General features: G+C 42.4%; 4 protein-coding genes and 1 long non-coding RNA gene across 6 annotated transcripts in view; 1 reads left to right on the top strand and 4 right to left on the bottom strand.

The window, feature by feature from the left end:
• Positions 1-2056, bottom strand: part of cabz01076234.2 (butyrophilin subfamily 1 member A1) — a 4688-nt gene extending 2632 nt beyond the window's left edge. The window contains exons 1-4 of the mRNA XM_048235900.1: positions 1753-2056; positions 968-1312; positions 349-648; positions 19-120 (exon numbers count right to left, since the gene is read on the bottom strand). Of these exons, the coding sequence (XP_048091857.1) occupies positions 19-120; positions 349-648; positions 968-1312; positions 1753-1810 (805 nt within the window). The 5' untranslated portion in view covers positions 1811-2056. The remainder of the gene's footprint in view (positions 1-18; positions 121-348; positions 649-967; positions 1313-1752) is intronic.
• Positions 2057-14348: 12292 nt separating this feature from the next.
• Positions 14349-19470, top strand: si:cabz01076231.1 (calcium-binding protein 2). Its single transcript, XM_048236514.1, has 8 exons — positions 14349-14483; positions 14902-14943; positions 15266-15431; positions 16568-16598; positions 17062-17205; positions 17373-17482; positions 17734-17881; positions 19069-19470. The coding sequence occupies exons 2-8, from the start codon at positions 14903-14905 to the stop codon at positions 19095-19097; spliced, it is 669 nt and encodes a 222-aa protein (XP_048092471.1). The 5' UTR covers positions 14349-14483; position 14902; the 3' UTR covers positions 19098-19470.
• Positions 19471-29853: 10383 nt separating this feature from the next.
• LOC125289104 lies at positions 29854-37555 on the bottom strand. The gene is made up of 12 exons (XM_048235788.1): positions 37360-37555; positions 37146-37237; positions 36183-36552; positions 35502-35834; positions 35286-35377; positions 34324-34693; positions 33581-33975; positions 32729-32832; positions 32462-32601; positions 31782-32114; positions 31567-31658; positions 29854-30973 (listed from the first exon to the last, which is right to left on the bottom strand). Exons 1-12 carry the CDS (start codon positions 37553-37555, stop codon positions 30839-30841), a joined length of 2652 nt encoding a protein of 883 aa, XP_048091745.1. The 3' UTR covers positions 29854-30838.
• Positions 37556-39858: 2303 nt separating this feature from the next.
• On the bottom strand, positions 39859-42777 carry LOC125289103. Its single transcript, XM_048235787.1, has 5 exons — positions 42731-42777; positions 41749-42048; positions 41069-41401; positions 40855-40946; positions 39859-40263 (listed from the first exon to the last, which is right to left on the bottom strand). Exons 1-5 carry the CDS (start codon positions 42765-42767, stop codon positions 39859-39861), a joined length of 1167 nt encoding a protein of 388 aa, XP_048091744.1. The 5' UTR covers positions 42768-42777.
• A 25892-nt stretch (positions 42778-68669) lies between these two features.
• The window catches only part of LOC125289508, a 21528-nt gene continuing 18481 nt past the window's right edge, over positions 68670-71716 (bottom strand). Inside the window, exons 2-6 of one of the 2 annotated variants that reach the window (XR_007192642.1) lie at positions 70613-70681; positions 69494-69620; positions 69313-69379; positions 68816-68902; positions 68670-68686 (exon numbers count right to left, since the gene is read on the bottom strand). This is a non-coding gene — a long non-coding RNA (uncharacterized LOC125289508). Of the gene's footprint in view, positions 68903-69312; positions 69380-69493; positions 69621-70612; positions 70682-71486; positions 71500-71716 lie in introns of those variants that run through there. The other variant, XR_007192641.1, reaches the window with a different exon arrangement.

The following is a 71716-nucleotide window of genomic DNA, read 5'->3' as shown; positions in this document are numbered from 1 at the left end:
AAAGAAGACATTTCAAACCTTTTTTCGTTTTCATCTTCATGTATAATAGATAGGTAGTCAGTCCTATTATTGCCAGCAGGGCTATGATGAAAGCTACCATCCAAGATGATCCACCTGAATCTGTGACATACACACACACACACACACACACACACACAAAATCTCTTTCTTACCCTCAGGTTCACATTTAGCCTGGGCGGATATCCCTTCACCACAACAATACTTTCTCCAATCAGATGTCAGATGTCTCTCTGCAGATTGGCCATACACCCTGTTATACCCCTTCACACACTTGCACACCTACATCTGCATCTACCTAATGTATTAGCATTTGTCTGTGATCCTAACCTGCAGGCTGTAAGTTGATGTTCATGTCCACCCTGGCCTCCTTCAGGTCCCTTTTCTTGCTGGGCAGAAACACAGAGCAGGAGATCCACCGGGACTCTGAGGGGAGGACCACCCAGCTCAGCACAGTGAACAGACCATCGTCCACCCGGGTGTGAGAGTGGCGCCCAGGCTGGAGCGCTTCTTGGGCCCCCAGAGACCACTGGAGCTGGGGAGCCGGATGCCATCCGGTGGACATGCAGCTCACGTTCATCCGGTCATCTTCAAGCCTTGATAGAGACAGGATCGGAGGGGCCCCGATCACTGTGTGTGTGTGTGTGTGTGTGTGAGAGAGAGAGTGTTTATGACAAAGAGAAATAGTGAAAAAGACAAAAGATGTGAAAGAGAAAATGTGAAATGTGAAAAACATTATTAGATAGAAAAAGAGATTATTTATTATATCTCCATCGGCATGATTAATTGATAGCATACTTTTGAAATGTGACTGGCCACCTCAATAACTTTACTTAGAACAGGATATTTAAGTGTTAGTCGTATGCAGTCCAACTTAGGAAACAACAAAATAAAACAAATTAAAACAAAATGCATGAGTGCATTGATAAACTTCTACTGATAAACTCACCCTCTACTTTGAGAAAGACTGCATCACTGGCATAGTGCTCACTGCTGCTCACATGGCACGTATACTTCCCGGCGTCCTTCAGATTGACATTTTCAATTTGTATTGACACATCCCCTTGTTTAAGGCTACTGGATGGCTCACGGGGCATAAGCCTAGTGCGGTTTTGAATAGAGCTCTGGGTTTTTTGGTCACGGTAGAGCAGCACAGGTGTGTTGTAGCTGTTGCTTCGGTACCAGCGCACCTCCATCCCCTCGGCATCCGTAGTGGGGGAGAGCCAGCACGGCAGAGTGACCGAGTCCCCAAGTGAGACTGTAGCATTGCTGACCAAAACTGAGAATTTCACGCCTTAAATACAAAACAAAGAAAGTTATGTTTTAGTAGGCTATGTGAGTTCATAAAATAGACTAAGTCTACATACATGTCGAAGTCGAACAGTAAGTTAGGCTACTCTTACATTAGACATTCAAGTGATGTCATATGGTTCAAGCTCACTTAGGCCTATGTAGTAAAACATAGAATGAATGTTCTCTGCCTTTAAATGTTGTTGTCTTGTTTCATTTAGTTTTACAATGTAGGCCTATGCTGTATTTGCTAAAAGTTTTATTGGTAGCCTGAATGTAATTAAATCTTAAAAACAAAAATAATTCATGCATGACTCCACGGTGGGTGGAGCTGTGTGAATCACAGTAACACAAAGCGTGGGCGTAGGCTACAATAGCCCAAAAAAGCCAGGTTTTAAAAATATCCCCGTTAGCCTCAAAATGAGTCGCACGTAGCCTACTCACCAGCTGTAGCAACGCCTGCTAGTTGTAGGATGACTATTTGTAGACCTATGAGACACATTGCTGTGAAAGACAACGCAAAGGCTTTAGGATTCGTAGCCTAGGCTATAGTTGACAAAGGAAGCATGCAATCAAATCACCGACGCTGTGCGGTGTTTAAGGAAATTAGCGATACAGATGTCAAGGTTTCTGTGGCAAAATGGATTTAGCTTGGTAAAGAATTCCACAAACGTAGGCTACGACAATTCCAATCTAAAATAAAACCATTTCAAAGACGAGAGCATATCAGGCTATCCAAGAGACTGAACGAAAACGTTCTTCTTTCAGTTTCGTTTTTCCACAGCCAATCAGTTTAAACCATTATCAACCAATAAAATGCATGTAACCTAACCAGCGATATTTGTCCAGCAGAAACCCCAAGATGATGATGATTATAGTTATGATTATGATTGTGATTATGATTATGATTATTAGGCCTAATATTGTGACCAGCGCACAGTGGGAGGTTAAGAATGACAATTAAAAACTAGAAATGCAATTCCAAGGAATTACCAGTGCATGAAAATGCTAAAGTTGTGATGTAAAATATCATGTATAGTTAAAACAGATAATACAGAGATGGTTACTACGGTGATGCTAGGATAGACATGGTGGTTGCATAGCTTAATAAAAGTTGATAGTTTAAAAGTAGACTGTTTAACAGCTGAATGTAGATAGTTTAAAAGTTGTTGATAGACGGTAGATAGTTTAAAAGTTGTTGATAGGCAGCTAGTTTAATAGATAGTTTAATGATAGTTTAATAGATAGTTTAAAAGTAGACTGTTAGGTAAATAGTTTAAAAGTAGTTGAAAATAGTTTAATGGCTGTGTATAGGTAGATATTTGATGATAACTGAAAGTTGGAATGGCTCTAATGTTTGCTAGCAGTTATGCTAAGATTTTTAACTAGGCTAACCATCTTTACTTAGCTAATGTTATATAGCAGTGCTAGCAATGCTAACATGCTAACCATCTACTTAGCTAACTTAGCCAACGTTTTCTAGCAGTTTAATGAATGTTGATATTCAAATAGTTTAATGGCTGTGTATAGGTAGATATTTGACGATAACTGAAAGTTGGAATGGCTCTAATGTTTGCTAGCAGTTATGCTAAGATTTTTAACTATCTTAACCATGTTACTTAGCTAATGTTTTATAGCAGTGTTAGCAATGCTAACATCTTAACCATGTTACTTAGCTAACTTAGCTAACGTTTTCTAGCAGTTTTGCTAAACATGCTAACTATCTAGCAATCTTTACTTAGCTAACTTAACTAATGTTTTCTAGCAGTTTTTTTTAAACATGCTAACTATGTTAGCAATGTTAACTATGCTTAACCATGTGACTTAGCTAACCTAGCTAATCATTTTTAGCAGTTATGCTAAATAGCATGCTAACAATCTTAACTATCTTAACCATGTTACTTAGCTAACTTAGCTAATCATTTTAGCAGTTTTTTAAAAATCTTGCTAACCATCTTAACAATCTTTAACATGCTAACTATGCTAACTAACTACAGTGGGTAGGAGTCATAGTCGATGACAAGTAACAGTTACAATGGTTGAACAGTTAAAAAGTTCAGTAGTTTAAAGGATTAATTTGTTTAATAGTGAAATATTGTAGTGAGGACTTTTATTTTGAAACAGTTTTTGGCAGAGGAAGCAGTTGAACAGGATGTGTAGTCTTAATAGGGCCAGTTTGTATGCTTAAAGCCTCGAGACTGGCAGTTGATCCAGGTGGCCTGAACACCTGCCATAGGATTCTAATTGCTTAACGGCCATTATGATGTGTCAATCGGCAATGTTAAGTCTATGGGGATTTTTAAAAAGTTTTTCTTTAATAGTTTAAAAGTATAAAAAGTTTCAAAGTTGAAAAGTCATACCAACCCGATCTGTTTGAAGACCTACGTTACAAAGTTTGAATGAAGTTTCTAAGTTAAACTGTTCAAGAGAAATAGCGTACGGAAAAAGTGGTAAACGAAATAATAATAATAAGAAGAAGTTGCCTAGGAAGAACAGTACAGTGCATTTTCATGCACTGTAATAAGAAGAAGTTGTTGAAGTTGCCTAGGAAGAACAGTACAGTGCATTTTCATGCACTGTAATAAACCACATGTAACCAAGGCTTGCTACTCTCCATTGTCTTCAATAAGGCTGGTTTAAATCCCCTCAAGGTGTTTTTTCTTCTCCAGAAATTGCATTCAAGTAGGCTAGCTTACATTTAACCACAAAAAAGGAAACATCATATAGGGACAGAATTTTCTTCTGTTTTGCACATTGTTTGCAATTCTGCAACACACTTATTGTGAAACACTAGGCCTACACACGGTTTCTTACATTAGACACAGACCAGTCAGTCTGAGGCTTAGCACTACAAATAGACTTCAGGTAAGTTATTTTTATATAAAACACATCAGTGTATTGTTGTTGATTTGAAAGAGTAATTCAAACGATTCATGAATGTATGGTTTGTTACATTTTTAGAAAGGATTGTTGGGTTTTGATTGCAGTGTTTCATTTTGGCATAGATGTGAGTTGTTTAACTCCAAGTGCTTTCTTTCTCTCCTACTCAAGCGAGTAGGACGCATTTCACACTGCTCCTGCTTCACCTATCCTTTTAGCAATTTCCACTCTTTTTCATTCTTTTATTTCATTTACAAGCTAGTTTAGCAAAAACAGTGAAACCAGTACATTTAAATCTGAAACTTTAGTGGTTAGTTTTTTACTTTAAATGAGCCAGCCAAGTCAACGAGCAAAAACTGAACGGCAATTCACCTTGAAGTTGGATTAAACAAAAATCGCTCCTTCGGTCAGAGACCCAGGAGATCATGCGAAAATGTACTGAGCTAGAACAGAGGATTTCTACTTTGGAATCAAAGATGCATGCCCTTCCATCAACGACAGATGAACTACGAGAGGCGTCTCATGAAGTGAGTACAGCAACTACTGGAAATGCAGAGAATGTAACCCAGCAGTCTAATATCACTGCTAATAGAGCAGATGAATGCATCGACCTCACAAAGGGAAATGTGAGTACAGAGCCTTGGCACAGGCAAGGTGCCAGACCAAAAACAAAAACGTAATACAAGAACAGTAATTACCTCAACACCAGTAAATTCAGATGTTAACTTCAGGCCTCGTATCAGAAATACAGAAAGATCAGCAAACTACTACAGTGCTTGTGGTCCTTGTGGTGGGGGAAGCCCACAACCCCTAACACTATGGAACAGATTTGAATGCCTCCGGGACGTGAGAGAGGAATTTCCCAGGGAACAGACCCAAAGCAGGCAGCGATCAAACCACAACAATAGAAAGATGGGCACTGACAAGAAGCAGCACTTTCGATACCTATTCATCCCACAACCCTCGGGCCCTAGGCTTAACTCTGCTGTGAGACATATAAATGGGGAAAGGATGATTGTATGTTGTTTCCCAAATGCTTCAGTGTCTGACACAAAAACAAGCTTGCAGAACTGGTGTCAAAATATGCAACTATCAAAGTTTATCATTGTGCATGTTGGAGCAAATGACATCTACAGAGAACAGCTGTATGTCAAAGAAGATTTCAATGAACTTTTCTCGGCCCTATATGAGCTTGGAATACAAATTTTCATCAGTGGCCCACTCCCAGCAGAGGGAAGCTTTGTATTTTCCAGACTATTCAGTTTAAACACCTGGCTCGCTTAAAAACATGCTTTTCAGTTGGAATGAATTTTATTGACAATTTTAACCTTTTTGGAATCGCGAGGGGAATACTTCAGACCAAATAGCACAGAGCTGAGTTGGACTGGGGCCAAGATCTTAACCGAATACTATCACCTCTCTCTCCTGCACCCAACATTTTTTTCTGCCAACCTTGAGCCGAGCCTCTGATAAGCGCTCAGTGGCCATACAGATGGAACAAGCGGATGACATCAACAACTCAGCTAAACCAAAACACTCTGCACAGGCTGCAGGGGCGGAGCCAGACATTTGAAACATTGGGGGCTTAGCCCAGTGTCACACACAGGAAGGCTAGGGGGTCCGTGGGCATGCACCCCCAGCAGAACATTTTGAAAAATAACCCCTTAAATAATGACTTCTAGTGAATTCTGTGTAAACTAATGGACACATTGAGACTTTAAAAATGTGAGACTCAAGGTATATCTGACTGGTACTTTTGGTCTTTAAAGAGGGCTCTATAGGCATAGCCTATCTGATCAGAAGGCACTTAGTTAATTAAGCGTTTTTTATAAGTTATGGTTTGTATATTATAGGCTAGTATACTATGCTGCCGTGCAAAGGCAAAAGGCCGTAACTTCAATTTTATCAAAAATGAGTTTTTGTCATTTTTGGAACAATGGGCATCAATTTTATCATGTGGACAAATATCTTGAGTCAATTTTGTTGTTTTCTTATCAAAATAAGATGCTGTTTTTGCCGTAACTTCAAAAAGCAGAGGGTAAGCCAAGGCATAGCCCGTAACATCAGTTGTGGTTCTTTAGCTTTGTTTCGCGGCTCTATAGAACGCTGGAATTAAGTTACAGTGCACCGCAATTTCAGCGCAGCAAACCATATTAATATTATATTTATTAATATATATTAATATGGTTTATATTTATATAATAATACCATATTATAACATTGGTGGTGGGTAAAACAAAGGCAGAGTGTCTTATGCCTATGTATTGTATGTAGGCCTAATTGAAGCACTTCAGACACACTTCAATAAAGTGAAAAGAAAATGTTGCAGTGGTTGTTTTACTATCTAGCATTAACTACTTCAGATTTTGTGAAATTCAGCTAGGATGTAGCCTAGTTAGCTAGTTAACTGTTCCTGATCCACAAATAGCCTACATGATAGATGTTGTGCCAGGCAACTGTAAGACACCATAAATGTCTCAAAGCCTGGATACTATTAACTAGTAGCCTAGTGCACGTTTTCTCGTGCCATACAGGGTGGATAGCTGCCTGCCAATCTGCAAGTCCACTCACTGGCAGAAAACAAAGCGAAAGTGGGTTGGGACGCCTCACGATACACCTCCCCGTCCCCCTCCCGAGGCGAGGAGAACATGTCCCACACAAACTAACCCAGCAGATAGAACTTAGATCGCAGCTTACCTTTAAAAAAATCCATGGAAAACAACATCCACTGAGAAGACAAATCCATTGTTTAAATCCATCACAAGTTTTCAGCAAGCCCATTCGCAATATAATTATGTGCAGGCTAGCTAGCCTAAAATCTATCAAAGTGCAACGTTGTTCGGATGTTGTCATTAAATTTTAAGTGTCGCTATGAGTAAGCTATTAGCTAAAGCTAGACAGTGTTGGTTGCAAAATATTTGACTCCCATACGAACAAAACTACACAGCATGTCCTTAAGTCGATGTCCCTTTAATTTGTCAAGAAAGAAATCCAATCAATGTGTGACTCCTCCGCCGCCCGCACGACACAGACAGTAAATTATTATGTGTCCATGAGTAGCAAAATTCCTGTAATTGCATACGTTTCCAATGGCATTGGCTTGGATCATGTTGTGGCTGTTTTTTGGTTTTCTGGCTCTTAAAGTGTTATTTTACTTAAATTAAGTACAACGATAAAGTTTTAAAATGTTCCAGTGTAGCCTTCTCATTATTTTGTATTTTGTAATATTCTGTTGATGGAGGCCTAATATTAAGCCTTACTAGACAAAACTCACTAAATGTTATCTTAAGGCTATCATTGTTATCATATAAATGTTTCTATAGAGTGATAAAAGTCCAAATGGTCAATAAATTAGAAGTTAAGGTATTTTGCCTTTGTATGACCCATTATTGTTTTGCAGATAATGCAAAAGCAGAATACAGTAACTTCCAAATAAGGGTCAAAGGTCAAGTTTGAGCTGATTTTTTTTCATGTAGATACATGTATTCATTATGACAATTACTTGGCAAATTTTCAGTGTCCTACCTATCATACAATTGGCTGGACAACAAAAAAACTTTAAAGTCATTTTTCTCAGTTTCACACTCTGGCGAGTTAAGGTCTTTTGCCTTTGTAGGGCAGTATGCTGAGATAACCCTGATGGGATGCTACCTTGTCTCAATACATTTTTACTTTGAACTATGGCAAAAGTAGCCTTATGGTCAGGTTTAGCACAGCCCCACATTGTAAACCCACTTGTTGTAATGTACAATGGAACACATGAAGCTAAGTTTAATTCTGGGCTTAAAGTTCATTTTTCAAAATGGGGGGGGTATTCTCCCCTTCAGTGCTTCACATAGGTGAACTAATTCAGTTGGGGAGGGGGGGATACATTTTACAAACTGAAATCGCATTTTCCTTATAGGCCTACAGGCGTCAATGAGAGAACATTACATTACATTACATTACATTTGGCTGACGCATTTTTAGCCAATGTCAACTATATTACAAGGGATTACATTGTCCCCGGAGCAACTTGGGGTTAAGTGCCTTGCTCAAGGGCACAACGGTGGAAGCCGGGAATTGAACTGACAACTTTCAAGCTACTGCACGCTAGCCCAGTTCCTTAAACGCTACACTACCACCGCCCCTGAACACTGATTTTGGTTTTTGATTTTCTAATTGGAGTAAGTCTTTGTGACAACACGTCATGATACATTTGATAATGTTTGATCGTTGTTTTGGTATGAAGGAAGCATCTTTTACGTAATTAATGCGCACTCTAGAAAGTGAAAGTAGCCTAACCTAGGCCTATGCGCTCTGTGTCTGAGCTGCACGTCCGCAATTGATTACGTTCCTCAAACGGAGAACACGTCAATCTCATGGTATTGTTTGCCCTAAAATGCATGAAACATGCAAGTTCAAAATCCCGCCGGTAGCCACGTTACATCTCCATTTCATTTTTGCCTAGGCTACTAGCCTACAATAAATAAATTGAACAAACTCAACTGACAACAGGTAAATCTACTGAGTCGGTCATGGAGACTCTATGAATACTGTAGGCTACAAGAAACTTTCTGTCTTTCTGAAGTTTATTTTTGTATTCCGGGGTACAGTAGCCTAATTGCCTAATATATTGACAATAGTTTTTCTTACCGGCTTGCTGTTTAAACTGACTGCGCCGCTCTGAACTTTCCTGCCAGGTTTATGACGTAAACCGCTACATCTCGGCTCTGGCATTGCCTAAACTCATCGTGTGGGAAATCAGATTATCTGTCAATAGGCTATTGGGCTTTGAAAATAAGGGATAGCCTATTTGCTCAGTAATAGTAGCCTACATTTTGTAACATTTATAGAGAAAACAAGGGGAAGTTAAATTAGAAACGTTGGAAATTGAAAACACATAGGCCACAAAAAAGATTCGGGGCTTTTGATAAAAGATTCGGGGCTTGAGCCCCCGAAGCCACCCCCTTGCTCCGCCAATGACAGGCTGAAACAGAGATATGCACAACCCCTGCTGTGGGGCCCTCTGATAACCACCCGCTAGCCTCCACTGAAATGCAGACCTTGGAGAAACATAAACAACCAGCTCAACAATGCCAAGCCATGTCCACTGGACAAGATAAGATGGGTGCTGCTAAAATGACTCAAAGTCAATCACTGGTGTCAAACTCCCTGGAATCTCAGCAAACAAATGGATGTGATGAGCATGAGGAGATAGCACCTATCAAAGCTGCTGAGAGGATATCAGAAAGGAAGGGTCATGTTGTAACACCAGTACCAATACCCCTCCCCACCTCCGTCATCTCCTTGTCACCACAAACACACAACAACATGGAATACACTACTGGAATACATGCTGAAAGCGGAGCATCTGCAACAAACTTCCCAGAACCTCAGCAGGCAGATGGAGACTCTGGATCAATTTTCAACCCCAACCTCCTTGATTTCCCATCACCACCCACACCCAATCACGTCCCCACCCAATCAAACTCCCCAGGCCACACAAACCCCCCTAATCTCCCATCCCCATCACCATCCCCACCCCGTCATCCCACCACCCACTCAAACTCCACAGGATCCCCTGAATACCCATCACCATCCCCACCCAAGCACATGATGTTCCCTGCAAGAATGGAGAGACTGCTACCAGTAGCCATGCAGAGTTTTACTAGCCCAAGGTCATTAGCACCAAAGAAGCGAAGGGCACCTCCACCCCCTCGCCCTCCCCCTCCCCGTTTAGAAGGATCTCTTAAGCAGCAGCAACCTCTTAGTTCATTTTCTCAGCCAGCATATAGCATGGAATGTGCAGTGGAAAATACAGATGGCAGCAGCAGGGGACAATTATATGATGACTGTATTGCATGATATTCTCAGGGTCCCTGCAATATAAATGGTACTGACAGTAGTTTTGAGAACATGCCGGGACCCAGTAAGCCCATGACATTCTCTATTCCTGTATTGACAAGAAATAGAACACAAATGCATCGAGCTTATAGGGTAAACCAGTCCAATCTCCTACCCATTACCACATCAATCTCAGATTTCCCCATGGATCATATTTCCCCAACACTTACAGCAAAACTAGCACTCCTAAATATCAGATCTCTTTCAAACAAATCATTCTTAATTTATGATCTAATTTGCACACACAACCTTGATTTTTTTACTTTTAACTGAGACATGGTTAGATCAAGCAAACAGTGCTGCTACTCTCATCGAATCAGCTCCCCCAAACTTCAGTTTCTTGAGTGCTACCAGAGCAAATAAAAGAGGTGGGGGGATAGCCACAATTTTCAAGACGTCTTTTCAGTGCAATCAGTCGTCATTCGGTGACTTTACTTCATTTGAATATCTGTGTGCATGCATTAAGTCTTCTCCTCAGATTTTATTACTGACAATTTACAGGCCTCCAAAACATTTGTTTTTCTTGAAGAGCTAGGTGAACTGCTATCAGTTGTTTGCATAGAGTTTGACTGTCTTATTATATCAGGGGATCTGAACTTGCATGTGGATAATCCTGAAAACAATTATGCCAAGGAATTCATTGCACTAATCGATACTTTCTCCCTAACACAGCATGTACAGGGGCCAACACACTCTCTCGGCCATACCCTCGACTTTGTTATCACAAAGGGTCTCGATGTCTCTACAGCTGTTAAAGATCTGGCCTTATCTGATCATTTCTGCGTGTTCTTTGATGTGTCTATGTCCCCACACACTCAAAACACAGCTATGATGGTAAAAAGGAGAATCATAAATGATCAGACAAGTGCTCTCTTTGAGCAAGCACTTTCACTAAAAGTCAAGTCAACTGTCAGACTCTGAAGACTTATTTGATCACTTTAATGCAAAAAATGGCAAATATTATGGATGACATTGCTCCATTACAATTCAAGAAAGTTAAGGACAAACAGAAAGCACCATGGAGGCAAAATCCAGCAGTTAAACTTCTAAAAAAGAGAGTGTAGGAAGACTGAAAGAAAATGGAAAAAAATACAAACTTCAGATCCACTATGAAATCCATAAAGAGATGCTCGCACATATAACTCTGAAATATGCAAAGCAAGACAGTCTTTCTTTTCTAACATTATCAATAGAAGTTCAAATAACACTCGTATTCTATTTTCAACTGTTGATAAGTTAACAAATCCCCCTCACAATTAGCCCTGAACTTCTCTCAACTAATAAATGCAATGAGTTTTCATCTTTTTTTAAAGGTAAAATTGACAAAATCAGACTCAACATATCTGCTCAATTACAAATTCAACAACCTGAACTTCCAGCAACAGAGGGAAACTAAACTTGATGTCAGAGTTCAGCTTGATAGACTACGAAACACTTGAAAAAACGGTACAGAATCTCAGCTCTTCCACATGTGTCTTAGACACTCTGCCTACCAATTTCTTCAAAACTGTTTTTCACCTCATAGCGGCGGATGTCCTTCAAATTGTAAATGTATCACTGCTGTCTGGCACCTTTCCTAAGTCACTGAAAACATCTGTTGTAAAGCCACTTCTCAAGAAGAATAACCTGGATGCCTCCATGCTAAACAATTACAGGCCCATATCCAATCTACCCTTTATTGGCAAAATTATTGAAAAGTAGTCTTTAATCAATTAACCACCTTCCTAACATCAAATGGGTATTTTGATTACTTTCAGTCTGGTTTTCGGGCAAATCACAGTACTGAAACAGCTCTCATTAAAGTTTTCAATGACATACGCCTCAACACAGATTCAGGTAAAACATCAGTCCTAGTGCTACTGGACCTTAGTGCAGCATCTGACACTGTTGATCACAATATTCTACTACACAGACTAGAACACTGAGTTGGATTTACAGGCATAGTTATCAGCTGGCTAAAATCATATCTACAAGAAAGGAGCTTCTTTGTTGCCATCGGAAACTGTACCTCAACACCAACGTCCTTGACCTGTGGTGTTCCCCAGGGGTCAATCTTGGGGCCACTATTATTCAACCTCTATATGCTCCCACTTGGACAAATCATTCAAAATAATTTGATTTCATATCATAGCTATGCAGATGACACACAAATTTACTTAGCTCTATCACCAAACGACTATGGTCCTCTTGAATCTATGTGTCAGTGTATAGAACAAATCAACACCTGGATGTCTCAAAATTTTCTTCAGCTGAACAAAGAAAAAACTGAAGTAATTATATTTGGTAAAAATTAGGAAAGACTTAGGGTTGCCACTCTCCTTGACACAAAAGGGTTGAAGGCAAAGGATACTGTTAAAAATCTTGGTGTATTAATTGACAGTGATCTAAATTTCAACAGCCACATGAAAGCGATAACTAAATCAGCTTTTACCACCTCAAAAAAATATTGCCAAACTCAGAGGGCTGATGTCAAAACATGACTTAGAAAAACTCATTCATGCATTTATCTCCAGCAGGGTTGATTACTGCAATGGACTGTTCACAGGCCTTCCTAAAAAGACTATTAAACAGCTTCAGGTGATACAAAATGCAGCAGCTAGGACTCTAACAAAAACTAAAAGAACTGACCACATTACTCCAATTCTTAAGTCCTTGCACTGGCTTCCAGTAAGTCACAGAATTGACTTTAAAGCACTATTGCTTGTTTATAAATCAGTAAATGGAGCAGGACCTAAATACTTGTCAGACATGCTTCAGCAGTACACACCTTCTCGTCCTCTCAGCTCCCAGGTGTAAAACCTGCTAGTAAAACCTACAGTTAGAACTAAACATGGTGAAGCAGCTTTTAGCTGCTATGCGGCTCAGCTGTGGAACCAACTTTTCGGATGACATTAAAAGGCCCCAACTGTAGCCAGTTTTAAATCTAGACTTAAGACCAAACTGTTCTCAGATGCTTTCTGCTAACTGTGCCGAAGTTACAAATTTTGAATCTGCCTTGATAATTATTCTACTTTGTCTTTTATTACTTTTTTTTTTTACTACTTTTGCCTTTTTTTTTTGCTTACTAATTATTCTTTATTTTTAAATGATTTTACCTTGTGTTTTATGTTTTCTTTTTATTTTACCTTTTAACTATTCTTTGACTATATTGCCCTTCTATGCTTTTATTTGTTATTATTGTTTGGTTTTGTTTATGTAAAGCACATTGAATGACCTCTGTGTATGAAATGTGCTATATAAATAAACTTGACTTGACTTGACTTGACTTGACATAATGAGACAAATTCTGCAAAAAGTGTGTAAGCAACAGGCAAAAACGGTATTCCACCATGAAGACAGAAAAACAAATGAAATGCAGTTGACATCCAACCAGAAGTGCAAAGAAGCATTAAATACCAAGTGCAGGTAGAGTATGTTTGTGTATACAATAGAGATTAATAATATACAGTGTATAGTTGGATAAATACAGGTTTTCCAGATGGCATGTCTACAGAGGTAAATATGTATATAGAGTATATTGAGTATACTGTAAATAGACATATATATATACATATATAATGTATAGACATATATATACATATATAATATATAGACACATATATACATATATAATATATAGACACATATATACATATATAATGTCTATTTACAGTATACTCAACATATATACTGTATATATATATATATTGCACAGGTTTATGGGCAGGCTATGGAATATAATATATCTAAAAATATATAAATATAAAAAAGATATCATCCCCTGAAGTTCAGTGAAATCCACCATTAAGGAATGTAAGGAATATGGCAAATATGCAAATCTGATTAGATTTAAAAAATAATGGTGGGGTAGGCCACCAACACACCTATGATAACTGAAACAGTTAAAAGCTTCAGCAGCTTAGATGGGAGAAACTATGTAGCAACTTCACCAGTCAAAGCTCCATGGGTGATTGGGAAAGCTCTTATTAAATCTCGATTAAGGTTTGCCCAAACATGTTGGAAAATCATGCACAAGCACAAAGCATCCAGAGGCTAACACATACACACGCACACGTGCATGAATGCAAACAAGCCTAATCAAGAGACCCACTGATGTAGACACACAAACTCATTAGCCGCCACACATGTTTCCTCAACTAATCCAAGCTCATTTAGCCAAGTAATCACCTCTTCTTAGTCTCAATGACAGGGGGGAGGGGGATCATTGCAAGAGAGGGAGGAGTTAAGGACTAAGGAGAGGAGAGGAAGGAAAGGTGAAGGAATCAAAGCCCACACTGGCCACCATTCACATCACACACAGCCTGGACCATACGCTCCTTTCTTGAGCGAGAGAGTGCGGCATCACTCCCACATCCACGTCCCGTCCCCTGCTCCTGTGTGGCTTGTCATCTCCTCATAGGACAATAAAGGTAAGGAGGGATGGAGGTGTAAGACACACACACACATATGTATACAAATGCATGCAGAGATAATGGATTTATGGTGCTCTGGATTGACATATTTGTGTGGTTGTCATCAATACTTGTAGAGGTAGATGGTTTTGATTTTGTATTTTGAACTTATCATGCACACTCAGTACTCAGAAGTAACTGGAAGGCATTCTTGGGCATGGAGCCAAGACTGAACATTCTAGAACTTTCCTGCTTATCAAGATTCTCTAATTCTCTCTCTCTCTCTCTCTCTCTCTCTCTCTCTCTCCATTTTTCCAACTTTTTTCTCTCTGTTCATCACTGTGATAAAAAACATTTTGTATTGATTATAATAAGTCATTCTTGCAATTTAATTTCCCCTCCTTTCACCAACTCTGCTGATCATCCCTGGGGTCAGGATGTCCCAGAAAGCGGCCGAGAGAGCACCTTCCACAGACAGGTGAGAAAGACAGCAGCATCCGTGGCATCTGGTGCTGTCCTTCACTTTCTGTCTTTCACTTTTCATTTAACACAAAGAATACTTATATTTACTAATAACAATATACCTCTATACCATATTGTTATGTGATATTATAATGATAATATGCAATATTGTACTACATTACAATTGTATTAAAAGTACTGAAGGCTGTCTTTACCCCTTGCTTGTTTATGCTCACAGTTATGCTCATGTGACCACTGTATCCTGTACATATTTTTGGCCCTGACCCAGGGCCGACCTTTTGCCTTTGTCCATTTATCTTGTCTATTGCCCCACTCAGTGCCAAATCGGCCCAGGGAGAGGAGGGTGCCAAAAAGTCCTCCCTGAGGAACTCATCCACGACCTCCAAGACCTCATCCACGACCTCTCAGGACACGCCCAAGAAGACCAAGAAGAAGACAAATGAGAAGCTGTACACCAACATGCTCACCACTGTCTTTGGCGGGGTAAATCGTGTTCATAATCACACACACATACACGTGCACACACACACACACACACACACACACACACACACATTTATAACTTTACTACCACTAATCACTACCTTCAGGCTCTTCCAACATTAGAAGTACTCGCTTGCTGTAATGTGCTCCTGGGTTCAGATTTGCATAAGATTTTCATATTCGCCTCCCAGTGAAGGTGTATGATGTCTATTTACTTACTCTAACTATATTGATTATATCCCCAAATTTATAGCAGATGTAATGCAATATGCATGCATTTCAATATAACTTCAGTGTGTGTGTGTGTGTGTGTGTGTGTGTGTGTGTGTGTGTGTGTGTGTGTACAGGAACAGTAACCACAGCCACATTTTGAAAACAAAGCAAACTGTCTAACCCCGCAAACCAACACAGAGCCAAGAGACATACAGCAGTGGCGTCACCAGTCTGGCTCTCTATGACAACAGTGCCACTCGCTTGTGCAGGAAGGTCGAAAGTCAGGCACAATCTCCTTTTCCCGTGGCGTGTTTACGTAACAGATCCTACACACTAGCAAAAGCTTTGGTCTCCACCCCCTTCAACCTCAAACGTTAATCCTGCTCAGACCAAGGTATTAATAGCTAGTTAGCGTGGATTAGCATCATGTTTAATTATCCTCAACTACACTGGTCTAAACAGTCTTAAGAGAAAGTGTAAGGTGAAAATCACTTCAGTCTTGTTTATTTTAGGTTAGTTAAAACACCATCACACTGTCTTAAGAGGTATCTGGTTATAATTTTTTTTAATTTTCTGGTCTTTTGTGTTTTCACCTTTGTGACTCAGAGAGAGAGAGAGAGAGAGAGAGAGAGATTGAAAGAATGTGTGTGTGCATGTTTGCACGTGTGCGTGCCTGCATGTGTGTGTGTGTGTGTGTGTGTTTTGAACATGTTTGTGCCTATGTCAGGGAAGGAACTAGATTAAGGACAGGAAGAAAGCTTTTACTGCTATACTAAAGCCAATCTGAGTTTCCGCTATGCACACACACACACACACACACACACACACCCACCCACAAACACATGCATTATTCTCTCTGCATTCACCCTATTCAATAATTAATCCAATCATCGGATTTCATTGACCCTTATTTCTATCTGCAGGAAAGGGAGCTGTCTCAACCAGAGCTGGACGGTGAGTCAGAAAACTGAAGGGCTAAAACCATGGTGCTGGTTGAATATTGTTAAAGAGTCACCATAGAAGAATTGATATGTATGCCCCTTGGTGTCAAATTAATGACATTTAGCGCTACAACGGTACTCAAAAATGACTAAATAGGTACTTCTACCCGATCAGTGTTACATAGTGCAATATCAAGCATTATGGGTATGCGTTGGCAAAGTCAGACACTTTATTCTGGATGTCATAGTTGCATCAAAATGAGTTTAAAGTCTTTACTTTATACTTAATATTGAGATATCTCATGTGCACTGCATAATTGAGAGGTCACTGATGGATACAGGCAAAACAACCCTTACCATAATCGTTCTCAGAGAAAATGTTATATAAATACTTTTATTTGATGATCTGAGCTGATGACCTTTTGCGACCTTTGACCTTTTATATAGTTTGACGGCTGCTCTCTAACCTTTGACAGAGTTGAACGAAGCCTTCAAGGAGTTTGACTATGACCAGGACGGTTACTTGAACTACAAGGACCTTGCGGAGTGCATGAGAACTATGGGATACATGCCCACAGAGATGGAGCTGCTGGAGATCATTCAGCAGGTCAAGATGAGGTGTGAGTATCCTGCATTTGTATATGGAGCCACATCTAAAACTATGGCCATGTTTTCACTTTGTGTATGACTGAACCAAATATACTCATCAAACATGTGTGTGTGTGTGTGTGTGTTTATATGGATTGATGTTTTGTGTGTGTGTGTGTGTGTGTGTGTGTGTTTGCAGTGGGTGGCCTCATGGATTTCGAGGACTTCTGTGAGCTGATGGGCCCCAGAATGTTGGTGGAGACTGCAGACATGTTGGGAATCAAAGAGCTCAGGAGCTCCTTCCAGCAAGTGAGGCACTTCAGACTTTTGTGTGTTACTATTGTGCAGATATAGGATGCATTGGTTGTCATTCACATAGTGATCTTTTTAGGGGTGATCCTTGATCCATGTGACGGTACAATAATGGGACTTTAAAAGTCAAATGCCCCCCCACCCCCCTCTCTCTCATTGTTTTCTTCTCTCCTTCATTTTTCATTTTTGTTCTGACACATTTTTTCCCCCACCCTCGCTGTCCTGAGTAAATATCACGTCTACCCCAGTTTGACACGGACGGCGACGGGAAGATCTCGCAGGAGGAGATGAAGGAGGCCGTCAAGACGCTGTTGGGGGAGAAGCTGAAGAAGGGCGAGCTGGAGGAGATCCTTAAGGAAATTGACCTCAACGGAGACGGAACCGTAGACTTTGACGGTACATAAGGACATAAGGATTTGTGTGTGTGTGTGTGTGTGTGTGTGTGTGTGTGTGTGTGTGTGTGTGTGAAGTAGGCGTGTGTGGGGGGAGAGGTTCATCATACAGTGGGTAGTAAAGTGGCCACTTTATTCACGCTTTCCGTGATTCACGCAGCTGCATGAAATATATTACAACCTATAAGGTACAACATATTACAACTTATTACAACTTATAATGTACAACTTGCAACATATTACTTGTGGTTGTTTGGGTCATTGCAGCTTCTCTGGGGAAATATAAATAAAAGACGTGTGATTCATGCGTGAGGTCCCTTGAGAGTCACACATGAAACCGGACAATTCCTGGTACCCACTGTAGATCAAATGAGATCAAAGGAGACATAGATAGAACGTACTGAAAGGGTTTCCCTGGGTGTCATAGCATAGCATAGCAAAAGGTGTGGTATCCTCTCTAGATAGATAGATAGATAGATAGATAGATAGATAGATAGATGAGCAAGTAAGTAAGTATTTTATTGATATAGCACATTTTCTATGCACAGAGTAAAACCCAAAACATTTCACACAGGCATAAACAAAAACTAATGGTGAAAAGAAACATTCTGGGTGGAGTGTTCTCACCAGTGTACACGTAACTTGGCACAGACATAAAGACATTACAAACAAATGAAACAAATACTAACAAGTAAAAAAATAAAAAGTGAAAAATGAAAACAAACAAAAACATGATGCCGGATGGAGCGGCGTGATCACCAATGTACACATGACTTGGCACAGACATAAAGACATGCAAACAAATTAACAAATAATAGCAAGTAAAACTAAATAAAAGAAGTGAAAAATGAAAACTTGCCAGCATACCCTCAACTTAAGATAGATAGACTGAAGTAGAAAACTAATAATACAAGGAGATCAGCTTCGAACTTCAAACACCATAATGGGACCTTGGATTTCAGTGGTAAGGCAGTGGGGCTCTGGTCTTCTGACCAGTTGTTACCAGTAACATGGAGTTGTTACATGCAATTTTACAATATCACTTGTGCTCTTCTGTAAATGTTATAAGTGTTGTTGGTATTATTTCAGAAGTGTGAAAAGGGCCCTAATGCTTTCATGCTTGTCATATCACATCACAGGCTGGAGAGACAAGATCACAGCTAAACCCGTCTTCACTTCTCTCCTTTGCAGAGTTTGTCATGATGCTGGGAGTCCAATAGATGGAAGAAGTTGGTGCTGATATGCACTCTGGTGGTTGAGGAGAGTGGCCATGTTTCTCTCAACATCATAGTGTGTATGAGACTGGATCTGAAGAGCTCTGTTGCTGCTGTATCTTTCTGTAAATCAAGATTTCATCTGTGTGTCTGTCTGAGAGAGTGTGTGTGTGTCCTCACTGGGAATACAAGTTTGGATACAGTACATTGGTGCCTATAATGACATGGTGTAGTGTTTTAAGTGAAACACCCCAGCAGTCTGCAGAGTAAACTAAACATTTAGTGCATTCTGTAACTTGTATTGTACAATTATGTTGTGGTAATTTCGTATTATGTAAACTTTTTAATTTTACTAAAAATAAACTTCATTGTAAGATCACTCACTGCATTGGTTGACTTTGATGTCACTGGTTACACTGTTGACTGTAGATATCATTGCTTTATATTTTGCATATTTTGCTGAACTTTGCATGAGGAAATGGGTTCCAAATACATACTTGCTTAGTGGGAAACCTAAGCGGACATTATGGGCAGTTTATGTATAAAGTTCACTCTGAGGCTGTTTAACCCTTAAAGGTGTAGGTTTTTGAACATTCTAAGTTCCGCAACAATTGAAGGTTCCAAAATTCTATGTTGAATGAACCCAGATATTCTTTAGAATGTTAATTTCCCAACATTCCCGTCAATGAACTGTATACATAAACTGCCAGTTGTTCTGCTTCTCTGTCTCTGTTGGCTAATGTCCAGACATACACACACACACACACACTCACACTCTCTCACTCTGTCTTTCTCACACATGCACGCTTTCTCACTCTCTCTGTCTCTCTCTCTCTCTCACACACACACGCTCGCTCTCTCACTCGCAAGCGGAACAACACAGACACTTCATAACACAGACTCGCTGTGAACTGCCAGTTGTTCCACTTGGCCACCAAGTGTTTTAATATTTTGTATTTTTGTTTCATACAAATCAGGCAGGCAAATTGTTAGGTATCTTAATATGTAACTATGTGCATGTGCAGAGCAGATCGGGCAGGCGGTACGGATCGGGCACTGACAGTTGAGATTCGTGCAATGTAGCTCCCACCGTCTTTGGTTGGATTGGCAAGCGGTAGACCTCTCGTCTATTTTGGTGTAGCCATGGCGATACAACGACCACTTGTCTCTTGTCATGCTGGTCGTTTGTCTCATGTATCACATCTGACCAGGGGGGTAGGCCAATACCTTCACAAGAACGATAGTGTGCTTGTTTATGCAAGCACATTTAAATCCATTCCTTGGTCATTTTTAAATTTCACACTGAAAATTGGACCCACAGATCCAAACACCACAAGAAGAAACAAACAGCAAACAAACTGAAGAAACAAACAACTCTAGTCTATAGTCTCACCACTGTAGCAGAGAAACCTGTGACTGCATGACCACCAGTGATTTTGCCATTGACCGCTGTTGTACATTACAGCATATTCCTCAGCAGACATGATAGTTTCAGTAGAATTTGTGCTCCAGTTCCCTAATGCCCTGAGTGCCCTCTGCTGACCTCTTGCAGTCATTCAGGTTGTTGTATAGTAAGTTGTTGCCCCTGATGTTTTGGGCCAAGCCAAATAGATACACTATCACTGGTGGTGGCTAGATCAGTGTATCTCTCTGCAGTAGGTTTGGGCTTCAGTTCATGTCTTGGGGTCAGCTACATAGTGATACTAACAAGTGGCATGCACCAGAGCAATGCAGATGCCTGTGAAAGAGTAACGTGAAGATTAAAATGAAGTTCAAATCCATATTTTGTAATACATTATATCACACACACCAAAACGTGTGGTGCATACATATTCTCTCTGCATTCACTCTATTCAATAATTAATCCAATCATTGGATATAATTGACTCTTCTCTTATTTCAATCTGCAAGAAAGGGACCTGTCTTAACCAGAGCTAATTATGTATTCCCCCTTTTTTCTCAATACTGCCCCCAGGTGTCCACAACTAAAAACTGTTGAAAATATAACAAAATAATAAAGGTCTGCTATTAAATAAAGCAATTAACTTAAACAAATAACTAGAAATTGTCATTCTTACTAATTTTAGCTATACAATTGTCACTTAGAATAATGGTTTTTATCTTGGGTTAGATGTGCGAAAAGCGCCGTTGCTTACAAACAAAGGTCGATTGGATGGTCAAAATGTCCAGGATTTTTGTCAGACACAGGTGGCAACCCTAGCTCCAGCGCATGGCGTAAAGCTCGTTATTCACCCGCGCAAAGCTTAATTCGGTATTTTGCACGTTTATTTTTTAAACATTGCGACCAGGGGTGTGGCAATTAACAACCTAGGGAGGGGCCTGGCACGTTGTCTAAAAATCGCTATCATACTGTACACCACCTAAACCTGGTCAGAAGTCAATGGCGAGTTGTTCATATGCTATTTTAAGAGCGCATGTCAACAGTCATATTGACACGCACCATCCTTCTATCATTCATGAACGCACACCAGCGCACGTCCATGAAAAGCATTACAAATTGCACAATTACAATGGGAAACATAATTAGAACTAGAGAATGTAATTCCAGGGAATTACGAGTACATGAAAATGCAAAAATGGCTGCTGAATGAAATATTGTTTAATATTGTCTAAAATATAATCTAAGTAAAAAGATGGAGGTCAGATAGAGAAAAAAGCTGGTGGGGAGTCATAATTGATGACAACTGACAGTTGGAACGGCCAAACAGTTAAATAGTTGAGTAGTTTAAATAGTTAAATTATTTTATAGCGAATTATTGTATTGAGGACTTATTTTGAAGTTGAAGGACCGAGGAAACAGTTGGTGGGAGTTGTAGTTGATGACGACTGACAGTTGGAATGGCTGAACAGTTAAATAGTTGGACAGTGAAAATGGTTAGGTTATTTAATAGGATATTATTGTACTAAGTACTTTTATTTTGAAACAGTTTTAGGCAGAGGAAACAGTTGGCAGGAGTCATAGTTGATGGCAACTGACAGTTTGAAAGGCTGAACAGTTAAATAGTTGGATAGTTAAAATGGTTAAATTATTTAAAATGGAATTATTGTAGTGAGGAGTTTTATTTTGAAACAGTTGTGGTCAGAGGAAACAGTTGACGGGAGTCAAAGTTGATGTCTGACTGTTGCTAGAGTAGTTATGGTGGTTGCTAGGCTGTTGCTAGGGCACTTGAAGTCGTTGCTAGGTTGTTGCTAGGGTGTCCATGGTGGCTACTATCAGAAATAAAGGAGTTACTACAGTGGTTTGCTAGTATAATCATCTTGGTTGCTATGGAAACAGTTGAACAGTTAAATAGTTGGATAGTTTAAATGGTTAAATTATTTAATAGGGAATTATTGTAGTGGAGACAGTTGTGGGCAGAGGAAACAGTTGAACAGGATCTGTAGTCTTAAGAGAGCCTTCCCACAAATGAAACAATCTCCTAGTATTTGAAACTCTCAGTATTTGATACTCAGCCTTCTTGGTGCAGATGTGCTCTCACTCTCAACATTTGCAACTTGCTGCTGCTCACTGATTTTTGTCTTACTACAGTAGTTCACTCTACATGACATGATATGCAATATTATTTTCCATTATTCAGTAATGACTTGATCAAAACAAAATTCAAGTGACTATAAATATTTTAATAAAGGTGTTCCATTCCAATGTTTTCATGTGTTTCATATAATTTGTTTAATACTGGAACATATGAAATGTATTATTAAATGTAAATATAGAGCAGCACTTACCTTATGTAACTTACCTTGCAGTAACAATGAATTTATCAACATTCTTCTCACCACTGATAATGTGATTTGGACTTGAGACTGTATTTTGCTAGTGTTCTGTTTTCTTTCATTTTGGACACCTCATACATTTAGTGACAGAACACCCTAACTTGTCATACTACATTTACATATTTGGTATTGTTGGATTCAGTACAACCCCACCTTTCCCATAAGCCATATGTGTTTCTATGATAATCCCTTGTAAAGCAGCTACAAAGTAAATGAAAACATTCTGCATAGATATTCATTTTTTGCATGTCCGCTTATTTTAGGTGTATGTTTACATGTCTCTATTCATTCCATACATCAAGATATTCACATCCAGTCTTTTCTAGTAGGTAAAGCAACTTCCTGACTATAAACATGCCAAGTTTCAAAGCTCTCAGAGCTTGTGTGATTGATCTGCACTAGTTTATATGCCTTAACTCCCATACGGACAAGCTATATTTTAGTCCTTTTTTGGTTTTGGGGTGTATAACAATATCTGTTACATTACATTACATTACATTACATTACATTTGGCTGACGCTTTTTAGCCAAAGCGACTAACAACATAGTAAACAGTTTAAGTTTTAGAGCAGTTCTCAACAATTTTAGGACAATTTAAAAACATTAGAGTACAGTAAGAATAAGTGCATCAGTGAGAGCTGTTTTTAACAGTTACTTGTCAGTTTGTGTGCCCTTTTGGGTTGGTTGTAGACCAGGCGCGCCGCCGCGTTCTGGATCATCTGAAGTGGTTTCACTGCGCAGGCTGGGAGACCTGTCAGGAGGGCATTGCAGTAGTCGAGTCGCGGAGATGACTATTGCCTGAACCAGAAGTTGGGTAGCATCTTGAGTCAAGTAAGTCCTGATTTTCATTATGTTGTAGAGTGCTAAAACGGCATGACCGGGCGACTGAGGCAACATGATCTGAGAAGTTTAGTTGGTTGTCGAGAACAACTCCTAGATTTTTTGCAGTCCTGGTAGGTGAAACAGACAGGGATTCAAATTTGATGTTGATGTCGTGATGTATGGTAGGTTTAGCTGGGAGGACCAGCAGTTCAGTCTTTGAGAGGTTCAGCTGGAGGTGGTGTGCCTTTATCCATGTAGCTATGTCTGAGAGGCAATCTGAGATCCGTGCTGAAACCAAGGGGTCATCAGGTGGAAAGGACAGATAGAGCTGTGTGTCGTCTGCATAGCAGTGGTATGAGAAGCCATGCTAACGGATAATCTGTCCCAAGGAGGTGGTGTAGATAGCAAAGAGAAGGGGCCCAGCACTGAGCCCTGGGGGACCTGTGGTGAGATGGTGAGGTGCAGATAGCTGACCAAGCCATGATACGTTAAACGAAGGTCCTGTGAGGTAGGATTCAAACCAGGGAGAGAGCAGAACCGGAGATTCCCATGTTAGCGAGTATAGAGAGAAGGATGCAGTGATTAACCGTGTCAAAGGCAGCCGATAAGTCAAGCAGAATGAGTACTGATGACCGAATGGTCGCCCTGGCTTCTTTTAAGGCTTCTGTTACAGACAACAGAGCCGTTTTGGTAGAGTGGCCGCTTTTGAACACAGACTGACTTGGATCCAGAAGGTTGTTCTGTGGAAGGAAGTCAGAGACCTGTTTGGAGACTGCTCGTTCAATGCCTTTGGATAGGAAAGGCAGGAGTGAGACAGGGCGGTAGTTCTCGACTTGAGCAGGGTTGAGAGAAGCTTTCTTAAGTAGCGGTGTTACGCGGGCCATTTTGAACGCTGTTGGAAATGTGCCGGAGGTTAGCGAGGAATTGATCACATGTGTGATAGCTGGAGCGATGGTCGGGCTGATGGACTGAAGTAGGCTCGTAGGTATAGGGTCCAGCGAGCATGTGGTAGGACGGCTGCATGTCAGGAGTCTAGATACTTCACTCTCGGAGAGAGGCGTGAATGCTGAAAAAGATGTTCCAGCAGTCCCTAGAGGTTGTAGGAGTGCGGTATCTGAGTCAGATGCGTTGAGTGGGCATGTAGAGAATTGACTGCTCATTGCCGCCACTTTGTTTGTAAAAAATGAGGCGAGGGTATCTGCAGTAAGGCTGGATGGAGGAGGAGGCAGCTGAGGGTTGAGTAGCGATTTGAAGGTTGAGAAAAGTTTTCGAGTGTCAGTGGCAGTAGCGGGGTGAATTTCCATTTGTTGGAGATCAGCAGGCCCGTCCCGCCTCAGATAGGTCCAGATGGGATAGTGTAAGGTTAGTGGAGAGTGCAGCCGGGGTGGCAGTGTTCTCTGGTTTGATCCAAGTCTCAGTGAGAGCAAGGAGTTCCAATGAAAGGTGGTTGGCATAGCCAGCTATGAAGTCCGTTTTGTTGACTGCGGATTGACAGTTCCACAAGCCCATAGAGAAGGAGGTTTCTGTAGGGAAGGACCGTTTAAGTTGATGGAGGTGAAGGCGATTTCTGCCCCTTTTGGCATGATGCCGTTTTCTGCGATGGCCGGTGATTACAGATATGGTGGAATGGCACATTTGTTAATTTAACATCTGTTAATTTAATAATCGTAGCAGTAAAATATTTTTAGCTAAGAATCCATCAGAATTTCATATATGGGAGACCTTAGAGATAAGGAAAAACATTGTTGTGTTTAGTTCTACCTCTGGTAGGGGTATCTAAAAAATGTGGGGCCATTGTCACTAGCCTAATATCGCGCGTTGCGCCGTTAAAGGGAATGACAGATGTCATTCTCATTGGTTTAAAATGATGTTACGCCCCAAACACACACATATGACTGATTAAAAAACTTAGGAACACCTTGGGCCTATTGCACAAAACTAGGATAAGGGATTAAGCCGGGATATCTTGGTTATCCTGGCTCAATTTATCCGTGATCCAGTTGCACAAAAGCGGGATAGGGGGCAGCAGGATATGTTATGGTATAAATCACCATGGCGATTTATTCTGTGGAGCTAGCCTGCTCCAGACCAGGCTAAGTTCCAGGATTTAATCTCATCCCTTATCTCAGTCAGCAGTCACCACAAACGGAAACCAATAGTTATTCCACTGCCCATTACACATTGTTATCACATATACCTAGACCCACTGTCATTATTTAAACGTTTGTGATCATTAATTAACTTTTACATACTCGCCATTCCCGACCTGTCATGCGACAACGTGACGTCACGGGAGTGCCTAACCATTTCACGCGTGGTGGTCGCGGAACTAGTTGCAATATTCTCCTTAACAGAGGTGTTGCTGTTTGTTGCTGTTGTGAGAAGGCTATCTACCTACTTCACACCGTAGAAGAAGCAATGAAGCCGCCATGATGAATCAGTGAATCTGTGATCGGTGGCGGGGTCTATTTGCAGGGGCGATTCTAGACCTAGAGCTTTGCTGGGGCACAGGCACCCAACACCCAATACATAAAAAAAACATTTAAATGTGCGCGCAATATGAAATAAATGGCTTTGACGTCTAGCCCACATCATGTCCTCATCCATTTCTTGCCTGTCTCTCTCCTCCTCCTCCTCCTCCTCCTGTCGGGTGTGTGTGTGAGGGAGAGAGAACAAGCTGGTAAACTGTTGCTAAATTTAGGCTACGACGCTAAGCATTGAAAAACAGATGCTAATTATGTGGGCAACATTCTCTAACAGCGATCAACTTGTCATTTTTTTCTGTCAAACAAGTTGTGAATTTGTTGTAACATTAAAACAGGGGACGACTTACTCTGTGCTCAAAGGGATATGACGAGCTCCAGCGGACGAAATATTCGGAAGAATCATGTGAGCGATTTTCATTGGTTGTTGCGTTCAATCTTACCCAGCTACAGAGGTGCTATTTCCTGATTGGCTATTATGGTCCCTTTCATTTTATCTTGTTTTTTTTATTGGCTGGTAAGTGACAGGCTCGAGTCATGACTAAAGCAGGCACGGAGATGCGCTCATGAATGTCGTTTCCAGGGAGAGCAGCGCTAGAATTGTACTGGGGCACTGGAGACTTTTACTAAGGCACGTGCCCCAGTGAATAAGGTCTAGTGACGCCCCTGTCTATTTGAGGGAGCCGTGAGCGCGCACTTATCCAGGATAGGTTTCACCTGGCTTGATGAATCCGTGTCTGCTCATCCTGGCTTGCTCGTTGTGCAACCAATTAAGCCTATACGCTCTTGTTTTGGATTCATTGAGCGCAGCTTAGTAACTTATCCCGGATGTCTTAATTCTGCTTTTGTGCAACAGGCCCCTTGTTGCGCCATGCGCTCCACGTTTGATAACGAAACCCCTCCCAATGTGAACTGGACATCCTACTAAATTTGAATAGACTTTTGACGAGTGACGATGCACTTTAGAATGTCATGATAGGGCCCACTATGTTATATATTGTTTTTACATACCATTCAGGAGAAGGGTGTTAAAAACATTTCTGTCCATTATCAGAGAGTTTATCTACAAAAAGAAACCCAACATGAAACCCAACCTATCCAAGTCCTGTCTTGATACTAAGATACTGTCTATGGCAGCATAACAAAAGTTTTTAAGTGTCTAGTAATATACATTACGAATATATAAAATGTGTTTTTTTTATAGAAGTACAGTAGCAATAAATTGTATTAAAAATACAACTCGCCTGTGAGTACCAAAACCACTAGAATATTCATGGTTCGTTGGAAAGGACTTTCAATCACAGGTGAACAGGGACGCCCCCAAGGGGTGGTCGCGGCCAAACTCTTCTAATATGGCCCTTACAATGACCATGATAAGAGCTTAATAATAAAATGACACTGAAAATAGCCTAGGCCTCAAAGGACTAATATATGAGATATTTTACAGTGGGTGCTATTAATTTAAATACCTAAATTCACAACAGTTCATGACATAGGGGGTGGCCTATCTTTTTTGCATGATGGCATAAGTCATGGCCTTTACAGTAATGGTTCAGGATAGTGATATATGGAAAGCAGCAGCACTTACAAAAGCGACTTACATAGGTTAATTATATTACAAGGGGCATTGTCCCTGGTTAAGTGCCTTGCTCAAGGGCACAATGGTGGAAGCCAGATATTGAAACTCCATGCCAGGCTACTGCATGCTGACCCAGCTCCTCCGTCACTAGGCTACCACCGCCCAAAGGACAAAATCAGACCGAAAACCGTCAGCCAAAATCACAAGTTGTGTATGAATGTGCTGTGCTTCGTGACATGAAATAATCAGAGCCGGACAGTAACGGAGTACATTTATTTGAGTACAGTACTTGAGTACAATTTTGAGGGATCTGTACTTTACTCGAGTATCATTTTTTGGGGAGTAGGCCTACTCATGACTTTACTCAAGTGCATTTGAGAGGCAAATATTGTACTCTTTACTCCACTACATTTCTATCCATAACCGTGAGTACCCATTACTACTTCTAAAAAAAAAAGGAAAAAAGAAAAATCTCGGAAACCCTCAATTTGTTGTTTCCCTCTCAAACGTGATAAGATTGTGCAGCCGCCACTGATTGGGGCAGCCTATCAGCAATCACCTTCAGCTTTCCGCCAAAGTCAACTCCATGGTCAGATTTAGACGAAACCATGGAGGAAACAATGGATGAAGACCCAGCAGGTCCATCCCGGGAATGTGCCAACCTGTGGCCCCACCTCGCCAGACTATTTAAATTTTCTGAACAAGTTAATGATAGTTTTCGCTTCAAGTGTTTCAATTACAAAATAGTATTTTGTATTATGTATTAGAAATACTGCCCATCCCTGGCAACATGGTAAAAAGATGAAAATTACTTGATTTTACTTTTTTTACCAATTCATTTGACATTCTCCAAGGTATTAACATTAACATTTTTCATAACTCCATGTAGGACGTTTCTGTACATAAATGTAAGCACTGTGGCAGTAGTAATGCAATATTTAGAAAATGTAGGCTACTATTGTACTCTTGATACTCAAGTACTTTTAAAAACAAACACTTTAGTACTTTTACTTAAGTAGACATCTGACTGTTGTACTTTTACTTTTACTTGAGTAAAATTTAGCAAAGGGTATCTGTACTTTTACTCAAGTAAGGAAGCTGTGTACTCTGTCCGCCTCTGGAAATAATGTATCACTAGAGCTTAAGGAGAGATGCTGCATAACACACATTACTAAAATGTATTCTCTTTTCAGCTTTGTGAGTTTTACTGAATTTGCATTTGCGTTGATTTTAGGCAAATCAATAGTAAAAGGTAAGTTCCTCCTGTAGACAACTGCAGCTATAGCAGCATTAACAACTATAGGAAAACCTAGTTTTTGAGGATGTTAGAATATACAAATATGCAAAGTAGGTGTTTTGTTTTTGAAGTTAGCGTTGAAGTGAGCACCACTACCAACGGACTTCCAACGGGTGAAATGGCCAATGCAAACACTACCCACACACATTGACCCTAAAAATGCACACACATCATGTCGTTTGCTTATTTGCATGGTGGCTTATTGTTATAATTCATATTACAGGGTATTTTGTTTTTGTTTTGTTTCCATGGCACCACTTAGGGCAAAGTCATAAAAAAGTGTCCATTATTTAAGTTACTGAGGCCTAGAAAGTAGGGTCCTTCTATGCTACCAGTGGTAGTATTAAAACCATGGGAAGATTCTTAACAGTGAGTCTTTTCAAGTGGTAATATGCAAATATACAAATATGAAATTGTTTGAGGTGGACCTGGTGCAGGTGTTCAAATATGTGTCCCTCTTATCACCATGGGAGCACCCTTAACTCATTCCTTTCATATGGGTGGGTTCTACCTAGTCTGGCTTTGGCACATTAGTGAAATGTTTATAGATCACTTTCTTACTTTAAATATAATGGTATTTACCAACTTAAGACACAAAAAAGCCAAAAGACACAAAAAAGTCAAAGCCGATATCATTTACAGTATTAGACACAAAACAAGGCAAAACTGAAATTCAAGAAAATATTTTATTCTTTAAAAAGATTAAATGAATGAATGAATTCCATCCAGCAGGAAAAATGCATAAATGACACACTACTGTATATACTCGAGTGTGAAAAATAAATTTGAGAAGTAAAAGATAGCACTCACTTTTTTAATCGCCCTGAGGAACATTTTGGGCAAGACGCCCTTCTTCAACGTGATTATGGTGTTGTGCTATTGTAACCTGATAATTCGTGGGTTTGCGGAGTTCACACTCTCCAGTCTCTCAGGCGTGGGCAAGACGAAGACAGGTTACACTTCGGTTATAACTTCTTTTATTCACACAACCAACTTAGACAGACAACCAGCAACGCGCGTTCACTTCTCCCTAGCTTCACTCCCTACTAAAACCATCCGGTGCGGAAACCATTCCCCCCGAACCAAAACACCCCACTCTCAAATGTATGGGGAACTAAAATCCTAATACGTTAATCATTCCCCATTACATTAACAGAGGAATGGATGAAGACTTAATTAAATAAATTGACATTAAACAAAATAATAATATAATAAAATCATTGTTTACACTATTCTCACCATAATCACACTATTATTACCATACTAGTTATACTATTACCACACTAGTTATACTTTACACTACTGCATATAAAATGCAATCTGTATATAACCCTGAAAGATAGGAAGGATAAATAGTGACATATTCAGTAGAAGCAGAAATAGAAACAATCAGCTCAGGCATGTTTTATATTGATGTAGTGTCTTGATACATTGCTATCTTGTATAATGCTTGTTTAAATGGAAAATACTTAACAAAAATGCTCATTTTGTAACACATTAGAAGTTATACTTGAAAAAGAAAAGACACCTTTTGAGTTGAAAATACATAGGCTACATAACATGTAAGTAAATTAATATATATATTGTATCTCTTCATCTCTTGAACAATGTAAACCGAGAAATCTGATAATGCCATACAAATATGTATCACTAGGGTTACAGTAAAAGAGGGATGATGAATGCACACTATTGATGCTGCAGACAAACTATTGATAGGTCCACACACTACTTTAATTTCCTGCTTTGTGAGACTAACTGAACTTTTCAAAGCTCATTTTTTGCTCTTCCTCTTCTGATTATCACTCTTCTCATTCTTCTTCTTGTGGAAAATCTGTCCATCGGGCTGCTTTCTCCAGCTCAGTTTGGCGTCTGCTGGAAGCCCATGCTCTTGCAGCTTCTTCTTGATCTGAGGAGCAGAGCACAGCCCCATTTTTAGGCTCCACCATGACTTCAAAACATGATTTCAAACAATTTCAAACATAATTGTGGAGCTCACAATGAGCCATCAATCAATAGTGATATGAGACGTGAGAGTTTTAAACTATTTTAACTAACTATCTTCTTTAAAAAATCCTCAATAACTTTTTTAGTATGATTGTGGTTGTATCATTGCAGCCTTATCCTTTTTGATTGGCTGGTGGGGTGGCTGTTAAGTCTGTATATCGGGACACCAATGAAGTAGATCTGGTTAAAAAAGTTAAATTGCCGTTCCATAAAGCTCTTTTGAATGGTAACTATAGCAACCATAGTAAACGACGGTTGAACTAGGATGCAGGTTTTGCAACAATGGAATCAATTGTAAACAAGCTAACTAACTACCCACCGTTATCACTGTAACTTCACGATCGTGGAGTTCTTTGCCTCTGCCTTATCTATTATTCCGTATATTGGGACACTTTGGCAGCCATTATCCCTTACATAGCTTGATATCATGTCATTTTGCATCATTATAAAGTATCATTGCAGCTTCATGTGCAACAGAGAAAATGACTGACCCACCTGGTCTAATATGGCCTCTTGAACTGCAGCATCATTTACATTCACGTCAGACTGAAACCGGATCCTCTGAAACTGGACAGTCTTCTTGACCTCTATAAGACAGACCAACAAGAACATGGTGAAATGTCTGTAGAATGAAATCATAGACTCACTTTAGCAAGGAAATGTTTTGGTAAGGGATGGCTTGTTGGATATGACATGGTGTCTTTTCTCACCACCATAGCAAACAAAGGGTCTCCTCACAGAGCAGTCCAGAGCTTCCCACTCAGTTTGGTTCAACACAACACACTTTGAGGCAGAGGCTGTGGGCGTTTCACTGAGATTAAAGATGGAAGAGAAGTTACTACCATCAGACCACTGCCAGCCAACCCTGTGTAGACCTATCCATGTATAGCTGTTTGCAGCAGCCATCTTCTTTATCTCCTCGTCCTCCACTGCATTCTTCACAGTGGCCAAGTCAGTGTGCTTCTCTCTGCAGTAGCTCTGGGCCTCTATCCATGTTTTCGTTGGTGAAATTGAAATGAAACCATGGGTTGTATTTAGCCTCTCTGTTAGAAAAAACAACAGGTAGGTAACACACAAAGTCAGCTGAGAACTAGTCGGAAAAAGCAGTCCCAGATGAATAGTGACTAATATTAAACATGTGCATATGATGGCTGCATGCAAAAGAAGACTCGGATTCAGTCAAACTTAGAGTGTTGATCAGTTGACATGGCAAGATGGAGATTGCATTCATTGATTAACCTATTGGTAGGTGTATGGGCATGCTAAACCAATTATTACAAGTCACCTTGACCCTTAACATACTATGTTGTACTGTTCCATGCTTATGTTATGATATGTTATCCAACTATGATGCTCAAAACAAAATGCTAATACTGAAGAGCTCTCTCACCATCATAGCAGATAAAAGGGTGACTATGTGTCTGGTTGTGGTTTTGCGATTGACCACCAACAATTGCATTATATGTCTCAGGAGTCGTACTGGAAGAGTGGTAGAGGTGGTAGAGTCCTATCCAGGGCTTAACACTGATGCTTTTGGGACCAGTGCAAGAAGCTCTGCAGCTCCTCGCTGTCACTGATGGTGGCCAGGTCAATGTGCTTCTCTCTGCAGTAGGTCTGGGCTTCAGTCCATTTCTTGGGGTCAGCTACATAGTGGTACTGACGAGAGGCGTGTATCAGTGTATCAATCTGTCCATCGGGCTGCTTTCTCCAGCTCAGTTTGGCGTCTGCTGGAAGCCCATGCTCTTGCAGCTTCTTCTTGATCTGAGGAGCAGAGCACAGCCCCATTTTTTTTAGGCTCCACCATGACTTCAAAACATGATTTCAAACAATTTCAAACATAATTGTGGAGCTCACAATGAGCCATCAATCAATAGTGATATGAGGCGTGAGAGTTTTTTAAACTATTTTAACTAACTATCTTCTTTAAAAAATCCTCAATAACTTTTTTAGTATGATTGTGGTTGTATCATTGCAGCCTTATCCTTTTTGATTGGCTGGTGGGGTGGCTGTTAAGTCTGTATATCGGGACACCAATGAAGTAGATCTGGTTAAAAAAGTTAAATTGCCGTTCCATAAAGCTCTTTTGAATGGTAACTATAGCAACCATAGTAAACGACGGTTGAACTAGGATGCAGGTTTTGCAACAATGGAATCAATTGTAAACAAGCTAACTAACTACCCACCGTTATCACTGTAACTACGCATCGTGGAGTTCTTTGCCTCTGCCTTATCTATTATTCCGTATATTGGGACACTTTGGCAGCCATTATCCCTTACATAGCTTGATATCATGTCATTTTGCATCATTATAAAGTATCATTGCAGCTTCATGTGCAACAGAGAAAATGACTGACCCACCTGGTCTAATATGGCCTCTTGAACTGCAGCATCATTTACATTCACGCCAGACTGAAACCGATCCTCTGAAACTGGACAGTCTTCTTGACCTCTATAAGACAGACCAACAAGAACATGGTGAAATGTCTGTAGAATGAAATCATAGACTCACTTTAGCAAGGAAATGTTTTGGTAAGGGATGGCTTGTTGGATATGACATGGTGTCTTTCTCACCACCATAGCAAACAAAGGGTCTCCTCACAGAGCAGTCCAGAGCTTCCCACTCAGTTTGGTTCAACACAACACACTTTGAGGCAGAGGCTGTGGGCGTTTCACTGAGATTAAAGATGGAAGAGAAGTTACTACCATCAGACCACTGCCAGCCAACCCTGTGTAGACCTATCCATGTATAGCTGTTTGCAGCAGCCATCTTCTTTATCTCCTCGTCCTCCACTGCATTCTTCACAGTGGCCAAGTCAGTGTGCTTCTCTCTGCAGTAGCTCTGGGCCTCTATCCATGTTTTCGTTGGTGAAATTGAAATGAAACCATGGGTTGTATTTAGCCTCTCTGTTAGAAAAAACAACAGGTAGGTAAACACACAAAGTCAGCTGAGAACTAGTCGGAAAAAGCAGTCCCAGATGAATAGTGACTAATATTAAACATGTGCATATGATGGCTGCATGCAAAAGAAGACTCGGATTCAGTCAAACTTAGAGTGTTGATCAGTTGACATGGCAAGATGGAGATTGCATTCATTGATTAACCTATTGGTAGGTGTATGGGCATGCTAAACCAATTATTACAAGTCACCTTGACCCTTAACATACTATGTTGTACTGTTCCATGCTTATGTTATGATATGTTATCCAACTATGATGCTCAAAACAAAATGCTAATACTGAAGAGCTCTCTCACCATCATAGCAGATAAAAGGGTGACTATGTGTCTGGTCGTGGTTTTGCGATTGACCACCAACAATTGCATTATATGTCTCAGGAATCGTACTGGAAGAGTGGTAGAGGTGGTAGAGTCCTATCCAGGCGCTAACACTGATGCTTTGGGACCAGTGCAAGAAGCTCTGCAGCTCCTCGCTGTCACTGATGGTGGCCAGGTCAATGTGCTTCTCTCTGCAGTAGGTCTGGGCTTCAGTCCATTTCTTGGGGTCAGCTACATAGTGGTACTGACGAGAGGCGTGTATCAGTGTATCAATCTGTCCATCGGGCTGCTTTCTCCAGCTCAGTTTGGCGTCTGCTGGAAGCCCATGCTCTTGCAGCTTCTTCTTGATCTGAGGAGCAGAGCACAGCCCCATTTTTAGGCTCCACCATGACTTCAAAACATGATTTCAAACAATTTCAAACATAATTGTGGAGCTCACAATGAGCCATCAATCAATAGTGATATGAGACGTGAGAGTTTTAAACTATTTTAACTAACTATCTTCTTTAAAAAATCCTCAATAACTTTTTTTAGTATGATTGTGGTTGTATCATTGCAGCCTTATCCTTTTGATTGGCTGGTGGGGTGGCTGTTAAGTCTGTATATCGACACCAATGAAGTAGATCTGGTTAAAAAAAGTTAAATTGCCGCTCCATAAAGCTCTTTTGAATGGTAACTATAGCAACCATAGTAAACGACGGTTGAACTAGGATGCAGGTTTTGCAACAATGGAATCAATTGTAAACAAGCTAACTAACTACCCACCGTTATCACTGTAACCACGCATCGTGGAGTTCTTTGCCTCTGCCTTATCTATTATTCCGTTATATTGGGACACTTTGGCAGCCATTATCCCTTACATAGCTTGATATCATGTCATTTTGCATCATTATAAAGTATCATTGCAGCTTCATGTGCAACAGAGAAAATGACTGACCCACCTGGTCTAATATGGCCTCTTGAACTGCAGCATCATTTACATTCACGTCAGACTGAAACCGGATCCTCTGAAACTGGACAGTCTTCTTGACCTCCTATAAGACAGACCAACAAGAACATGGTGAAATGTCTGTAGAATGAAATCATAGACTCACTTTTAGCAAGGAAATGTTTTGGTAAGGGATGGCTTGTTGGATATGACATGGTGTCTTTCTCACCACCATAGCAAACAAAGGGTCTCCTCACAGAGCAGTCCAGAGCTTCCCACTCAGTTTGGTTCAACACAACACACTTTGAGGCAGAGGCTGTGGGCGTTTCACTGAGATTAAAGATGGAAGAGAAGTTACTACCATCAGACCACTGCCAGCCAACCCTGTGTAGACCTATCCATGTATAGCTGTTTGCAGCAGCCATCTTCTTTATCTCCTCGTCCTCCACTGCATTCTTCACAGTGGCCAAGTCAGTGTGCTTCTCTCTGCAGTAGCTCTGGGCCTCTATCCATGTTTTCGTTGGTGAAATTGAAATGAAACCATGGGTTGTATTTAGCCTCTCTGTTAGAAAAACAACAGGTAGGTAAACACAAAAGTCAGCTGAGAACTAGTCGGAAAAAAGCAGTCCCAGATGAATAGTGACTAATATTAAACATGTGCATATGATGGCTGCATGCAAAAGAAGACTCGGATTCAGTCAAACTTAGAGTGTTGATCAGTTGACATGGCAAGATGGAGATTGCATTCATTGATTAACCTATTGGTAGGTGTATGGGCATGCTAAACCAATTATTACAAGTCACCTTGACCCCTTAACATACTATGTTGTACTGTTCCATGCTTATGTTATGATATGTTATCCAACTATGATGCTCAAAACAAAATGCTAATACTGAAGAGCTCTCTCACCATCATAGCAGATAAAAGGGTGACTATGTGTCTGGTTGTGGTTTTGCGATTGACCACCAACAATTGCATTATATGTCTCAGGAGTCGTACTGGAAGAGTGGTAGAGGTGGTAGAGTCCTATCCAGGCGCTAACACTGATGCTTTGGGACCAGTGCAAGAAGCTCTGCAGCTCCTCGCTGTCACTGATGGTGGCCAGGTCAATGTGCTTCTCTCTGCAGTAGGTCTGGGCTTCAGTCCATTTCTTGGGGTCAGCTACATAGTGGTACTGACGAGAGGCGTGTATCAGTGTATCAATCTGTCCATCGGGCTGCTTTCTCCAGCTCAGTTTGGCGTCTGCTGGAAGCCCATGCTCTTGCAGCTTCTTCTTGATCTGAGGAGCAGAGCACAGCCCCATTTTTAGGCTCCACCATGACTTCAAAACATGATTTCAAACAATTTCAAACATAATTGTGGAGCTCACAATGAGCCATCAATCAATAGTGATATGAGACGTGAGAGTTTTAAACTATTTTAACTAACTATCTTCTTTAAAAAATCCTCAATAACTTTTTTAGTATGATTGTGGTTGTATCATTGCAGCCTTATCCTTTTTGATTGGCTGGTGGGGTGGCTGTTAAGTCTGTATATCGGGACACCAATGAAGTAGATCTGGTTAAAAAAGTTAAATTGCCGTTCCATAAAGCTCTTTTGAATGGTAACTATAGCAACCATAGTAAACGACGGTTGAACTAGGATGCAGGTTTTGCAACAATGGAATCAATTGTAAACAAGCTAACTAACTACCCACCGTTATCACTGTAACTACGCATCGTGGAGTTCTTTGCCTCTGCCTTATCTATTATTCCATTATATTGGGACACTTTGGCAGCCATTATCCCTTACATAGCTTGATATCATGTCATTTTGCATCATTATAAAGTATCATTGCAGCTTCATGTGCAACAGAGAAAATGACTGACCCACCTGGTCTAATATGGCCTCTTGAACTGCAGCATCATTTACATTCACGTCAGACTGAAACCGGATCCTCTGAAACTGGACAGTCTTCTTGACCTCTATAAGACAGACCAACAAGAACATGGTGAAATGTCTGTAGAATGAAATCATAGACTCACTTTAGCAAGGAAATGTTTTGGTAAGGGATGGCTTGTTGGATATGACATGGTGTCTTTCTCACCACCATAGCAAACAAAGGGTCTCCTCACAGAGCAGTCCAGAGCTTCCCACTCAGTTTGGTTCAACACAACACACTTTGAGGCAGAGGCTGTGGGCGTTTCACTGAGATTAAAGATGGAAGAGAAGTTACTACCATCAGACCACTGCCAGCCAACCCTGTGTAGACCTATCCATGTATAGCTGTTTGCAGCAGCCATCTTCTTTATCTCCCTCGTCCTCCACTGCATTCTTCACAGTGGCCAAGTCAGTGTGCTTCTCTCTGCAGTAGCTCTGGGCCTCTATCCATGTTTTCGTTGGTGAAATTGAAATGAAACCATGGGTTGTATTTAGCCTCTCTGTTAGAAAAAACAACAGGTAGGTAACACACAAAGTCAGCTGAGAACTAGTCGGAAAAAGCAGTCCCAGATGAATAGTGACTAATATTAAACATGTGCATATGATGGCTGCATGCAAAAGAAGACTCGGATTCAGTCAAACTTAGAGTGTTGATCAGTTGACATGGCAAGATGGAGATTGCATTCATTGATTAACCTATTGGTAGGTGTATGGGCATGCTAAACCAATTATTACAAGTCACCTTGACCCTTAACATACTATGTTGTACTGTTCCATGCTTATGTTATGATATGTTATCCAACTATGATGCTCAAAACAAAATGCTAATACTGAAGAGCTCTCTCACCATCATAGCAGATAAAAGGGTGACTATGTGTCTGGTTGTGGTTTTGCGATTGACCACCAACAATTGCATTATATGTCTCAGGATTAGGTACTGGAAGAGTGGTAGAGGTGGTAGAGTCCTATCCAGTAAGCTAACACTGATGCTTTGGGACCAGTGCAAGAAGCTCTGCAGCTCCTCGCTGTCACTGATGGTGGCCAGGTCAATGTGCTTCTCTCTGCAGTAGGTCTGGGCTTCAGTCCATTTCTTGGGGTCAGCTACATAGTGTGGTACTGGACGAGAGCGTGTATCAGTGTATCAATCTGTCCATCGGGCTGCTTTCTCCAGCTCAGTTTGGCGTCTGCTGGAAGCCCATGCTCTTGCAGCTTCTTCTTGATCTGAGGAGCAGAGCACAGCCCCATTTTAGGCTCCACCATGACTTCAAAACATGATTTCAAACAATTTCAAACATAATTGTGGAGCTCACAATGAGCCATCAATCAATAGTGATATGAGGCGTGAGAGTTTTAAACTATTTTAACTAACTATCTTCTTTAAAAATCCTCAATAACTTTTTTAGTATGATTGTGGTTGTATCATTGCAGCCTTATCCTTTTGATTGGCTGGTGGGGTGGCTGTTAAGTCTGTATATCGGGACACCAATGAAGTAGATCTGGTTAAAAAGTTAAATTGCCGTTCCATAAAGCTCTTTTGAATGGTAACTATAGCAAACCATAGTAAGCGACGGTTGAACTAGGATGCAGGTTTTGCAACAATGGAATCAATTGTAAACAAGCTAACTAACTACCCACCGTTATCACTGTAACTACGCATCGTGGAGTTCTTTGCCTCTGCCTTATCTATTATTCCGTATATTGGGACACTTTGGCAGCCATTATCCCTTACATAGCTTGATATCATGTCATTTTGCATCATTATAAAGTATCATTGCAGCTTCATGTGCAACAGAAAATGACTGACCCACCTGGTCTAATATGGCCTCTTGAACTGCAGCATCATTTACATTCACGTCAGACTGAAACGGATCCTCTGAAACTGGACAGTCTTCTTGACCTCTATAAGACAGACCAACAAGAACATGGTGAAATGTCTGTAGAATGAAATCATAGACTCACTTTAGCAAGGAAATGTTTTGGTAAGGGATGGCTTGTTGGATATGACATGGTGTCTTTCTCACCACCATAGCAAACAAAGGGTCTCCTCACAGAGCAGTCCAGAGCTTCCCACTCAGTTTGGTTCAACACAACACACTTTGAGGCAGAGGCTGTGGGCGTTTCACTGAGATTAAAGATGGAAGAGAAGTTACTACCATCAGACCACTGCCAGCCAACCCTGTGTAGACCTATCCATGTATAGCTGTTTGCAGCAGCCATCTTCTTTATCTCCTCGTCCTCCACTGCATTCTTCACAGTGGCCAAGTCAGTGTGCTTCTCTCTGCAGTAGCTCTGGGCCTCTATCCATGTTTTCGTTGGTGAAATTGAAATGAAACCATGGGTTGTATTTAGCCTCTCTGTTAGAAAAAAACAACAGGTAGGTAACACACAAAGTCAGCTGAGAACTAGTCGGAAAAAGCAGTCCCAGATGAATAGTGACTAATATTAAACATGTGCATATGATGGCTGCATGCAAAGAAGACTTGGATTCAGTCAAACTTAGAGTGTTGATCAGTTGACATGGCAAGATGGAGATTGCATTCATTGATTAACCTATTGGTAGGTGTATGGGCATGCTAAACCAATTATTACAAGTCACCTTGACCCTTAACATACTATGTTGTACTGTTCCATGCTTATGTTATGATATGTTATCCAACTATGATGCTCAAAACAAAATGCTAATACTGAAGAGCTCTCTCACCATCATAGCAGATAAAGGGTGACTATGTGTCTGGTTGTGGTTTTGCGATTGACCACCAACAATTGCATTATATGTCTCAGGAGTCGTACTGGAAGAGTGGTAGAGGTGGTAGAGTCCTATCCAGGCGCTAACACTGATGCTTTGGGACCAGTGCAAGAAGCTCTGCAGCTCCTCGCTGTCACTGATGGTGGCCAGGTCAATGTGCTTCTCTCTGCAGTAGGTCTGGGCTTCAGTCCATTTCTTGGGGTCAGCTACATAGTGGTACTGACGAGAGGCGTGTATCAGTGTATCAATCTGTCCATCGGGCTGCTTTCTCCAGCTCAGTTTGGCGTCTGCTGGAAGCCCATGCTCTTGCAGCTTCTTCTTGATCTGAGGAGCAGAGCACAGCCCCATTTTTAGGCTCCACCATGACTTCAAAACATGATTTCAAACAATTTCAAACATAATTGTGGAGCTCACAATGAGCCATCAATCAATAGTGATATGAGACGTGAGAGTTTTAAACTATTTTAACTAACTATCTTCTTTAAAAAATCCTCAATAACTTTTTTAGTATGATTGTGGTTGTATCATTGCAGCCTTATCCTTTTTGATTGGCTGGTGGGGTGGCTGTTAAGTCTGTATATCGGGACACCAATAAAGTAGATCTGGTTAAAAAGTTAAATTGCCGTTCCATAAAGCTCTTTTGAATGGTAACTATAGCAACCATAGTAAACGACGGTTGAACTAGGATGCAGGTTTTGCAACAATGGAATCAATTGTAAACAAGCTAACTAACTACCCACCGTTATCACTGTAACTACGCATCGTGGAGTTCTTTGCCTCTGCCTTATCTATTATTCCGTATATTGGGACACTTTGGCAGCCATTATCCCTTACATAGCTTGATATCATGTCATTTTGCATCATTATAAAGTATCATTGCAGCTTCATGTGCAACAGAGAAAATGACTGACCCACCTGGTCTAATATGGCCTCTTGAACTGCAGCATCATTTACATTCACGTCAGACTGAAACCGGATCCTCTGAAACTGGACAGTCTTCTTGACCTCTATAAGACAGACCAACAAGAACATGGTGAAATGTCTGTAGAATGAAATCATAGACTCACTTTAGCAAGGAAATGTTTTGGTAAGGGATGGCTTGTTGGATATGACATGGTGTCTTTCTCACCACCATAGCAAACAAAGGGTCTCCTCACAGAGCAGTCCAGAGCTTCCCACTCAGTTTGGTTCAACACAACACACTTTGAGGCAGAGGCTGTGGGCGTTTCACTGAGATTAAAGATGGAAGAGAAGTTACTACCATCAGACCACTGCCAGCCAACCCTGTGTAGACCTATCCATGTATAGCTGTTTGCAGCAGCCATCTTCTTTATCTCCTCGTCCTCCACTGCATTCTTCACAGTGGCCAAGTCAGTGTGCTTCTCTCTGCAGTAGCTCTGGGCCTCTATCCATGTTTTCGTTGGTGAAATTGAAATGAAACCATGGGTTGTATTTAGCCTCTCTGTTAGAAAAAACAACAGGTAGGTAACACACAAAGTCAGCTGAGAACTAGTCGGAAAAAGCAGTCCCAGATGAATAGTGACTAATATTAAACATGTGCATATGATGGCTGCATGCAAAAGAAGACTCGGATTCAGTCAAACTTAGAGTGTTGATCAGTTGACATGGCAAGATGGAGATTGCATTCATTGATTAACCTATTGGTAGGTGTATGGGCATGCTAAACCAATTATTACAAGTCACCTTGACCCTTAACATACTATGTTGTACTGTTCCATGCTTATGTTATGATATGTTATCCAACTATGATGCTCAAAACAAAATGCTAATACTGAAGAGCTCTCTCACCATCATAGCAGATAAAAGGGTGACTATGTGTCTGGTTGTGGTTTTGCGATTGACCACCAACAATTGCATTATATGTCTCAGGAGTCGTACTGGAAGAGTGGTAGAGGTGGTAGAGTCCTATCCAGGCGCTAACACTGATGTTTTGGGACCAGTGCAAGAAGCTCTGCAGCTCCTCGCTGTCACTGATGGTGGCCAGGTCAATGTGCTTCTCTCTGCAGTAGGTCTGGGCTTCAGTCCATTTCTTGGGGTCAGCTACATAGTGGTACTGACGAGAGGCGTGTATCAGAGCAATGCAGATGCCTGTAAAAAGTTAAGAAAGGGAGCTTAAGCTTAGCTTAGCATAACAACACAAAGAGTAATGGGGGGTTACATTGTACACATAAATTAATTTATTGTATGGCCCCCCATAGACGGAATTCCATGAAACTTGGTATAACCCCAGAGACATAGACATTCGATTTGGTGCAGTGCAGAACAGCTCGAATATAGTGGTGATTAAAGCATTTTTGTCTTTTAATTTTTTACGTGGGGGAGGGGGGGTGCAAATCACAAATGAGTGGTTATGGGCTAGGTTGATGCGAGTACTTGGGACCGACATACCACACAAATTGTTTGGATAGTTATTTAGGGGCCTAGTGCTGGGGAGTGGGCCCCGGGGACCAAACACTTATTTTCCATGAAAGTGTAGTGGGGCTACATGTCCCACCAAGTTTCATGTGCCCTGGTATTTCAGTTTCCCGGGAATCATTGGCCAAACATTCAACATAAATAAATAAATAAATAAATAAAAAAATAAATAAATAAAACATGACAAAAAAATAACTTCTATATGACCGCTAAGCCAACTATGCTAACAGAGGTCATAGTTCCTATATGTATAGTACAGTACAGTACAGTACAGTACAGTACAGTATTATGTATACTCTGTGTGTGTGTGTGTGTGTGTGTGTGCGCTTTTCTCTGAGAGAAAATGTTTGCATACCGTAAAGGAACAGGATATCAACAGCCTTTCTGTCCATTATCAGAGAGTTTACCTGTAAAAAGAAATTTAAAATGAAAATAACTAGATGTACCGCAGAGCGGTACAAAATATGACCGCCGCCCAGTCCAACACATTTTTTCCACAAAAATAAATCACGCTGGAAGGCCTATATGATTCTAACTGTCTCACTAAATTGCATTATCCACACTCAATTCTCACTGGTATCTGCTAGACAACAAGTACCAAAACATGATTAGTTCATAGATTTCACATGTAAAATTCATTTTATACAACCCCACCTCCATCTTGCCTGTTCATAATTCTGAGAAATTCTTGAATTGTGTGCATGTGTGCATGTACATTTTTATGTTATGTGTGTGGGTGTGTGTGTGTGTGTGTGTGTGTGTGTGCATGCTTGTGTGTGTGCCTGCGTATGTGCCTGTGTATGCATGCGTACATATGTCTACTGCGTGAGTATGTGTCATACGTATGATTACTGTGAATGTATGTGTGTGCGTGTGTATCTGTTTATGCATATGTGCATATGGAATGGGTTAACATGACCCCTGGAGGCAAACATACGCAAAAAATTGGTCATCCTAGGCCCTATGGTTCTCAAGATATTCACTGAAAACTCTGTTGGTGTACAGTCACTAAATGGTCACATAAATTAATTTGTTGTATGGCCCCCCATGAACGTAAGAATCATAATGATCCTACACTTTTAATTTCATGCAGTTTTGACCATGTCAGCCAGAGATATTGTGATTACAACACCTAATTTTTTTTGCTTTTTCATTTTTAACTTGGTGGTATAGATGAATTGAGTGGTAATGGGATTGTTTGACATGGCCCCTTAAGACCAATATACAAAAAAAAACAGGTGGTCCTCCTAGGCCCTACGGTTCTCGAGATATTCACAGAAAACTGTGTCCGGCCACCTACAGGCCAGTTGGTGTACAGTAACATAAATTAATTTATTGTATGGCCCCCCATTTACGGAATTCCACGAAACTTGGCGTGCATTCAGAGGGTGTCATACTGATCCTACAATTTCATGCAGTTTTGACCATGTTAGGTCACAGATACGTGCGATTATAACACTTTTACTTTTTCATTTTTAACTAGGTTAACTAGGCTATACATGAAATGAGTGGTTATGGAATGGGTTGACATGGCCCCTTAAGATCAATATACAATAAAAAGGTGGTCCTCCTAAACCCTATGGTTCTCGAGATATTCACAGAAAACTGTGTCCGCCCTACCCTCCTTTCGGGGGTCCAGTCCAGCGGGGTGAGTGAGTGCGCAGCAACGTCAACATAGTTCTTTGCCGACAGTCCTCGGCCTTGTGGATAAAACAAAAGGTGATGTGAAATCTGGAACTATTTTGGATACATCGCGAATAGTGAAGGCAAGCCATCAGGTACACAGAGGCCCGTTTGTAAAATATGTTTCAAAGTCATTTAAAAGCAGTATGCTACGCATGGAACTTGGCTAAACACCTCGCAGACATATCCCAACATTTTTAAAGAGTTCAAAGAACGACAGGTTAACGAATATGCTATAGAAAACACAACTACATGGTTAGTGCCAAGTTTTTCTCTTCTGTGTTCTTCTCTGAAAGTGAAACGAGTATGGTTCTCTGGGATAAAGCGAACCTTCCTTCATCAATGAATTTTGACGAGACATAACGAGCTGTAATCATTTTGACGAGACATAACGAGCTGTAATCATAGGGTGCTAACGTGATGAAAGCGCAATGTTCACGCCAGAATAACATTACCAACACTACCAAACAATCTATTTCATGTTCGGTCAGTACTACTGGTAATATTTGTCATGGCATGTAGACTGCAATTTGTTCAATAATTATTGCCCAGATGTAGGATAGGCCGATAGGCTACCCGAAATGCGCTAATTAAAGCCCACAGCATATTACCATCATAATAGCGGCTTATTGTTACGTGGTAGCAAATCATGTTATCAAAGAAATAGACGTAATGTAATGCACACAGATATATTGCAACAGGTAATGGTGTAGGCCTATCTGACGAAGACCTGAGTGGTTGGAACGTCGTACTTGTACACTGGGCGCAAAGAAGACTATCCTCACATTTTTCCCTTTGCAACTGTCAAAGAAATCCAATGAACACGGGAAGGCCTAGGGTAGCCTATACTGTAAATCAGATGGGCTAAAGATTAGGCATAGCATTCAGTGATTTGCATGCAGTAATTTCAACACTGACCTTGATCTAGCCTAGTTTGGCTATTTAAAGCTACTGCCAAAACACAACACAACAAATGAACTATAACAAACAATAAAGGACTTAATCACACAAAGTAGGCCTACTATTTTACTGACTATAAAAAATAATAATTATGTAGGAAGTTTAGAACCCAGAATTGACCTGCACACTACAAAAGTGCACCGAATTCAACACAAATGACTCTATACACTTGGAGGAGGTATGAGTCCTTTCTTTTCCAGATATCTTAGGATTTCGCCGTAGTATCGCTTCAGTATCGAGCATCGTGATATTTATGGCAGGTATCGTATTGAAGTCATAATTTTGGTATCGTGACAACACTAATGCCCACCAAGTTTCGTGTACCCCGGTCTTTCAGTGTCCCGGGAATCATTGACGGAAATTTGGGCATGCGAAAAAGAAAAAAATAATAATAATCTGACTAAACCTATAAAGCTTCGCTGCGCGGCGGTCATAATAATAGAAAACCTTAAGTCTATATAAAAAACATACCATAAGTCACATCATACTCTAAATATAGGTACAGGATATCAGTTGAGAATGCTATTCAAAATGGCAAAATGTCCACAAGGAGTCACACTGCACTTGACTATAGAACCCCTATGATTCTCTCTTCAGATATGACCATATAGTCCTACAGTGCTACATTTACATTATGATATATAATGTCAGTTAGGATACAAATGTATTTTATTTAAGCAGGAGGGGGTTAGATAGACCACTGGCACAATTTACTCTGACTCTGACAAAACGTGCACCTCAGGCATCATTTTTGGAGAAGTGCTTAGTTAAGCTACTCAGAGCTACACTTGCTACAATAACCTTTGATGTGAAACTGATTTGAACTGATATGCCAAATAAAATACTTGGACAGACAAAAGACTACTTCATCCACATGACCCTCCACAAGATGAAGTTTAGAACTTTAACTTGATGCCTAGTTCTGAACCCTTTGTCAAACATTGTACATATTACAGTAAGTCATAGTCACACTATTATTAATATTACCACTGGCAGCATAAATGTGAAATACCAAGACAGTTCTAATGTACACATATGTTAAATAAGCTGTTTTAGATGCAGTTAGCTATATATATTAAAATTGCAACTCACCTTTGAAGTGAATACTGAAGTAAACACCAAAAGCACTTTAGTCTTGCACAGAAAGTAGTTCTGTAAGGAAAGGACTTCAAACCAAAGCTGGAATGATCATAGAACATGCCCCCCCACATACACAAACACACACAAACATTTCCATTATGCAGCTGGCATATTTGTGAGTGTAGCCTACATGCAGATAACTAAAAAATAAACTGGTGCATTTCCATACTCAGCATACTTTCCATATTCCATTGTGGCCTCTGTAGTTCCAGGAAAAATAAGTCCATCAGGCATACAAAGTAGTTATAAACCAGGACCAAACAGTGAGGCCATGCAAAAAAAGGAAGTGAAAGATCTTGTGGCTTCTTTATTGCAAATTACGTCATAACACCAATCATTATACTTTGTATAATAGACCTATAACAGAGCTTTGTTTATTCAGCTCTGAAATGGTTACAGTTTGTATGATGATGAAGCAATGGGTGGAGTATCGGCCTATTCAGCGTAGGCCCTACAACGGATCTTGACCACACACCAACATGTTATGGTGGAGTGTGAGGGAACCAGGATTAGTAGCTCTCTGTGTGTTGGTGGCTGTATGAGTCTCTTCAGTGTTTGTCCTCCAAAGGCAATATTTCACTAATCCCGGATTTATCACTCGTTAGCTGCTGTCAGACATATGCCTATAGTGTGGATGTAATTCGTTTCTTGGTGTTTTATGCCCCCAACATTGTCTTCAAGGCAGCGCTGCCTGGAAGACGACGTTGGGGGCATAAAACACCATCGAGGATGTAATTCAAGTAAAATTCAAGTAATAATAGATCAATGTAAATGTAAATCAGATTTCTCGGCCAAGTATACAAGAAATTAGCTCACTGCATTCCATCCGTGAATTAGTGAACACACAGAGCACACAGTGAACACATTATTTCTCTGGATGACGTGACAGCGGTCCTTAACACCGTAGTTAGTAGCTACTAATAGAGAGAAATAGTCTTTGGTCACTGCTATTTACTGATTTCCGACTCCCATTGACTTCCATTCAATACATGTACAGTAAACAAAACGTCAATTATCTGGTTAAACTAATGCCACTGATTTATGCCAGCAACCATTTCACTTTGATAATAAGATACATTTTGGCAACATATATAGAGCAGGAATAACAGAATTTGGCTTAAGCAGTGAGGAGAAATTTTATGCAAAGTGTCAGCCCCTAAGATTGTGCCCATTTCCTAAATTTGTGGTCGTTTAATGTCGAATGTCAGAGTAATTACATTCCAAAACATACCTTAATGATACTCCACAATTTATAAAGGAACAAAGTTTAAAAAGAAAAACACAATATATCAGATGGATTACACAAATAATTGACAAGGAAGTACAAGATTATTCTACGGTCACTTCTTTTCTAATAAATATAATGGGCTACATTACATATTTCAGGCTATTACATGGCGGCATTTCACTGCACTTTGTGCTTTTTTTGGATGTAAAAGCAAGCATTGAAATGGCGTCATCTGGTGGCCGTGCAGCGCAATAGTGCCATGAAATATTTTTAATTCAACAGGAAATTACGGTAGAAATCTTGTTTTTTCTTACTAATTATTTGTGTAATCCCTCTGATATATTGTGTTTTTCTTTTTAAACTTCGTTCATTTATAAATTGTGATGTAATATGAAGGTATGTTTTTGAATGTAATTACTTAGACAGGTAAGGGATAACGGCCACCAAGGTAACCTAATACGTGACTCATGGACAAGGGGAAATGCAAAGCATTCCCCGTCACGCAGCGGCAATTTTCTTCCTCCCGAGATTTCTCCACGCTGCTTGATCCAAATTCTGTTATTTTTGCTGTATATATTGTGGCGAGCGCTCGTGGAAAGATGCAAGTGTAGCAGGATGCAGCTGCCTGGCTCGCGCTATGCTTAACTTGCTCTGCTCTGAGTGGCTCTGGGCAGTTAACTGTGAGCCATCCAACCGCGATGGCCAAGCCACTTTATAAACTGGGACTTTTCTTTGGACAAGTGACGTCAACGGCACGCAATGTGTGTCTTGTTTACCTGTCCAGTGATCCGACGTCAGCTTGTTTACCTGTCCGGTGATCTGACGTCGGCCTTGGTTATCCGTTCCACCTTAGTGCCGCAGGTATGACTAGCTCCGTTTCTCCTTCCACCCATTTCACTTTGTTACTTGGGCTTATAGGAATTATTTCGTAATTCCCCTGTGCTGCAGCAGGCCTTTCACCGGCTGAGTGTGTGCCCTGCTAATCAGCAATCAGAGCTTAGGGCCTGTGACTCAACGCTGTTACCTCGCACTATTTAGCCGTGGTGCGACCGCCAGTTGGCTACATTGGTGCTGAATGGCTGCTGCTTTGCTTAGACGTTTTCCACGCTATGTTTGGTCTACGAGTGGCTTCGTTGCGCCCGGCTGCTCGAGATATCGACTGATCTGTGGCTAGCTTAAGTTATCGGTGGCTAGCTTGTTACAGTTGCTTGCACTGTGTTGGATTTCTTGTCCTGTCCTTGTTGTGTATGTGTGTTAGTGTTGTCACAATACCAAAATTATGACTTCGATACGATACATGCCATAAATATCACGATGCTCGATACTGAAACGATACTACGGCGAAATCCTAAGATATCTGGAAAAGAAAGGACTCGTACCTCCTCCAAGTGTATTGAGTCATTTGTGATGAATTCGGTGCACTTTTGTAGTGTGCAGGTCAATTCTGGGTTCTAAACTTCCTACATAATTATTATTTTTATAGTCAGTAAAATAGTAGGCCTACTTTGTGTGATTAAGTCCTTTATTTTTTGTTATAGTTCATTTACATTGTGTTGTGTTTTGCCAATAAAGTAGCTTTAAATAGCCAAACTAGGCTAGATCAAGGTCAGTGTTGAAATTACTGCATGCAAATCACTGAATGCCATGCAGAGGGGCCTAATCTTTAGACCATCTGATGTACAGTATAGGCTTCCCTAGGCCTTCCCGTGTTCATGGGATTTCTTTGACAGTTGCAAAGGGAAAAATGTGAGGATAGTCTTCTTTGAGCCCAGTGTACAAGTACGACGTTCCAACCACTCAGGTCTTCGTCAGATAGGCCTACACTATTACCTGTTGCAATATGTCTGTGTGCATTCCTACATTAGCCTACGTCTATTTCTTTGATAACATGATTTGCTACAACGTAACAATAAGCCGCTATTATTATTAGGACTCAACACGCTTTGGTGGTATTATATGCGGTGGGCTTTAATTAGCGCATTTCGGGTAGCCTATCCTACATCTGGGCTATATTAATTATGACCGCCCAAGCAGCTAAGCCGGGCGGTCATATAGGTTTAGTCAGATTTTTTTTTTTTTTTCTTTTAAGATGCCCAAATTTCCGTCAATGATTCCCGGGACACTGAAAGACCGGGGTACCCTAAACTTGGTAGGCATGTAACCCCACATGGATAGCATGGAACCATCGTTTTCGTTTTGATCTGTAGCCCCTGCTGGACTGGACCCCCAAAAGGAGGGTAGGGCAGACACAGTTTTCTGTGAATATCTCGAAAACCGTAGGGTTTAGGAGGACCATTTTTTTTGTATGTTGATCTCAAGGGGCCATGTCAACCCATTCCATAACCACTCATTTCATGTATAGCGCCACCTAGTTAAACACAAAAAGTAAAAATGAGGTGTTGTAATTGAAGGTATCTGTGACCTAACATAGTCAAAACTGTAATGAAATTGGAAGTGTAGGATCATTATGACACCCTCTGTATGCACGCCAAGTTTTGTGGAATTCCGTTCATGGGGGGCCACACAATAAATTAATTTATGTTACTATACCCCAACTGGCCTGTAGGTGGCCGGAGACAGTTTTCTGTGAATATCTCGAGAACTGTAGGGCCTAGGAGGTCCACCTTTTTTATGTATGTTGGTCTTAAGGGGGCATGTCAACCCATCCCATTACCACTTATTTCATGTATAGCCACCTAGTTAAAAAATTCAAAAGCAAAAAATTAGGTGTTTTCATCACAATATCTCTGGCTGACAAGGTCAAAACTGCACGAAATTAAAAGTGTAGGATCATTATGACACCCTCCGAATGCATGCCAAGTTTTGTGTACTTTCGTTCATGGGGGACCTTACAATAAAATATTTTATGAGTACATTTGGTGACGTACACCAACAAGGATTCCCGGAACACTGAACGACCGGGGTACACAAAACTTAGTGGGCATGTACCCCCACATGGATAGCATGGAACCGTCATTTTTCGTTTTGATCTGTAGCCCCCACGCTGAACTGGACCCCCCGAAAGGAGAGTAGGGCAGACAAAGTTCTCTGTGAATATCTTGAGAACTGTAGGGCCTAGGATGACCATTTTTTTCCGAATGTTTGCCTCCAGGGGTCATGTTAACCCATTTCATGTGCACACATGTGCACAAACAGATACACACACACACACACACACATACATTCACAGTAATCATACGTATGACACATACTCACACAGTAGACATATGTACGCTTGCATGAACAGGCACATACGCAGGCACACACACAAGCGCACGCACACACACACACACACACACACCCACACACTTAACATAAACATAACACAAACAATCAAGAATTTCTCAGAATTATGAACAGGCAAGATGGAGGTGGGGTTGTATAAAATGAATTTTACATGTGAAATCTATGAACTAATCATGTTTTGGTACTTGTTGTCTAGCAGATACCAGTGAGAATTGAGTGTGGATAATGCAATTTAGTGAGACAGTTAGAATCATATAGGCCTTTCAGCGTGATTTCTTTTTGTGGAAAAAATGTGCTGGACAGGGCGGCGGTCATATTTTGTACCGCTCTGCGGTACATCTAGTTGAACAAATTGCAGTCTACATGCCATGACAAATATTACCAGTAGTACTGACCGAACATGAAATAGATTGTTTACAAGTTATGGTAATCAAGTCAAGTCAAGTCAAGTCGGCTTTTATTGTCAATTTCTTTACATGCACTGGTCATACAAAGAATTGAAATTTCGTTTCTTACTTTCCCATGCAGACATAGACATGCTTTAAATACAGACATAGACATACTATAGACATAGCCATAGACAATAAACATTAAATTAAAGTGCAAGACTGAAATATAGAACATGTATGTATCAAAATAGAAATATAGGACATATATATAAAAAGAATAGAGGTAGTTGTGTTGTATATTTATATAGTCTTAACAGTTACATGAAGTTTAAACTTGTGCTTGTGTGACCTGTATATTTACATTGATATGCAGTATGCAGTAATTTCAAGTATATATCAGGCTTGATGTGAAGCAGCAACACGTTAGGGCGCAGTCACAGTGCAGTTCCACAGGGCTGGTGTTGGGGGAGGGGTTAGGGTAGACAGGATCCCTAGTTTCCCTAGGTTCCTGGCTGGCTGGTGGGTGGAGGGGGGGGCTGTCAGTGATGGGAGAGTGGGTAGAGTGTTCAGCATCCTGATTGCTTGGTGGATGAAGCTACTTGCCAGTCTGGTGGTGCTTGGGAGCGGAGGCTCCCAAGCACCGCTCCAGAGGGGCAGGAGGCTGAACAGTTTGTGTGCAGGGTGGGTTGTATCCTTGACAATCATTAGTGCTTCTTGGGTGAGGGTGGTGTAAATGTCCTGCAGGGGGGGAGTGGTGCTCCAATGATCCTCTTAGCTGTGTTAACAGTGCGCTGGAGGGTCTTCCTGTTCTGATCTGTGCAGCTTCCGCCCCACACTGTGATGCTGCTGGAGGCGATGCTCTCGATGGTCCCTCTGTAGAATGTAGTCATGACAGGAGGCGTGGCACTTGCCTTCTTCAATTTGGCGAAGAAGTAGAGGCGCTGCTGGGCTTTCTTCACCAGTGATGCTGTGTTGGTGGTCCAGGAGAGGTCGTCGCTGATGTGCACCCCCAGAAATTTTGTGCTGCTCACTCTCTCCACAGCATCTCCGTCGATGGACAGTGGATGTTATTCTGGCGTGAACATTGCGCTTTCATCACGTTAGCACCCTATGATTACAGCTCGTTATGTCTCGTCAAAATGATTAAAGCTTGTTATGTCTCGTCAAAATTCATTGATGAAGGAAGGTTCGCTTTATCCCAGAGAACCTTACTCGTTTCACTTAGGCTAGACTAAAAACAGAAGAGAAGAACTTGGCACTAACCATGTAGTCGTGTTTTCTATAGCATATTCGTTAACCTGCCGTTCTTTGAACAAAAATGTTGGGATATGTCTGCGAGGTGTTTAGCCAAGTTCCATGCGTAGCCTACTGCTTTTAAATTACTTTGAAACATATTTCACAAACGGGCCTCTGTGTACCTGATGGCTTGCCTTCACTATTCGCGATAGTTGCAGATTTCACTTCACCTTTTGTTTTATCCACAAGGCCGAGGACGGTCGGCAAAGAACTACTGTATGTTGACGTTGGCTGCGCACTCACTCAGAGCTACCTGCTTGACACGCCCACTTGCCTAGATGCATGCAAGGAGCAATGAGAGCAGCAGTTCACGCAGACACAGAACAATAATTTTAATAAAGTATCGATTCTAAAAACGTCGGAAATCGTATCGTTTTTTGCGTGAAGGCATCGTGATACCTTTTTAGTATCGATACACCGTGCAACACTAATGTGTGTATGCGTGTATAGTGTGTTTGATGGACTGTCACCACTTTATTATGACTGCCGCGCAGCGAAGGTTTAGTCAGTTTTTTCTTTTTTTTCTTTTTCGTATGTCCAAATTTCCGTCAAGGATTCCCGGGACACTGAAAGACTGGGGTAGACGAAACTTGGTGGGCATGTAACCTCATATGGATAGCATGGAACCATCGTTTTTCGTTTTGATCTGTAGCCCCCCCCCGCTGGACTGCACCCCCCGAAAGGAGGGTAGGGCAGACACAGTTTTCTGTGAATATCTCGAGAACCGTAAAGTTTAGGAGGACCATTCTTTTTTTGTATGTTGATCTCAAGGGGCCATGTCAACCCATTCCATAAGCACTCATTTCATGTATAGCGCCACCTATTTAAACACAAAAAAGTAAAAATGAGGTGTTGTAATCGCAGGTATCTGTAACCTAACATAGTCAAAACTGCACGAAATTGTAAGTGTAGGATCATTATGACACCCTCTGAATGCACGCCCAAGTTTTCAGTGGAATTACGTTCATGGGGGGGCCACACAATAAATTAATTTATGTTACTATACACCAACTGACCTGTAGGTGGCGGAGACAGTTTTCTGTGAATATCTCGAGAACCGAGGGGCCTAGGAGGTCCACTTTTTTTTGTATGTTGGTCTTAGGGGGGCATGTCAACCCATCCCATTACCATTTTATTTCATGTATAGCGCCACCCCTAGTTAAAAAATTAAAAGCAAAAATGAGGTGTTTTCATCACAATATCTCTGGCTGACAAGGTCAAAACTGCACGAAATTGAAAGTGTAGGATAATTATGACACCCTCGAATGCATGCCAAGTTTTGTGAACTGTTCATGAGGGGCCTTACTATAAAATAATTTGTGTACATTTAGTGACCCAGACACCAACAAGTGAGGATTCGGTGACACTGAAAGACCGGGGTACCACCTAAACTTGGTGGGCATGTAACCCACATGGATAGTATGGAACCATGGTTGTTTTGGATCTGTAGATCCCCCCCCCCACGCTGTACTGGACCCCCTCGAAGAGGGTGGGGCAGACACAGTTTTCTGTGACTATCTTGAGAACCGTGGGGCCTGCGATGAGGCTATCCAAAAAATATTTTTTCGCTTTTGCCGTGACCCAACCGACCCTGTCAATTTAGAACCCGTCATGAGCTCTCTCTCCTCTGGTAACACGCTGATTAAAGTCTGATGACCTCCACCTGTTCCTGCTCTGCTCCTGCCTCACCCCTGGATTTTACCTACCAGCTGCACTGCATTCACCACTCATCATGCCGGTATATAAAGCTTCCTGTTTTTTCAGGTCCACCCTGTCAGATCGTCAGCCCCGGTAATCTTGACCTGCCTTCCGTCTCTCTTCTTACCTAATACAGCCTAGCCTTGACTGTACTGCTGCTCACCTTTCAATTGCTGCTGTGTGTGTGCAGCCCCAGGACTTCCCGGATCATCCAGCTCCTGCCACAGCTGCTCGGCTATTGGGGAACACACACACGCGAGACCCCTCTTGAACTCCTGAACCCCTGAAACCCCTGTAACCCCTAAACCCTTAAATAAACATTCCTAGCATTGGACGCTTTGTGGTCCTCCGTCCTGTTTGGTGTCTGACAGCAACGATCTGAATCAAACATGGACCCAGTGCAACGGTCGAACCAGCATGGAAACCGGCGAACCAGAACCACCCACCGCCATGCAACGCCTGGAAGAGACTGAGAGAGAGGCAAACCGCTAAACACTGCTGACACTGCCTCCCTACTTCAAGTCGCCTACCATCAGCTTCAGCAGTTCTTACAGCAACAGCAACAACTTGCAATGATCATTCAACTTCTCACCGCCCAGCACCCGAAGTCTCCTGCCCAGTCCACTGCTTTCGTGGCTGCTGGAGCCCCAGAACCCAGGATCGCAAACCCAGAGCGGTTCGAAGGCGACCCAACCCAGGGTATGCGGGCGTTCCTGGACGAGCTGCCGTGTCCAGTTTACCCTGCAAACCCAGGACTTTTGCCACTGAAGGGGGGTAGGGTCGGTTAATGCGATCACTCACCCTGACGGGCGAAGCTCGACTCTGGGAACGGCGAGTTCGAGCCGCCAGACCCCAGCATGTGCAACCTTCAAACCTATTCGCAGAGGGAGATGCTCAAGGTATTCGATTTGGAATCCACCACAGCCCGAGGCATCCGACCCTGATGAGTATTCGCCAAGGCAGAAGGGACTGTTGCCGGATTACCCATTGACTTCGAACTGTGGCAAGTCGGAGCTCCTGGAACATGGAAGCATTGGTGGGATGCCTTCCTCCACAGCCCGGACGGACTACATAAAGGACGAAGCTGGTTCCCCATGATCAACCCCCCCCCCCACTCTTGATGAAGCCATTGCTCTGGCTGTCCCCGCATCACCCGCAGGATCCAGGTCCGTCGTCGGTGAGAGAGGGCGCCAGAGTCCATCCACCAGCACACGGAGTGTCCCAACCACCCTTCTGTCGCACCTGCCACACCGCAGCAACCACAGCCGGACCAGTCTGAACCGATGGAGATCGGCCGCCTCCCTAACCCCTGCAGAGCCAGCTGACGCATCACCTCCAACTTGTGCCTGTACTGTGGTGGTGATGGTCATCAGTCGCCACCTGTCCAGTAAAAGCCGGAGCTCACCAGATGTAGGAGGAATCCGGATGAGCTCAATGAACATTCTGCCCTCCATCAGCCGTAAACCCCTCATCTAAGTCTGTCTTTACCTGTCTGATTCCACCCACACCCCTGGCAGCCCTGGTGGACTCTGGGCAGAAGCATACATTATTGACACAGGACTTGCTCGTCAGCTGGGCTTGAAAGCCATCGCCATCCACTCCTGTTCCAGCCGGCCCTGGACGGTCCGTGGACTGGCACAGTTACCAGCATCACAGCCCCCATCTCAATGATGGTGTCAGGAAAACCACCGAGACCATCCGCTTCCACCTGCTCAGCTCCCAGGCCAACCCCTAATCCTGGGGCTACCCTTGGCTCCGTCTCCACAATCCCACCTCGATTGGGCCTCGAACTGTGAAAGAGTGGGGAAATGCCTGCCACCTGACCTGTTTGCGTGCTGCCCGCTGCCCCCGGCTCAGTACCCCCAGCACTGCCCCCGACATTTCTAATGTCCCCTGGAATGCCACCATGGCCTCCGAGGTGTTCAACAAGACCAAAGCCACATCTCTGCCCCCCACACCGTCCGGACGACTGTGCCATTGATCTCCTCCCCTGGGACTGCTCCACCCAAAGGTCACCTCTACTCACTATCCCTCCTGAAAGAAAACTATGGAGGTTTACATCAGGGACTCCTGGCAGCTGGACTCATCCGCCCGTCTTTCCTCGCCAGCTGGTGCGGGTTCTTCTTTTGTGGGAAAGAAAGATGGTTCTCTTAGCCCCCTGCATTGATTATCGAGGTCTGAACGATGTCACAGTGAAGAACCGGTACCCTCTGCCTTTACTCACCTCTGCTTTTTGAGTTGCTCAGGGATCCACTATTTTCACCAAACTGGACCTTAGAAATGCTTACCACCTAGTCCCAGTAAGGGAGGGTGACGAGTGGTGGAAGACTGCATTCAACACCCACACCGCCATTATGAGTACCTGGTAATGCCATTTGGCCTTCACCAACGCCCCAGCTGTATTCCAGGGCGCTGGTGAATGATGTGCTATGGACATGCTGAATAAATTCGTCTGCGGTGTACCTGGGCGACATCTTAATTTTCTCCAGAACTCTGTCCGAACACACTCGTCATGTCCAGCTGGTTCTTCAACGGGCTCCTGGAGAACTCCCTTTATGTCAAAGCAGAGAAATGCGAGTTCCACGCTCAGACTGTGTCGTTCCTGGGATACATTGTCGCTGAAGGCAATATCCAGATGGACCCCAGGTCTCGGCAGTTACCTCCTGGCCAGTTCGGGGAATAGGAAGAAGTTGCAGCAATTCCCGGGTTTGCCAATTTCTACCGGGAGATTCATCCGAACTACAGCGCCGCCGCCTCCCCTCACAGCTCTGACCAGCATCAAACACCCCCTTTTCCTGGACCCCAGAGGCCAACACAGCCTTTCATACCCTCAAGGCCCGGTTCACCACTGCCCCCATCCTCCAGATGCGGATTCAGACCCGGCAGTTCGTTGTCGAGGTGGGATGCCTCAGACGGGAGTCGGGGCCATACTCTCTCACGGGCAGAGGAGGACAACAAGTTGCACCCTGTGCATTTTTCTCTCGCCTTTCACCTGCAGAGCGCCAATTATGATGTTGGAGACCGCGAGCTGTTGGCAGTCAAGTTTGCCCTGGAGAGTGGCGTCACTGGCTGGAGGGGGGTCCACAGTTCCGTTCCTGGTCTGGACCGATCCACAAAAACCTCGAATACATCCGCAACGCCAAACGCCTTAACCCCAGACAGTCCCGCTGGGCCTTGTTTTTCACCAGATTCAACTTCACCCTGTCATACCGCCCAGGTTCCCGGAACACCAAGCCGGACGCTCTCTCCCGTCAGTTTCATAAGGATGACGCCCCTTCCCAGGAACCTGCATCAATTCTGCCCGATCCCCAGTGTCAGAGGCTGCCCTGACCTGGGATATCGAGGAGGAAATTCAGGAGGCCCTCCGTGACCATCCCAGTCCCAGTGCATGCCCAGGCGGTCGCCTCTTTGTCCCAGAGAATTTGAGGTCCCGGTCATACAGTGGGGACACAACTCCCGCCTTGCCTGCCACCCGGGCTCCGCCCGCACCTGCCATCTCCTTGCCCAGCTTCTGGTGGTCTGCTTTGAGAAGGGATGTCGAGACTCCGCCCGTGCCTGCCCCACCTGCAATCAGAACAAGTCCTCCACTCGGCCCCCGCTGGTTTACTCCAGCCCTGCCTGTGCCCACAATGCACCCTGGTCCCACGTCTCCTTGGACTTTGTAACTGGCCTCCCACCATCAGGTGGGATGACGGGTCATTCTCACTGTGGTTGACCGTTCAGCAAGATGGCACACTTCATTCCCCCCCTAAACTGCCATCTGCCAGAGAGACTGCCCAGGCTGTTCTTGATCATGTCTTCCGTCACGGGCTGCCCAGGGGATGTTGTCTCTGACCGAGGTCCATAATTCACCTCCACATTCTGGAAGGAGTTCTGCTGCCTTCTAGGGGCCACAGTGAGTCTCACCTCTGGGTTCCACCCCCCAGTCCAATGGTCAACTGAGCGGGCAAACCAGGAGCTGGAGAAGGCGCCATGGGTGCATGGTTTCTCGAAACCCCAGGCTTGGGCACAACAACTGACGTGGATAGAGTATGCTCACAACTCCCCCTCACCTGCTCTGCCACTGGTATGTCACCTTTCCAGTGTGTGTATGGCTACCAGCCCCCCTGTTCCCCAGCCAGGAGGGAGATGTGTCCTGCCCGCCTGCCCTCGCCTATGCCCCGCCGTTGGGCTGCACCTGGTCACAAGCTCGTACACGCTACTCAAGTCAGCTGTCAGCTATGCCACTGGGGCTAACCGGCCAAGATCGCCGCACCCGCCCACCGTGTTGGCCAGAAGGTGTGGCTGTCAGCCAAGGATCTCCCCACTGCGGGTGGAATCACAGAACTGGCACCTCGATTCCTCGGCCCGCTTCCCTATCCAGAGGGTCATCAGCCCAACCGCAGTCCGGCTCCAGTTGCCAACCTCCATGAGGGTGCACCCTACTTTCCATGTTTTTAAAGTCAAGCCGACGCATGAAAGCCCGCTGGTCCCCGTGCCGCTTCCTCCTCCTCCCTCCTCCTCGCCTGACGGTGGGCTGGTGTACACCGCTCGACGCCTGCTTCGTCCAGACGGGCGCAGGTAGGGGCCTCCAGTATCTCGCCGACTGGGAGGGCTATGGGCCTGAGGAGAGAACCTGGGTGCCAGCCAGTCGGATTGTGGACCGGACACTCATCGCCGACTTCCACCGCCTGCATCCTGATCAACCTGCAATCCGTAGGGGGCCGCCCCAGAGGGGTCCCTAACCGGCCCTGCCCGCCCGGCTTCCTGTCCTGTGCCTGACCCTGACCCTGTCCCTGTACCTGTCCCGCTTTTCTGTCCACCGACCCTCCAGCTCCCCTCCGAGGATGAGGATGTTCACTCGGACCGCCGGGAGGAATTCTAGCCCTCCACCGCTCCCCTCCGCCCTCCCCCCGGGTGCAGGTCACTCTTGGGGACTTCTGGGGCCAGCCCTTAGGGGGGTTCTGTCATGAGCTCTCTCTCTGCCTGGTAACACGCTGCTGATTAAAGTCTGATGACCTCCACCTGTTCCTGCTCTGCTCTGCCTCACCCTCGTTTACCTACCAGCTGCACTGCATTCACCACTCATCATGCCCGTATATAAAGCCTTGCTTTTCAGTCCACACTTGTCAGGTCGCCTGCAAACCCGCACCAGTTACCTGCCTGTCTTGGAAAAAACGACTCTTACTCTTTGCCTGTGAACCCAGACCCGCTCGACTACTTCTTTGATCTCCAGCCCCGGTAATCTTGACCTGCCTTCCTTCTCTCTTCTACGAATACAGCCTAGCCCTTGACTGTACTGCTGCTTCGTTTCAATTGCTGTTGTTGTGTGTGTGTTTCCCCAGGACTTCCCGGATCATCCAGCTCCTGCCATTGCTGCTCGGCTATTGGGGAACACACACACGCAGACTCTTGAACTCCCGGAACCCCTGAAACCCTGTAACCCCAACCCTTAAATAAACATTCTAACGTGACGCTTTTGTGGTCCTCGTCCTGTTTGGTGTCTGACAGAACCGACCCAAATATTTATTTGTTTCCCCCTTTTAGTCCGACCGACTTGCGGGTTGTAAACTCATGTTAAGACCGACCGATTTTTTTTTTTTTTTTTTTTTTTTTTTTAATACTCTAAACAACCAATACAAATAAAATACTATTTATTTTAGTATGCCTAAGTATTGTGAATATAAATGCCTACATACAAACGCTCTCTTAAATAAAACCCTGTGGCGTCATCTACACCATTGGTTTACGCATGTCACACTATGGCCTATACGCTTCGTTTCATTCACACAACAACAACGCTTTTTACTTGGCACGGTTCTGGAAGAACTGTGCCCAGATCTTTTCCCATCCTTTTCCCCCCTCTAGTCTAACGGTGACTGTGTTGAAGAATTGAAATGTGGTCTATTCAGCATTTCTCAAAATATGGGTCCGCAACGTGGAGACTGCTGGTCCGCGAAGTCGTGGAGTGAAATTAGGCCCGGTGCTTCGTCTGATAATTTGCTGTGCAGTTGATCAAGATACCGCAGACCGACAAAAAAAAGAAAACAAACGCTTTTCTGCTATCGATGTCATTAAACATGGAGCCATATAATAAAGTGGTGGTATGAGCGCTCATTCAATGCAGGCGCTCTGCGCCGAGAGAAACTGAAACTAATCGATAACGTTGATATCAAAGCTCCGCTTCAACCTGTTGAATGCTATTTAATTGTTTAACGACACTTAATAGAACGACGTTGATCTTTGGAACTTCCATAGAAACAGAGGAGAGACTGTATAATATAGCACTGAGTATTGTATTGTCAAATTTGAATATAATGTGGCCAAAAGCTATTGTAGCCTTCTTTCTATCTGTTAAAGATCAACAGATCAGTGTTTTACGCCTATCTGCTCGCCAAAAAAGCTGGTATTGTGTTTCCTGAATCCTTGCATTCAGGCATTCAAAATAAAACTTCATTAAACAACATGTATTTTTTTTCTCCATTTCCTACCAATGTATGATGCTTGCATGAGGGAAACATACCAAAACAAAAGCACCCATATAATTGTTGCTGTTTTGAGAAGTATTTCTTTTCTTATGCAAGCATCATGCAACCATGCAAAAGCAATTAAATTATATCTTACATTAGTAAAGTAGTCCTCTGATGTGCATGTCACAAAACATTTAAGTGAAAGTGCATGTATAACAATATAGGCATAATAATGATTGTGATAATGATAATGACAATTTGATTGAAGTCTGCCATTACTGGGCCTCAGGTCAAAGAAGTTTGAGAAAGGCTGGTCTACATAACCTGCATCAGATTGAAGTTTGCAATGATGCGCCTGAAGGCATGGGTTGAGGACCCAGTCAGTTACGTCACAATATGCACATTTGTTTAAATTCATACCTACGTAATCACCATGACCAAAATGTAACTTTTTTTTTTACTTTGAATCTTGAAAAAAAAATATTGACCTACCTACCGACCCATTTTTTTTATTTTTTTTGGCTGTTACTGCAAACAAGAATATTTTTAAGGATGGCCTGACCAATTTTTTCCGTATGTTTGCCTCCAGGGGTCATGTTAACCCATTCCATGTGCACACATGTGCATAAACAGATACACACGCACACACATACATTCACAGTAATCATACGTATGACACATACTCACACAGTAGACATATGCACGCATGCATGCACATGCACAAACACACATACGCAGGCAAACACACAAGCACACACACACACACACACACCCACACACATAAACATAAACGTGTACACGCATACATGCACACAATTCAAGAATTTCTCAGAATTATGAACAGGCAAGATGGGGGGTGGGGTTGTATAAAATGAATTTTACATGTGAAATCTATGAACTAATCATGTTTTGGTACTTGTTGTCAAGCAGATACCAGTGAGAATTGAGTGTGGATAATGCAATTTAGTGAGACAGTTAGAATCATATAGGCCTTTCAGCGTGATTTATTTTTGTGGAAAAAATGTGCTGGACTGGGCGGCGGTCATATTTTGTACCGCTCTGCGGTACATCTAGTTTGCTTTGTTCTATTCTGCCTCGTTACATGTACGTTGTTTTCCTTGTCTGTGTTTGTTTATTTATTTGAACCCTTGTCTGGAGGCCATTTTCATGCTGTTGATATCCAAGGGGATTGGCCTGTTTTGTGATTGACTTTTTGTTTGAACTCTTTTGTTGCCCTGGTTTGTCCACACTGAGGGGAGACCTTAGAAGTTGCTGATCCTCAGTTTGGTGGTTTTGTTTCTCTGCTTATTACTGTGTATTGTCTCTCTATGTTTATTTTGGTTTATTATGTTCACCCCTTGTTAGCCCTGTACTCTGGGCTCTCGAACGGGTGGTCTACTAGCCACCCGGTTTCTCCAACTTGTGCGTGTGTGAACATCTGTACCTGTTTTCACCTACTTTCACCTGTTCCCTTTCTGTTTAGGTGCTGAGGTTGCCAGTGGGAGCAGTGCCCTTGCGGTGGTGGGTCCCTTTGGTGTGCAGTGGCTGTGTGTTCACCAAGTGTGGCTGTCTCCCCTGTGGTTTGGGTGTGTGTGTGAACTCGTGTACGTGTGAGAAAGGGTGCTTTCTAGGGATGCTCATTGCTTGAGCCATAGCCTCCCACCGGTAAGCTTTAGTCCTACTCTCCCTCTCCCTTCTGTGTGTGCGTCTGTGCGTTGTTTGTGTTTTTGCCTTGTTCCATTTGGTGTGCAGTGCAATTGGTTGCTGTGAATTCCTATGTTTGCTGTGAAATCCAAACGCATGTTGAGTGAGTTACTATGTGTGCTCCTTGGTTTTTATAAATAAAAAATCTATATTTTTGTACTAGACTACTGTCTCTGGCTAATTCATCTGTAATTCATCAATTCGAACCTGAGTGCCTTGCTAGAATAAAAACTAATTATTTGGGTGCAAGTCCCATCGTGGCGTAGTCTGCCTAAGCCCTAGTACTTGTGTTACACTTGCCACACAAGTGAGTCAAATAATCTTAATTTACAACCCTTGCATCCCTTACACCACACGACCACAAGGTGTACTGCATTTATTTAGACTCAGACATGAACACTCAATTCTGGAATTCACTAAACACTAAAACATGACTTTTATCTCAACCATAAACAGTCACATGAGCCTTTGTGCTAACTAACTCAAATCAGAATGATGTCTCCCCCCCCTCTGGTTGCTACATAGCCCCCACCTGAGTGGTCAGCCATCCTCAGCGCATCCTCATCACTCAATACAAAGTCCCTCAAATGTCCAGGCTGTCTCCGTTATCGAGCAGGCCCTCTGGGGCTCACAGGGGGTGCAACTGGAGGAGAAGCATCCTGATCAGCCTGTGGGTACAGGTCGTCGAGGTACACGACACAGCGGCTCCAGAGTACATCTGCCAGCACCCTCTCCATCAACCGTTCAAATGTAGCAGGTGTGCATGACATGAGGCGGAACTGCCACAGCCCCTGCCCGATGATGAGGGCAGTCTTTGGTATAATGTCTGGGGCCAGCTCCACCTGCCAGTAGCCACTGCACAAGTCTAAGGAGCTGAACCAGCTGGACCCCAGGAGGTAGTCAAGGGCATCATTGATGCACAGGAGTGGGTAGAAGTCCTTCCTCGTGGTGGCATTAAGGAGTCGATAGTCCACTCAGAAACGCCAGCTGCTGTCAGGGGCACCAAGACAACTGGGGCTGCCCATGGACTGTCGGAGGGCTCAATTACTCGCGCAGCTGACATTTCGCGGATCTTGTCCTCCAGCCGTTGGCAAGACTCAGTCGATGAGGTCATAGACGGATGGGCTTGGCGGAGCCGACCGTCAATAGCATGCTAGACCAAACCCGTATGCCTGCAGTCTTTGTCTGTTACGGCAGAGATGTCCATGTAATCCTCAAGGAGTTGTTTCAGCTCGCGCCATTGCTGTAGGTTAGGCCATCTCTGCTGCGTTGCCACAAGTCATGTATGGCCTCGGTCGTCTCGGTAGAGGAGGGAACAGCAGGCTCCAGCATAGGGGCTGGGGAAGGCTGTTTAGAGGTGCTGGTGGGTGTGCTGGCAGGTGGTGATGCACAGTGGCCTGGCTCCTGCAGAGCAGTCATTGCTTGGTGGCTGGTGTGTTGGTTAATGGGCTGCTTCTTCCTCCGCTGGCCAGACTGGAGTGCCAGGGTCTCTGTGCCAAGAGTAATGGTTGCCCCTGACACATCAACAAGGGCTTTGCATCAACAATGATGCATGGGTCTCGGATGTTGGCGAGCCAGAACTCATGCTCCATCACCAGGCTTCCAGCCTAGATTCTTAGTCCCTTCTTCCCTTTCATGTCTGCTCTTTCTCCTTTCACTGTCATTAGCTGGGTGTTAGTTGGGGACCACACCTTTGTGGTCCCCTCTATACTTCCAACTCAATAAACACATTTGTTTATTCAGCTTTATGCAGCAGAAATACGCACTTGGCCAGCCTACAGAGCAGGCGCATTTTGGAGAGAGAATGAACAGATTCTTGCGTGCGTGCATGCATTCTCCAAAATGCGCCCATTCTGTAGGCTGGCCAAGTGCTGCATCGTACAGTGTAGGCTATTTGAGGTGGGTTACCAGCAAACAACTTCTAAACAACAAAATCAGAAAGGATGCAGACAGCAAATGTAGAGGAGTAATTTCTGATGGAAGAACAAAATGCTGAATGATGCCCAATAAAAGCTTTACTGATGTTAAAGCACACACACATAACTGTAAAATAAAACTAAACAAAATGTAAATTTATCAAAGGTGACCAAATTAATATACTGTAGGCCTAGGCTATTGTTCGGTGTGAGAGTAGGCTAGGCGCTACTGTTAGCTGACTAGTGCCGAAAGTAGGCTAGGCGCTACTTTTAGCCGACCAGTGCCGAACCTGAAATTGCGAATATTAACAATGTAGCCTATAGGCTATAACTGTAGCCTATAACTCTTTGAATATTGCACCCTGGTTAGAGACCAACTCACAACGAGTAACAAGTTACTTTCCAAAATGACTAACGAGTGTAATTTCATTACAATTTAAAGAAGTAACTAACTTGTAACTCGTAACTTTTTTTGAGTAACAACCCCAATATTACTACTACTATAGGGGCCAGCGGATGGCGGACGGATGATGAATTTTGTGTTGGGTTTCAGATAAAATAATAGCCCATCTGCGCATCTCTACTCAATACTGGAATACTGACCAGATACAGCCAAACACACTAAGACACTCAGTCGAGGTGGTGAAAGTACTAGTAAAAGTTAACATGAACTTGGCACTATTATCAGTCACACACACTGGAAATCACAGAAGGCAGTTAACATGCACATAATAAGGGACCGTTCGTTATTTATAAACGGGGCCACCGGAGGAAAATAGGGGAGGGTCATGTCTTTTTATTCTTTGTTGAGGGGAGGGTCACCTAACTTTTTTTTGTCTAGGAGGGGGGGTCACCCATCTTTTGTATTAATGAAAACAGCAAAAAATCAAAGTGGCTTGTTTGATTGTTGATTTCTGTCGCCATATAACGTTCTCTTTCGTTCCATAGCTCTGTCAACATTGAACAATGAAAATAAGAGAGGGTTTCTCACGCAAAATACAGAAAATGTCAACATCCGTCCCCACTTTGGAAGGGTTTGAGCAACAAAGTAGCCTACTTTATTCACGCCTAACAGCCTATATCCATTTGGTCAACTTTATCCAGCCCTAAAAAAGCTAAATTTAACTTTGGTTTACTTAGTTTACCGTGTAGCCTAGCCTAACTTTAAACAGTGTGCATGCTTATAAAGCATAGGCTAGGCTACTTGTGCTTCATTCATCCACACATCCAGCTCCTAACGTTTTGACAAGCATTTCTACCAATTGACCTTGTTCCTGCCCATCTCTAGCTTTTCTGTCTCCATCCTTTCTGTTTTTGTTGTTTGCAAAAAAATATATAGTAGCCCCTATTTATTGGTAACCAGCAACAAGTGCAATTTGTTAATCGCGGTCATTCTCTCTCCTGCCAAAAAACGTGTGTTACGTTCCAAGTAGTGCGTAATTCTGCTTCATACAGTTGAACAAATACATTGTCATATAAATAGCCAGTTTATGGTCTACAGTGTAGAGTTGGTAAGTTATGGTAGGCCAACTTGGAGTGAATATACAGGGGGATTTCTTTGGCTCTTAGCCTGGCAGGTGCGCACATAGACATAGCTACGGCCGAACACTGCAAGCGCCAATGAATCGTGCTCTCACGACAACCACGTCGTTAACTTAAATAGGCCTGCTGTAGGTTAACATCACTCTGAGTTCGCATTTAAGCAAGCAAAACGATGATTTGAATACATCTGTTTCTCTGGAAGGGCAAGGGGTAACAACAGGACAACACACAGGCCAGAATGCAGGACTAATGTTATGAGAGTATTACAGTAATATGGGATATTCTACGGGAAAATATTAAAACGGCAAGACAGCGGGGAAAAGTTAAAATGATAGGCCTAAACCCAGAAAAATTTGGCATGTTAGGTATTTTTCGGTCCCTGTGATTATTTGTGAAATTGTGCAAACGGACTTTGCAAGTCATTTGAGAAAGAAGTCAAGCTCCCAAATTGACGCTCGTCTGAGAAATTGAGTTTTGGACAATGTTCAGCTTCGGCAGCTTTACAATGACTGAGGAAGCCTAGAGACGAGTAGCCTTGAAATGTAGACGCGCCCCTAGCGGCCGCAAATTACATTTGCTGCCAGGGCTAGTCTAGCAACTCTCCGTTGGCTTGTGAGCTCCAGAAATCGAAACTTAATCAGGCCAATGAAATCGTGTATAGAGTCGTTAGGTGGGCTTAACATAATGATTGATGGCAGAGTTGCAACGGTTTGGCTTGAATTCCCTGCTACTTGAAAACAAATAAGATGGATGTTGCTGCTGGCAAACAGTCCCACACAGCAAAAGGACTATGACGGCTTCCGGAACGGACCCGCGAAACGGACCCGTATCGGAGTCCAGATGCTCTCAGGAACGGGTCCGCTACGAAGGCGGATCGCGGACCCGCCGTGGCTCCGCACTGCATCCACTCCGCATCCGCGATTAAAACCTTACCTCCTTGGGCGGTCCATTTGGGATCCGGCAAATTGATACATACATCCGCCCGCGGACCCGCAACGGACTCAAAGGCTCATCTGGCCCGCGGTCCGTTTTGGACCCGCTTATCTCATTTTCAAAATTCCTTCTGTTCTTGCTGTAGGATAAAACTAGGCAACTATAGGATAAAAGTAAAACTATCACTAGGCCTAGCCTAGGCTACTACAGCAATATAGGCCTACGATTAATCTGCATTGCCTTGTATTTTTAACTTAACAATACTGTCAATAAAACTAACAGAAAAGTCAAGACATCAATTTACTGTACAAACGTGATCACTACTCAATGGAAATATAAAATGGACATTTATGGAAAGTTACAGGTTATAAGCTATTCTGTTTTTGTTAAGTAGCCTACATTGCCTAGGCTACTTTACATTCATTTTGTGGTCAAAACCTAATTTAGTGCTTTATAGACCTAGGTCAGTGCAGACATGAAATATTTTATTTAATAGGCTACAACTTCAATGAAATACTGCGCTATGCACAGCTAAAATATCAGAAAATGAATAACTGGTGAATGACAACAAGTTCAATAAAAAGATTGTTTAATGCTTATTTCTCCTATTACTCCATTTGTGTGGATGGGTATGAACACATCTCCTCGTTGTCCCGATCCACGCTGATTGAAACACCTGATTGGCGTGTTTGATGACCTCAGTGTCCGTGGCAGACCGTGTCACCATGTTTTTCCTCACAGCACCTGTAATCAAACAGACAGATATGTTTATGTTTATGGTATGTAGCATCCGAAGCCAAGTATGCTTACACAATACAATATATGAGATTGTGTTGTAATGAGATTAAATTTAAAAAGAAACATGACTTACAAAGCTCCTCTGTTCGCTGCACGTTGAGGGCTGGTGTGGGGGTGGAGGGAGTTGAGGCCATCCTTAAAAATATTTTTGTTTGCAGTAACAGCCAAAAAAAAATTAAAAATGGGTCGGTAGGTAGGTCAATATTTTTTTTTTCAAGATTCAAAGTAAAAAAAAGTTCAATTTTGGTCATGGTGATTACCTAGGAATGAATTTACACAAATGTGCATATCGTGACGTAACTGACTGGGTCTTCAACCCGTGCCTTCAGGCGCACCATTGCAAACCTCATTCTGATGCAGGTTATATAGACCAGCCTTTCTCAAGCGTCTTTGACCTGAGGCCCGGTCATGGCAGACTTTTGGGTCATAGGGCTCATCTACATGTACCCAGAAAGAAGGCTACAATAGCTCTTGCCACGTTATATTGAAATTTGACTATACAATACCTACTCAATGCTATACAGTGTATTATACAGTCTCTGCTCTGTTTCTAAGGAAGTTCAAAAACAACGTCGTTCTATTAAGTTTAGTTAAATAAATAAATAGCCTTCCAACAGGTTGGGCCGAGCTTTTGATACCGTTATCGATTAGTTTCAGTTTCTCTCGCATGGCAGCGCATTGAATGAATGCTCATACCACCACTTAATTGTAGGGCTCCATGTTTAATGACATCGATAGCAGAAACGTTTGTTTTTCTTTTTACCGATCCAGCGGTTTCTTGATCAACTGGCGCGTAAATTATCAGATGAAGCACCGGGCCTAATTTCCTCCGCGACTCAGCGGACCAGCAGTCTCCATGTTGCGGACCCATATTTTGAAATGCTGAATAGACCACAACCAATTTCAATACTCCGACCACGGTCACGCTTGACTAGGGGGAGAAGGGATGAGAAGATCTGGCCACAGTTCTTCCAGAACTTCGTAACAGCGTTATCAGTTTGTGTGAATGAAGCGAAGTGACATCGTAAAACCAATGGTGTAGAGATGGCGCCACAGTTTTTTAAGTGAGCCGCGTTTGCATGTAGGTAATTTATATTCACAATACTTGGGCCTACTAAAAGAACTATTATTTTATTGCATTTGTATTGGTTGTTTAGAGTAAAAAAAAAAAAAACAATCGGTCGGTATTAACGCAAGTTTACAACCCGGCAAGTCGGTCGGACTAAAGGGGGAAAAAAAATATTTGGAGTCGGTTCTAAATTGACAGGGTCGGTCGAGGGTTACGGCAAACGAAAATATTTTTAAGGATGGCCTGAGGGACTGCCGTTCCTGGCCCATTGTGAGGTGGGCGGTGTGCGAGAGGGGGAAAAAAATTGTATTAAATGGTAGTTATCTGTTAACCATGACTGATAATACACATGGGGCCTTTCTATTCACTAATATTTCATCAGTCCCTACCTTGAGTAACTCTCTGTATGTTAAATGCAGGTGCAGGTGCAGGGAGTTGAGGTGAAGAGTGTTGCGGTCCTGCCCCATGGTGAGGTGCTAAGGGAGATAAATGGTTGTGATCTGTTAACCATGGTAGGCTGAGAGCTACAGGGCCAAACAATGGCAAAAAAAAACAAATCTCTGGTCATGCTGGACATGAATTTGTATGTTTCAATATTTTGGTATGCACTATCTATATCAACTCCATGAATGGATTGACATTGAAATCAATGTGTTTCAATACAATCTGATAATAATGAATGAACTTTTCAGGCAATATTGCATGAATGCAGATGTTTTAACTGACAAAATATTTGGCTGAGATTTTGAAAGTAATGGATAAAGTATGCAGAAAATCTGAGATGGTAATGCAGATGCAATCTGTTGATCTGAAATGGAGTGACTACTGCTGTGTTAATATAGATGGGGCCACTGTATTCAATATTATTTCAGAGATCAGTCTTTACCTTTTTCCGTTTTCTCCAGGTTGAGGGGTAGTGACTCGGCGGCCTGGCACTCGGCGAGATGGTGGAGCTGGAGGAATAGATACAAAGAGAGGGGAATGTCTTTAGCACTAAGAATGTTAACCATATCTCTAATATTAATATTATGATTTAGTTATTTCAATGTTAAGAGATTATTACTTACTTTGCCAGTGCAATTGGCTTGGGCTTGAGGCTTCAACTGATATACCAGGCGAGTTGGAAGGTACCTCAGAGATGCAAAGTCACCATTTTCTGGCTCTTCACTGTCATCAGAGTCCCCGAAACGATGGCTGTTACATAACGATATCATTATGGTTATTGCAATCCCAAAATTTCCAAATATGCATATAGTACAAGCAGACCCGGCGGCAGACACAAATTCACGGACGGGCATTACACCTTTCCAGGGGGGGCACTGGAACTTAAACTGATCACGGTAGTTTAAGCTTACACTTGACAAAACATTACAATATGAAAATGTAGATCCAATTGTTGTAAAATGGTGCAGCTCCTTTAAGAGAGCCCTGTGCGCAGGGATGGAGAGAGAGAACGCGAGAGGGGATATGTGTGTTAGAACTGAGATGCGTGTGGAAAAAGTAGACGTGCTGTTGAGACTGGAGCTAGTCATATTAAAAAAAATAATAAAAAAAATAAATCCGCAGATAAAACCAAAATCCTCGTTCATTTGCTAACCACTTTCAGATAGAGTGTTAGGGGAGTTAGCCCCGGATTACGGATAACCGGCCCTGGAGTGGTAAGCTCCCTGTTCTCCGACTAGGTCAGAAGAAAAAAACTGTAAAGGTTAACGCTATCAAACAAACACAGAAACTTCTAGGCATACTTCTACTAACTACGAAATGAGATATAGCCTACCTGCGAGCCGATAAGCTATATTAGTCATCGGATGACAGGGGTTAGTGCAGAAGTGAAGTAGACTGCGCCACGTAACCTCCTCTCCATTTAGGTGATGGGCTTACCTAATGTTCCTGATTGATTAGCTACGGAATAATACAGATTTTACAAGTTTTATTTGCTACTTGCTAGACTGACAAACGTATAGGCTAGGCCTACATTTAATAAGTGTTCAAAATCAATCTATGGGATCGGGGTTGGTTGGAGCAGCCAAGCTCGTGCAGGGCGGGCACAGATGACTTCCAGGACGGGCCTGGCCCCCCAAAGCCCCCTCATGCCGCCGGGACTGAGTACAAGCATCTCTGGTCTATTTTGGAATGCTACGGGAATGTGTTCACATGACTTTTTAACAACCCAGAAAGTATCTTACTTGATCAAGCAAACCCAACAGAGGCAATCGTAACGTTAGATGCTAGAATCCAGCCGATAAAAGTTGACGCTGCAGAACAAACAACATAGAAGATGGGGACCAAGTTCCATAACGTTACAGTTAAGTTATGTTAGCATAATACATCACAAACCGATGCCAATAGTTGTCTGAACCGACTTAAACAGTGATTAAAATGCCGAGGCTTTCATTACAAAGATGGCAGATAGACACTAAAAGTTACATTATGAGACCAAACTTGGCAAAATGCAAGCGTTAATGCACAGCTAGTTAAAGGCTAGGGCTAAACCATTATCAGTGAGTCAACATGCTAAAGTTGTAGGTAGCTATCATAGCAGAGTGCTTCACTGACTTCATTGACTGAAATACCAGTGCCAATATCACCTTAATCAAGGTTTGCATCGCAAACGTGATTTAAAATATTTGTATAGCACTAATAGACATTAGCAATAACTTATGCAATTGCGCCTAGCAGCATGCTAGCTAGCAGCTATATGCCGCTAGCATAGTAGCACTATATGGACAACAGCGACACATTAAAACAGACAAGACCAGACTAATGTTAAATAACAATGTGTGTTTTTTAAATCACACTACCATAACATATTCTGCGAAATTGCTATCCCATTTTAAATCAGATAGGCTACAGACTCATATGAGCATCACAGCTAACAATAACGTTAACTTTGCACAAACTGTTGCACAAAATGACAAACGTCTCTGGTTGCACTAACGTTAACGTTAGTCCTCATATCAAACAACGTCATTACAATTAATAAACATGATGATTATAAAACCACAAAGGCCAATGTTTAGCTATTGTGAATGTTGCAATATATTAATAAATATCACTTACTCGAGAGGGTTCAAGCGCTTAACCGTGTCCCAGCAAAGAAAATATCCACTAGTATGACTCTTCTTGGCTCTTGGTGTACAGTCATGTTCAACCGTTACAGTAAAGGCGTCCGCACCCTGCGGATCCGACATGGGTCCACTCAGGATCCGCTGTTTGACAGTAGAATTTACGGGGCCGCCTGGAGGCGGAGCTGATCCTCTGTGCGGCACCAAAACGAATGCAACAGTCAC

The sequence above is a fragment of the Alosa alosa genome, chromosome 24 (genome assembly GCF_017589495.1).
Source record: "Alosa alosa isolate M-15738 ecotype Scorff River chromosome 24, AALO_Geno_1.1, whole genome shotgun sequence".
NCBI lineage: Eukaryota > Metazoa > Chordata > Actinopteri > Clupeiformes > Clupeidae > Alosa > Alosa alosa.
Note: the sequence above shows the minus strand (reverse complement) of the source record. Positions and strands in the feature narration are given on the sequence as shown.

Excerpts from the sequence above, each read along its gene's own strand:
- si:cabz01076231.1 (XM_048236514.1), top strand. The coding sequence starts at position 14,903 with ATGTCCCAGAAAGCGGCCGAGAGAGCACCTTCCACAGACAG. Across the intron at positions 17,483-17,733 it reads TCAGGAGCTCCTTCCAGCAA|TTTGACACGGACGGCGACGG; the intron begins GTGAGGCACTTC and ends CGTCTACCCCAG. Across the intron at positions 17,882-19,068 it reads CGGAACCGTAGACTTTGACG|AGTTTGTCATGATGCTGGGA; the intron begins GTACATAAGGAC and ends TCTCCTTTGCAG.
- LOC125289104 (XM_048235788.1), bottom strand. The coding sequence starts at position 37,555 with ATGGCTGCTGCAAACAGCTATACATGGATAGGTCTACACAGGGTTGGC. Across the intron at positions 35,378-35,501 it reads ACCCTTTGTTTGCTATGGTG|AGGTCAAGAAGACTGTCCAG; the intron begins GTGAGAAAGACA and ends CTGTCTTATAGG. Across the intron at positions 32,602-32,728 it reads CTGATACACGCCTCTCGTCA|CATCAGTGTTAAGCCCTGGA; the intron begins GTACCACTATGT and ends TGGTCCCAAAAG.
- LOC125289103 (XM_048235787.1), bottom strand. The coding sequence starts at position 42,767 with ATGGACAGAAAGGCTGTTGATATCCTGTTCCTTTACG. Across the intron at positions 42,049-42,730 it reads TGATATCCTGTTCCTTTACG|GCATCTGCATTGCTCTGATA; the intron begins GTATGCAAACAT and ends AACTTTTTACAG. Across the intron at positions 40,947-41,068 it reads ACCCTTTGTTTGCTATGGTG|AGGTCAAGAAGACTGTCCAG; the intron begins GTGAGAAAGACA and ends TCTGTCTTATAG.